Source organism: Bos javanicus, chromosome 13 (assembly GCF_032452875.1).
Source record: "Bos javanicus breed banteng chromosome 13, ARS-OSU_banteng_1.0, whole genome shotgun sequence".
Lineage (NCBI taxonomy): Eukaryota > Metazoa > Chordata > Mammalia > Artiodactyla > Bovidae > Bos > Bos javanicus.
The window spans coordinates 38,251,032-38,321,720 of NC_083880.1; the positions used below are offsets into that span (position 1 = coordinate 38,251,032).

General features: G+C 46.7%; 2 protein-coding genes, 1 non-coding gene and 1 pseudogene across 7 annotated transcripts; 2 read left to right on the forward strand and 2 right to left on the reverse strand.

Moving 5' to 3' along the window:
* The first annotated feature begins 9,772 nt into the window (after window positions 1-9,772).
* Window positions 9,773-10,321, forward strand: LOC133259165 (small ribosomal subunit protein uS12-like; annotated as a pseudogene).
* A 13,334-nt stretch (window positions 10,322-23,655) lies between these two features.
* Window positions 23,656-48,770, reverse strand: SNX5 (sorting nexin 5). 4 transcript variants are annotated; one of them, XM_061436313.1, is made up of 14 exons: window positions 48,630-48,720; window positions 48,301-48,382; window positions 37,821-37,925; window positions 36,665-36,775; window positions 35,712-35,833; window positions 34,291-34,414; window positions 33,498-33,593; window positions 32,255-32,360; window positions 32,097-32,172; window positions 31,097-31,154; window positions 30,916-31,002; window positions 28,782-28,941; window positions 25,540-25,625; window positions 23,656-24,383 (listed from the first exon to the last, which is right to left on the reverse strand). In XM_061436313.1, the coding sequence occupies exons 2-14, from the start codon at window positions 48,349-48,351 to the stop codon at window positions 24,333-24,335; spliced, it is 1,233 nt and encodes a 410-aa protein (XP_061292297.1). In that variant the 5' UTR covers window positions 48,352-48,382; window positions 48,630-48,720; the 3' UTR covers window positions 23,656-24,332. The 4 variants fall into 4 exon arrangements, with proteins under 4 accessions (XP_061292297.1, XP_061292298.1, XP_061292299.1 ...); XM_061436314.1 differs by having other exon boundaries at window positions 31,097-31,136; window positions 48,301-48,770; XM_061436315.1 differs by lacking the exon at window positions 48,301-48,382 and having other exon boundaries at window positions 31,097-31,136; window positions 48,630-48,753.
* On the reverse strand, window positions 42,374-42,609 carry LOC133259943 (small nucleolar RNA SNORD17). Its single transcript, XR_009740610.1, has one exon. It is a non-coding gene; the product is annotated as a small nucleolar RNA SNORD17 (small nucleolar RNA).
* A 151-nt stretch (window positions 48,771-48,921) lies between the features above and the next one.
* MGME1 (mitochondrial genome maintenance exonuclease 1) lies at window positions 48,922-59,359 on the forward strand. 2 transcript variants are annotated; one of them, XM_061436316.1, is made up of 5 exons: window positions 48,922-49,057; window positions 50,920-51,501; window positions 54,823-55,042; window positions 57,712-57,844; window positions 58,192-59,359. In XM_061436316.1, the coding sequence occupies exons 2-5, from the start codon at window positions 50,988-50,990 to the stop codon at window positions 58,351-58,353; spliced, it is 1,029 nt and encodes a 342-aa protein (XP_061292300.1). In that variant the 5' UTR covers window positions 48,922-49,057; window positions 50,920-50,987; the 3' UTR covers window positions 58,354-59,359. The 2 variants fall into 2 exon arrangements, with proteins under 2 accessions (XP_061292300.1, XP_061292301.1); XM_061436317.1 differs by lacking the exon at window positions 48,922-49,057 and adding an exon at window positions 49,093-50,008.
* Window positions 59,360-70,689: the final 11,330 nt, after the last annotated feature.

Genomic DNA, 70,689 nt, shown 5'->3' on the forward strand with positions numbered 1-70,689 from the left:
TCTGATGTGGACACAGAATTGGGAGAGTAGGACTGACATAGGTATAGTCCCATGTACAAAATAGGTAGCCAGTGGGAAGCTGCTGCAAAGCACAGGGAGCTCAGCTCATGCTCTGTGATGAGCTAGAGGGGAGGGATGGGGCAGTGGGAGGGAGGTTCAGGAGGGAGGGAATACGTGTACACTGATAGCTGACTCACGCTGCTGCACAGCAGACACCAGCACAACACTGTAAAACAATTATCTTCCAATTAAAAAATCATAAAGTAAAAATATCATTTGCAACCTAAAAAAAAAAAATGGCTTTTGAGTCTCTGGTAAAACATGAAAAGACATCCCTGGTTTTTCCTTTGGCCCACAGTGGCAGGAATGAAAGATGGCCTGCCTGATTGGGAGATGAATCAAACCCCAAATCATTCATTCATCCATTCAGTTCACAAATACTGATAGGGCTGTACGGGAGCCAGGTGGCCACTTACCTGAGCCCGGCACACAAAGGGACACAAAATCCATCCCCGATCTGGAAGTTACCCCGCGCAGAGCAAGTGCTCAGCCAAGACCTGGACAGGGCAGCCTCTAAGATGTCTCCTGGGGATCTAGGGATCCAGGTGCTGGGACACCTGGGCTACTGGCTGTGCATCTTGACACTGAAGAAACTAGAGTGTAGACAGCGATGCAATTCCAGCGCCCCCAGATACTGGGAGGCTTTTCATGGGATCCGAGCAAGCTGATCAACAGGTCTGAGTCAGGATTGTATTAGTGATCTGGTGGCCAAAGGCTGCTTACAGGTTGCTGTCCCGAACCAGAGGGGGCCCACAATCTGGCCTAGCTTCAGGGGATGGGAAAGTAGAAAATGGAGAATACCGTTTATTACCAGGTCCACAACAGCCTGCTTTCAAATAGGAAAAAAAAAAAAAAACAACGGTCCCCCTATTTCATGAATTTTACCGACTCCCAGTCTTGCTCATAGGCTGTTCTCAGTGTTAGGGAGATAGATCCATTAACTTCTGGGGCCAGGAGCAGACTCATTACCAAGATCCCTTCTCTCACTCCCATCCTCTGCACAAACCCACTTGAGCCCCCTCTCAATTCATAAGTAAGGCATTGTTTCATGACGCTTTTCCCTTAATCAAAAGTTCTCAGATACCCAGTAGAAAAAGTGGACAAACAACTTAGACATGGCAATTAGCCAAATGGCCTGGAAACATGAAAAGGTGATTCACATTAGTGGTTACAGGGGTTACAGATTAAAGCTCAGAGTCCTGGACTGTGTACTCACCAGGATGGCTACAATCAAAGCTCTGGAAACATTCAGGGGAGTGAGGCTGGGGAGTAACAAGGGCACACACATCATCAGTGAAAGGGTGGATTGGTCCAAACCCTGCAGAGGCCTGTCAGGTAGTTCTGCTAAAATCAAACATACATGTAACATCCGACTGAGCCGATCCCCTCCTGGGGATGAGCCAAAGGAAAGCAGGGTCCTCAGAAGCACCCATTGCAGCTGAACTGCGAATAGCCAAACCCTAAACTCAACCCAAATGCCCATCAGTGAAAGAATACAGGAATACATGGTGTACAGCACTGAAGGGAGATGAATGAATTGCTCTTACACGCAATACTATGGATAAAGCTCAAAAACAATGTAAAGGAAAAGAAACCAGACACGAAAGAGCACATCCCATCTAACTAAATTTATACGGAGTTTGACAGTTTGTTTGTGACACTGGGGTCACAAGAGGGGGGCAGTGGGTGGTGGGGCTTGGGAAGAGGGCTTGAGGGGCCTCACTGGATGACGGAACGTTCTCTGTGCTGACCCGGCTGGTGGTCACATGGGTGTAGACAGTGGTAAAAATTCATCAAACCATCCACTTAAGAATTTTTTGTTTTGTTTTGTTTTAATATTTGTTTCTTGGGCTGCAGTGGGTCTTAGTTGCAGCATGTGAACTCTTCATTGAGGGACATGGGATTTAGTTCCTTGACCAGGGATTGAACCCAAGCCCCCTGCGTTGGGAGCACAGAGTCTTAGCCACTGGACCACCAAGTCCCTGTCCACTTAAAATGTGTGCATTTTATCATCTGTAAATGATGCCTCAATGAAAAAGTAAATAAAAACAATCAAACGTCTTGGTGACCACCCTTGACAGAGGCATGGCTGGACAGCAAAAGCTCACCTGTACTAGTGTGAAACCATCCCCTGGGAGTTTACTAGGGCAGTCTCAAACACCCAGTCCACAGGCCCTTGGCAACAGTTTCCATCCTTACCGCTCAGCTGGCACCAAAAATGGCGTGTCTCTTTCCAGCCAAGCGGGCTGTGGCACCGTCTGCAGGTCTACAGGGACTCCTTCCCTGGAGTTGTCCTCCGACAGGTCCCAAGCCCCTGGGCCCGAGTGCTGCCGGCCCCACCCTGGACCCGGGAGCCAGGCCTGCTCAGAACCTCAGGGTCCTGCTGGACTTCAGCAGAAGCTTATGGGGCCACGAGTACACTGGACATGCAGGCTGCTCTGGAAGGGAAGGTTAGACAAAGGAAGAAACGCTTTAGGAGGGTCCTGTATTTAAAACTCCTTTGTGTCAATCACTTATACTTCAATTTTTTTAATTTTTAAATAAATAAATCAGACACTTCTTTCTGTTAAAATTGCACAGTTTCAGCCGTGTTGCACCCCAGCCCACAGACCAGGGGATGTCAACTTCAGTTGTACATCAGAATCCCATGGAGCTGTGAAACGTAGGGTACCAGGCCCACCCCCCGAGACCAGCTGAATCAGACCGTCCCACACAGTGATGCTCAAGGCGTGCTCCTGAAGCAGGAACGTGTTAGAAATGCAAACGCCCACGGAGACCTCCTGGATTCTGGAACTGCTCCCAGCAATCTCTGTCACAATTGTTCTGAGAAGCCCTCCCAGTGACTGATACACGCTCAAGTTCGAGGCCCCCTCCTGTGGTTAGAAATTTGCATTCCTCACGGGTTCACAGGTGGTACAGACACTGATGTTCTGGGAACCATCACTGTCTGTCTAATGGGCAGACTCAGCCCTGAGGGGTGGGGATTAAAAGCTGCCCAGGTGAGTGACTCTGACCCAGGTGAGGGTTAATAAATGCTTCCATGGACTGTAATCGTTGAACATGGCAGGAGACCCACATAGGTGAGGACATTACAGGAGGAGAAATGAAACTTGTTCTGGGGGCTTCTTCTCATCCAGTGAAACTGTAATTTGGGGTTCTCGGTGTGGTAGGACTTACTTTCTAGGTGCCCACCCCTAGTTTCTTCTGGCAAGATAGGAACTGGAGAGGTTTCTGGAAGAACACTTTGTACAAAAGCCTCAACTGGGGGAAAAGCCTGGTTTTATCCTCAAAGGTTAATCTTTGGTCCACGATGGATGTGGAAGCAAGGGTGGGGAAACTGAAGAATAACGGGGATGGAGAAGAAGAGAGTCGATGTGGGGCTGGGCACGAGCCAGTCACGGGTCAGCAGAGAGAGAGCTAGGGGAAGGGGTGGGGGGAGGGGAGGAGACACATCTTCTTTTCAAGTAGAACTGACTCTTTAAAAAAAAAAAAAAAATTGAGTTCCAAGAAGGGTTTAGTGTAAGATTAGGGGGAAGAATGAGATGGCTGGATGGTATCACTGACTCGATGGACCTGAGTCTGAGTGAACTCCGGGAGGTGGTGTTGGATAGGGAGACCTGGCGTTCTGTGATTCATGGGGTCGCAAAGAGTCGGACACGACTGAGCAACTGATCTGATCTGATCTGAGGGGGAAGAATGGAGGAGGCTGACCTGCAAAGTAGGAAAGAAAAGGATAGAAGTGAGTTCAGAGGGATCTGAAAGGACAGAGGGGGCGAGGAGGCCAGCTGGCCAGGGGGAGGGGTCAGTGGCGGAGGATCGAAGCTTCCTGTTCTCAGACTAATGGCCACGGGTGGAGGGGGAAGAAGGAGAGGGTGGGACGAAGGGAGAGAGTAACTTGGAAGCATATATACGACCATGTGTAAAACAGATAACCAATGGGAATCTGCTATTTGAATCAAGGAACTCAAACTGGGGCTCCGTAACAACCTAGAGCGGTGGGAAGGGGTGGGAGGTGGGAGGGAGGTTAAAGAGGGAGGGGATACGTGTATACCTGTGGCTGACTCATGTTGATGTATAGGGGAGGCCAACACAATATTGTGAAGCAATTTTCCTTCGATTAAAAATGAATAAGTTTTGGGGGAAAAAAGCTTCCTGTTCTAAGAAGGCAAACCACAGGCTGGCAGGAAACAGTCACCACACATAGACTTTAGGAAAAAACTTGCATTTAGAATATAGAGAATAGTTGCACAGCTCACTGGTAGGAAGGCAGACAACTCAATGAAAAAAAAAAATAGGCAAAAGACATGAGTAGACACTTTACAAAGGATACAGATGGCTGACAAGCCCATGAAAAGATGCTCGGCATGACTAGTCATCCGGGAAATGCAAAATAAAACCACAGCCAAATACCATGTAATACCCACAAGTATGGCTAAAATTAAGAACTTGCAATACCAAGTGTTGGCAGAAGGGAGAGCATCTGGAATTCTCATATTCTGCTGGCAGAAACTGAAAATTGAACAACCACTTGGGGAAATTCTGGAGTTCCTTTTAACATTAAACATATACCTACCCTGTGACCCAGCAAATCCACTCAGATCTTTCCCAGAGTGCAATTAAAACAAGTATCCACAAAAAGACTTGTGGCTATATTTATATATACCACTCCCAGAAAGTCTTTGCAAGTGCCAAGGAGGAAAAACTTTCCTCTATCTTCTTAGCTTTGTGACTGGGGCCTGTAAATTAAGCTGAAAAAGACACAGTAGTAAGAGAAAAAGCAGAGCTTATTTATTCATCCATGCAAGAGCCCTCAATAACAAGAGTAGTCCTTAGAATCTGGGCCTTATCTACTTACACACCTCACTTAGTAGGGGAAATGGAAGAGGAGGAAAAAGACTTCTGTAGGAAGAACAAGCAGGTTTCTTTAGGAAAGACAAATGGGTTTTAGGAAAACAAACTGGCCATTAGAACATTTGTGATGGTGTTTGTTCATGTAGGTCCTTCCATTTTCTTCATACACTGTGAAACTCTCCCAAGAGGGGATTTTTCGAAGGTTTATTCTTGGTCTCTCTCCTGCCCCAAAGAGGAAATTTATGATGATCCTCATTTCTCAGAAATTTCTTCTTTTAGTCAGATAAAGGAAGCTCCAAGAAGATTTCTTTCTGCATCTGTTGAATCTCAAATATCTTCAGTATAAAATAATCTTGTATCAACTCTGGGGCTCTGAGCAGGTCTCACACAGGGATGCACAGAAAAGCAATAATAGTGGTTACGTGTTTGTAGGGCAGGAGATGGAGGCAGGTAGAAACTGAGAGGTTGGGGACAGGAATAAAAGGGAAATATTTGGGGCACATTTTTAATTTCTTTTAAATTCTAGAAAGATATGAATGTGTTGCCCATTCAGAAAAATTTAAGGTCTAAGCATGTTTCTGATCCTTTTAAAGATAAGTTTCAACCCTCTATTTAAAAAAAGATGGATTTTTGCCTCATTAGCAAGCCCTAATAGGATCCAGCCCTGCTGCTGCTGCTGCTAAGTCGCTTCAGTCATATCCGACTCTGTGCGACCCCATAGACGGCAGCCCACCAGGCTCTCGGTCCCTGGGATTCTCCAGGCAAGAACACTGGAGTGGATTGCCATTTCCTTCTCCAATGCGTGAAAGTGAAAAGTGAAAGTGAAGTCGCTCAGTTGTGTCCGACTCCTAGCAACCCCATGGACTGCAGCCTACCAGGCCCCTCCGTCCATGGGATTTTCCAGGCAAGAGTACTGGAGTGGGTTGCCATTGCCTTCTCCGATCCAGCCCTGAGGGAGGTGCAAAGATTTTATCATCATTTGCTGCAACTTCTACTGGGAAAGGTTATAAGAATCAGGTTACCTTTTCCACTTTGCTGGGAAGGATACTTTCAGCAATGTCTTAGCTATAAGTCCCAGGACTCTCCCTCATTGTCCCTCCTGGTCTCCAGGAACATAAGGCCAGCTGGAGAGGACTGGGTGGGCTGGTAGTGGGTCTCCAAGAGCCAGCCGACAATGGAAACCATCCCCCTTCAAGCAGATGTCAGCTTATTCCTTGCGTTTTGCACATGGGTAAAAGGACAGGTGAAACTCTGACAAACATCTGCATCTTGTCCTGACATTCTGACTCACTGCCCTTAAAAGAATCAAGGTACTGTCCAGCTCAGAGAGGGAACTGTTCTTGATCTGAAGAAGACCCCAAAATAAGAATGCAAGGTCAATTCAAGGTTTTTCAGATATAGTTGATGACAGGGTCTTACATGCCCTGAAATTTTAAAATACAAACCAGATAGGAAAAGAAAGGATCAAGGTTCTGATTCTGGGGACACATCTCATTTCCAAAACATGCCAAGCACACTCCCATCCAGAGGGCATTGAACCCCTCGTCTCACAATCTTGTCATGTTGCCCCTGCATCTCAACCTGAGCTCGTCCGTTTAAATGCACCTCCCTCAAAATACATCTCAGATTATCCTAATATATAAGTCCACCCAAGCAGTCTCTAAAACACATCCCTTTCATCATTTTAGTCTCTTCAGAGTCCATGCGCATGCATGCGTGTTAAGTTGCTTCAGTTATCTCTGACTCTTTGCAACCCCATGGACTGTAGCCTGGCTCTGTCTGTGGGATTCTCCAAGCAAATACTGGAGTGCATTGCCATGCTCTTCTCCAGGGGATCCTCCCCACCCAGGATTGAACCCAGTTCTCTTATGTCTCCTGCATTGGCAGGCAGGCAGGTTCTTTACCACTAGCGCCAGCTTCAGAGTCCTTACCACCCTCAAATTCTTTCTTATTTGCTCATCACCTGTCTCCCAATAAGAATGTCTCCAACAGTGTAGCCATAACTGGCTCCTTCTTGCCCTTCCCCAGTGTTTCCAGCAAGTGCCTAGCACATAGTAATTGCTCAGTGTGCTCAATGGATGAATAAATGAGTAAAAGTTCAACCTGAGATGTCTGCAAAATATCCAAGGAGCGATGTCAAATGAGAACTGTCTAAGGTCTACTGTACAGCACAGAGAACTATATTCATATTCTATGATAAACCATAATGGAAAAGAATATGAAAAAAAGGTGTATATGTGTATAACTGAAGCACTTTGCTGTACTGCAGAAATTAACACAACATTGTACATCAACTGTACTTCAACTAAAATTAATTAATTTCTATAAGTATAGATATGTTGAAATAAACTTTTCAAAAGCAAAAAAATTAATTTTAAAACACCAAGAGAATGAGCAAAAAAAAAAAAGAGCTGTTAAATGTGGGCATCTTTAGAACAAATTCATTCTTCAAATCTATAGGGATCAGTGAACCACCTGAAGAAAGACTTAATGAAAGAAAGAGTCTGAGCTCCTAGGAACCCAGGCTTTCGAGGGTGAGTAGAGAAAGGGGAGAAAGTGAAGAAGAGCAAGAGGAGTCTGGCGAGGCAGAAGGAAAACCAGGAGAAGCCAGTGTTATGGAGGCTGAGAGACAAGAGGGTTTGGAGAGGAAGGAGTGGACGCCCATGTGGAATGTGACTGCAGGGTGGGCACCACGGAGGCGGTAAGGATCTGGGCGAGGCAGGTCGGTGTGGCGATGGGCAGAAACCAGGCGGGAATAGACAGACGCATGAATGGCCCGGGGGGGAGTGGAAGCCCAAGTGTCAGAGACTCTATGCGGAAGGTTGGCTGCGTCGATCGGTGGAAAAACTGGGTGTACCTGTAGGCAGACATGGATCCAGGGAAGATCCTCTTCTGCTTAATATTTCATTGTGAAAACTGTCAAACCTGCAAAAAGTTGAAAGAAGAGTATAACACACATCTCTTCACCCTTCACCTAAATTCATCATTTGTTAACATTCTGCCTCATTTACTACCCCTCCCCTTGACACACACACACACAGTCATTTTGGGGTGCGGATACTCCTAAATACTGTAGTGTGCTTTTCCTAGGAACAAGACCATTCTCTTCTGTGAGCTCAATGCCACATCCCACTCAGAGAAACGGACCATTGAATCAATAATGTCATCCCACGCACAGACCGTGTGGACATGCTCCCAGCAACAGACACATTCTTTACACTTGCTTTCTTTTTTCCCATCCTGTAGCCAATCGGGGTTCATGCATTCCCTTTGGTTGTCACATATCTGTTCTCTCCTTTAATCAGAAACAGTCCTTGTTTTTTTTTTGTTTGTCTTTCACAGCACTGACACGCTTGAAGGGTCTGGGTCGGTTGTCACGTAGCTCGTCCCAAATACTGGGGACTTTGTCTGATTGTTTCCTCATGACTGGACTCAGGTTAAACATTTTTTGGCAGGATTACCACATAGATGATGTGAGCTTCTCAAGGGAGATTTTAAGATGGAAAAAAAAAAAAAACCACTCCTTGAATAATGTAAATGATTCAGTAGATCAGGGACGATGCTGGGGAGGGGCATAATTGGAGCAATGAAGGAGGTGATGATGTCTTTAAATTTGCTAGGCTGGGGTGGGGGGATGGTTGTGTCATGGGGTCCCAGAATGCAGATTGAATGAATGGATAGGCACAAGCATTTGAGAAATTTAAAAAAACTATAATTAAAAAAAAAAAAAACTCTCAGAAAAATAGAAATAGAGAGGAACTGACTCAACCCTAACCCTGGCTGCTGAGCCAGCTAACAACTTCTGCACCCTCTTCAACTCTGAGGGTTTCCCTCCCTTTACTGTTTCACGTGAGCTGGGATTCAGGAAGGAGCAGAGACTAATACCTGTGCTCAGTCTACCCTCAACTCAGAAGGCAGGCACTAGAATTTTACTCTCTGTTTGAACCTAAAACCCAAATTCTCTCCTTGACCGCTGGCCCCCTCACACAAGGCTTGTTTACAACCAGCCAGCCAGTCTTCTCCTTCCAGCCTCTCAGGTTGCAACTGTGCCTTCTTTCTCACCAGTCTGCACCTGATTCTTACTGTTCATTTAATCACATCTCACTGCAGGGCAGAGTGGGTGGTTTATCCCTCTGTTAGGAGGTAGGGCAGAGTCTGGAAAATTCTCTTTTAAGTGTAACCTGCCTGCCTTAGATCAACGTTGCCTCAGTTCAGTTTAGCTCAGTCGCTCAGTCGTGTTTGACTCTTTGTGACCCCATGGACTGCAGCACGCCAGGCCTCCCTGTCCATCACCAACTCCTGGAGTTTACTCAAACTCATGTCCATTGAGTCGGTGAGGCCATCCAATCATCTCATCCTCTGCCGTCCCCTTCTAAATCTTTCCCAGCATCTTTTCAAATGAGTTAGTTCTTCACATCAGGTGACCAAAGTATTGGAGTTACAGCTTCAGCATCAGTCCTTCCAATGAATATTCAGGACTGATTTCCTTTAGGATTGACTGGTTGGATCTCCTTGCAGTCCAAGGGACTCTCAAGGGTCCTCTCCAACACCACAGTTCAGATGTCATATTTTTTACATTATGCAAGTAATATTTGGTTGTGTTCTTTTCATAAACATTAAGCCCTTATGAAAGATTCCCCCTTTACTCACCATTCCCAATTCAGGCAGATCTTGGAGATACTGCAGGCTTGGTCCCAGACCACAGCAATAAAGCAGGTCACACAAATTCTTTTGGTTTCCCAGGGCACATAAAGATGTTCACACTGTCTTAAGTGTGTGATAGCATTATGTCCAAAAGACAATGTATATACCTTAATTATAAAGTACTTTCCTTTTCACTCAGGCCTGTGATACCAGCAGGATGGGCAAGTGTCGCAGTCTTTACACTGCCAGGAAGCTCCATAGCCACTGAGCAGTCTAGAAGTGGCATGATAAAACAGTACAAGAAAGCCCATGTGGGCGCACAGCACTGAAGGCCAACGCTTTTGGAGGCACTTCTCATGCCAAGGGAATTGTGCTTGAAAAAGCAGGGGTTGAAACCAAACAGCCAGATTCTGCCATCAGGCAGTGTGCCAGGGTTCAGCTAATCAAGAATGGTAAAAAAGAAAAAAAAAATCACAGCTTTTGTACTCAATGATAGTTGCTTAAATTTTATTGAGGAAAATGATAAAGTTCTGGTTGCTGGCTTTGGTCACAAAGGCCATGCTATTGGCGACATTCCTGGAGTACACTTTAAGGTTATCAAAGTAGCCATGTATCTGTTTTGACCTTATACAAAGGTAAGAAGGAAAGACCAAGCTCATACATTCTGATGATGAAAGCACAATAGTAATACATTTTCATATGCCAAAAAAAGTACTTTCCTTCCCACAAGCCACGTGGCACAGCCTCCCCAAGAAAGTTCTTTCTTGATAAAAAATGATAACCATCATCTGAGCCTTCAAGGAGTCATAATCTTTTGCAGTACTAACACTGTAGATCGCCACTCACAGATCACCATCACAAACACGATAATAATGAAAAATTCTGAAATACTGCAAGAATTACCCAAATGTGATCCAGAGACACGAGGTGAGCAAATGCTGCTTAGAAAGTGGCACCAATAGACACGTTCAACATGGGGCTGGCACAAACGCTGAATGTGTAAAAAAAAAAAAAACAAGCAATGCCTGCAAAGCACAGAAAAGTGACGTGCAACCAAACCAGGTGTCTGTACCAGACAGATGTGTCTCCAGTCCCGTTTTTATACATTTACACATGCATTCACAAGCCCACAGGAAACATAAAGTGTTGTTTTATTGTGGGTTGTTTGCTTTTTTTTTTTCCTGTTTTTGTTTTTTTTTTTTTTTACATTTAACACATAAGAACACTGCATCTTTTCAGTTCTGAGTCTCAGCCATCTTTCTATGTTTAGTTCAGTTCAGTCACTCAATCGTGTCCGACTCTTTGCGACCCCATGAATCACAGCACATCAGGCCTCCCTGTCCATCACCAACTCCCGGAGTTCACTCAGATTCACGTCCATCGAGTCAGTGATGCCATCCAGCCATCTCATCCTCTGTCGTCCCCTTCTCCTCCTGCCCCCAATCCCTCCCAGCATCAGAGTCTTTTCCAATGAGTCAACTCTTCGCATGAGGTGGCCAAAGTACTGGAGTTTCAGCTTCAGCATCATTCCTTCCAAAGAAATCCCAGGGCTGATCTCCTTCACAATGGACTGGTTGGATCTCCTTGCAGTCCAAGGGACTCTCAAGAGTCTTCTCCAACACAACAGTTCAAAAGCATCAATTCTTCAGCGCTCAGCCTTCTTCACAGTCCAACACTCACATCCATACATGACCACAGGAAAAACCATAGCCTTGACTAGACGGACCTTTTTTGGCAAAGTAATGTCTCTGCTTTTGAATATGCTATCTAGGTTGGCCATAACTTTCCTTCCAAGGAGTAAGCGTCTTTTAATTTCATGGCTGCAGTCTTATAAATTTCTCATCTTTATTTTTTTACTCTTACCTGGATTTTATACTGTGGACATAACATGTTTATATAGTCATTCTTCAATTAATAAATATTTAGGTTCTTTCCTGTTTGTTTTGCAAGCAGCACAGCTGAGCATCACAGCACAGGGTCTGTGGTCGTGTGCCCCGGGCTGCGGATAAACACTGAGAAACTTCTATAGCAATTTGGTAGAGTGATGCTATGTCAAATCTCACAATAAAAATCATGGGCTTGTATTTTGTAAGCCTTTGTGTTTTAAAAACTTTATTCCTCTAGCAATTCATTCTACTGTAAGAGTAAAAATGTATTAGTTTGTGACAGGTTGGAAATAAAGGCTGGAACTTGCTCAGGATCATGGAGTAGTGCTTTTGTGACCAGCCTCACACACCCACGATGTCACGCTTCTGCAGATTCAAAGAAGTGATTCTCTTGGTTATAGGATGTGGACATTTTTGTATTATAATAGACTGTGTCAACTTGCCCCTCAAAGGGGCTAAGACAGCCTCCCCACCTCCACACACACACACCAATCACTAGTATTTTCTTTTCTTTGGGCCATCCTGTGCAAGATCTTAGTTTCCCCACCAGGGATGGAACTTGGGCCCTTAGCAGTAAGACCACAGAGTCCTAACCACTGGACCACCAGAGAATTCCCACAGTTGAACTTTTAACTCACATGTTCCCAAAAACCAGGAAGGTGGAACTTCTTTTTATATGTTCATTGTCTCTTTCCGTTTCTTAGAGCCCAGGAAGTCAGCCAGGCCCTGGACTGTGACAACCCATCTTTCACTTCGTCTGCTTTGAAGTCCTAGGTGGTCCCAGGAGGTGGGCCAGACCAGGATGATTCCCTCTTTGTGCAAGGAGGCAGGGCTGCACCCAGGGCCCACAACGAACCTCAGACAGTTGATAGCAGAGCCCAGGTCTCCCAGCCCAGAATTCTCACTCCAGACCCAGAAGGAAAGCCCAGGCCCAGGAGCTCAGCAGAACAGGCTGGGAATGCAGGTGGGGCTGTGAGGAGTCAGAATAAGAAGCCAGAACTAACTCTAACCCTAAGCTCTGTCTCCCTTCCCCACTCCTCACCAGGGATCACCGCCCTTTAGAAAGCCCTTGCCTTTGAATCCTTGCACAAGGTCGACTTCTGCTGCTGCTGCTGCTAAGTCACTTCAGTCATGTCCGACTCTGTGCGACCCCATAGACGGCAGCCCACCAGGCTCCCCTGTCCCTGGGATTCTCCAGGCAAGAACACCGGAGTGGGTTGCCATTGCCTTCTCCAATGCATGAAAGAGAAAAGTGAAAGTGAAGTCGCTCAGTCATGTCTGACTCTTAGTGACCCCATGGACTGCAGCCCACCAGGCTCCCCTGTCCCTGGGATTTTCCAGGCAAGAGTACTGGAGTGGGGTGCCATTGCCTTCTCTGGTCGACTTCTGAGGGAACCCAAACTAAGGACCTTCCCAGCTCTCTCAGGAGTTGGTAAGATCAGGTGAAGCTTGTAAACAAAGGTTAAGGTTAACATCATGACCTCTCGGCTCGCCACCGTGTGCCGCACAAACAGAGCTCCTAGTCAGTGTGACTCCGGTGGCCTCCAGCTTTCAGACCCTAGGGGGCTCTCTGGGGGAACTCCAAGATAGAAGGGACAGGAACTGTAAAAGGCAGTCATTTTGGAGCTGATTTGGACTCTGCCTGGTTTGAACAGCTCCTCATCCAAAAATCACAACTTCCAACTCCACATGGCAGGGATTCCTTCAAAGACACAGCTCTGCCAACACACCAGTCAACTAAGGAATATGTTTTACGTATAGTCTAGCCCATAATGGATATCAAACAGAAGGTGTGACCTTGCCCTCAAAGGCCCACAGAACCCAAGCAGAATAGCTAACGATTAGCCAAGCAAGAAGGAAGGGCAGCAAAATCCTGGGAAACTATAAGGAGCCAGAAAACATGGGGGCTGGTCCACAGGACACGGGAGTCCTGACGGCGCTCCTCGCAGCCAGGGTTGCAGGACTGGGAATAAAGTAAAAAATGATTGTATCAGATTATCATTCACAGAATAGAAGATCCTGAAGTCCACCTGGATAGAAATAGCTACCTGATCAAATAAGTCCATGGAGCAGAAGGGACAGCTCTTTCTTGCTGTGGAAATCTGATCAATACAATCTGATCAGTACACAGAGAGAAGAAGGTGAGGAGGGAGGGGAAAACAGAGCAATGTTGAAGACAAGATCTGCTGGCTGATGGAGGCTAGAACCGTGGAAAGTTTGAGGAGAAAAGGCACCTGAACAGCCTCCAGGAATCTCTCCTGAGGTGTCTGTTCATGGGGCAGGGGTGAGAAGTGACTCTGACCTCGCAGAGGGAAAGCCCCTTGGGACCACTTGACCAGAGAGCCCAGTATGTGCACACGTGTGTGAGCTCAGTCGTGTCCAACTCTTTGTGACCCCATGGACTGTATCCCACCAGGCTCCTCTGTCCATGGGATTCTCCAGGCAAGAATAGCAGACTGGTTAGCCATTCCCTTCTCCAGGGGATCTTCCAGACCCAGGGGATCGAACCCTCGTTTCCTGCCTCTCCTGTACTGGCAGGCAGGTTCTTTAACCAGCTGAGCCACTGGGGAAGCCCAGAGAGCCAGGCATCGTTGCACAAGTCAACACTGTGACCCTGTGGCCTGGGATCCCAGGCTCCATGTCTGCGGTGCCCTGGCCAGGCTCAGGTCCTCCACCCAGCTGTGAGGACCCCACCAAGCCTGGGCTGAGGGGCCTTTGGCCAGGTGACCAGTCAACACACCTCGCAGGTCTTCAGGTCCCGACAGACAAGGAACAGCTTGGGAACCTTTGCCAAGGGCAACGCAGCAGAGACATAGTACAAGCAGATGCATGTGCAGGGTACTGGATGTGTTCCTGGAGCCAAGAAGGACTTTAGTGGAAAAGCTGGTGAGGTTCACACAGGGTTTCAGCTTGGACTCAGGGTGTTAGTGTCAGTTAAACTTTGACTTGACCACTGGGCTACGTGTTTGTAAGTTTGGGGAGGCTGGTAGAGGAGGATGGGAAGCTTTCGGTACTGTCCTTGCAACTTTACTACCAGTACTTCTTGAAATGTAGTTCAAGTAAATGAAAAGTGTTTTAAGAAACAGCAAATGTCCAGTTTGCCATCAAAGTCCATCTCAGGAAAGGAACAATTGCCACACCTGTGTTGATGTGAGCAGTGCTCAAAACTAGGGCGACGGACCTCAAAATATTCTGCTGTGTGTGGGAGGGAGGTAAGAGCCAAGGTCCCCAGGTTCCGAGGAGGCAAAAATGACAAGATCCCATCTGAACAGGATGACAGAGGATGAGATGGTTGGATGGCATCACTGACTCAAAGGACATGAGTTTGAGCAAGCTCCAGGAGATGGTGAAGGACAAGGAAGCCTGGTGTGCTGCAGTCCATGGGGTTGCAAAGAGTCAGACACGACTGAACACCACCAATATGAATAAATTTGGCAGAAAAAAATGTTCAGTGGCCTGTCCGAGGGCCAGTCACACACTAATCAATAGCGTTCCCCAACTCTGGGGTCCCAGCTGGGGGTTCCCGGGCTTGTGTGCTGCACCCACCCAGGTCAGGAGCTGGTTTCCTAGAAAACCATGTGCAAATCTGTTTCAAGAGCACATCCTGTCCCCACAGACTCTATGTGGCTTGTTCAAGCTGGGATCAGGAGCCCTGCTGCAGCCAGGAGCATTTGGGGGACATTTGGGGGGAATGTGCTTGGGACCAGACTTGACACGTGGGGAGCCAGATGACCGGTTCGACGTGAAGTGACCTGGGAGAGCTATGCTAGGCCCAGCAGAGGCAGGGCTGTCTGGGGAGCCTGTTTGCAGAGAGGAGGGAACCCCCAGGGCTGCCACGTCTGCTCAGGCCTTTAAGCAAATACTGGCCTGTTTGCAGCCAGGGGAGAAACAAATATTGATGGAGTGAGGAGCAGCACAAGGCCAGGAGGCTGAGGCCACAGAGGGAGCCTGGCCGAGGAAGAGTCCTTGGAAGGAGCCCCGAGACCCCCAGGCCACAGACCTCCCCTCTGCAGGGCCCCAGAGGGGCCTTTACACATGTTGCCCTCACAGCTTTTTGGCTGAGATGCTGCTGAGGCATTTGGGATCAGTGGCCAGGACGGGAGCCACGCCAGGGGCTCGGGTGGGAGCCACGCCAGGGGCTTGGGCGGTGGGCAGTGTTTGGCAAAGGCGTAGCACCAAAGGGCCGCCCAGGTCTGGAAGATCCTAGGTGAATCCAATCCTGCTGCAGCAGGTGCTTCATGGGTCCCGGGGGCAACCAGCGGGGGCAAGGAGCTTCTTGATATGGGCGCAGGGCTGTCATCAGAGGCCCCCCAGGGGCGCTGGGTAAAAATGTACTTTCCTCCCCCGAGCCCTACCACCCCCATACCCCTCCATTCACCCAGAGATGGAGCCTTGGACTGTGCGTTTTTAGCACCTACCCTGGTGATTCTCTGTCCATTCAGGTGTGAGGCCCATTAGACCCATTTCACAGAAGAGTAAGTCGAGACCCAGAGCGGGAAGTGGGCGGGCACAGCTTCTTTTGGTTGCAAGTGCTGGGGGAGGGCAGCTAGGGAGGCTGGAGGGGCCAGGTGTCCTCCTCACCTCTCCCAGCCCCCATGAGCAGCAAGCTTGCTTCCACCACTTTGGCCAGGAATGCCTTTCCCTCCCTCCACCAGGTTGTCCAGACCATCCCTCTGGCCAGGGGGTCTCACCCCTGCCTATAGGACCCCCACCTCCAGCCCAGGAAGGAGGCCCTGGGGGTGGGGTGTCAGCAGGGGAGGGGGGAGTCACACTTGTGCAGAAGGAAAGCCTGCAAGACGATTGGGTGTCTCACCTCTCTGTCCTGCCCCTCAGTGACTTCACTTACTTTTCTGTAGTTTCTCCCTTAACATGTAATTTGGGGGAAATTAAACAATTTAAGAAACTTGGGGGACAAGAAGACGTTTTCACAAAAAAAGCACAAACTGACATTAAACCAGGCTGAGCTGGAGTCTCCGTGGCCGTGTGGCCTCGGGTGGGTCACTCTGAGCCCTGGATGCTCATTTGCAACACAGGGGATTGTAGGAACTTGCAAACGTGGCCTTGGTGTCTGCAGCACCTCCATCAAAAAGCTGGGTCAAATAGCCCTCCCCTTGAATCTTATAAGTTAACAAAATACGTCAGAAGTGACAGTGCTGGGAGGGTGAGATGAATTGGGAGACTGGGATTAACATATACACTATTGATACTGTGTACTAATGTAAAATAGATAATTAACGAGAGCCTACTGTATAGCACAGAGAACTCTACTCTATGCTCTGTGGTGACCTAGATGGGAAGGAAATCCAAAAGGGAGGGGATATATGTATATGTATGACTGACTGACTTTGTTGTACAGTAGAAACTAACACTACATTGTAAAAGCGACTATACTCCAAAAGAAATTAATTAAAAAATAGAATGACAGTGTCGGTTCGAGCCCAGACTCACTCTCCTGGAAGCTTGTCCAGAGGCCATGAACATAACCTGCGTGAGGCTTGCTGGGGGCCGGGACTCCACAGAGCCAAGATCACCCTTCCCAGGCGCGGTCATTCTAAGCCCCCGCCCCCGCCGGCCTGGCAGCCAACCTTGGTACCGGAAATACTGCCTGGCTGGGTCTAGCCATTAAAAATCAAGAGCTTTTATTTTAAGCTACTATGTGCTCGAGTGGTTGTTGCACAGCACTAGCTAACGGATACAGACTCTAAAAATGCCCCACTGGACAACCATTGTCCTTGCTCTTTTTTTTTTTTAATGTACTTATTTTTTAATTGAAGGATAATTGCTTTACAGAATTTTGTTGATTTCTGCCGAACATCAACAGGAATCAGCCATGGGTATATGTATGTCCCCTCCCTCTTGAATATCCTTGCTCTTTCTTTCCTTTTTCCTCCACCTGGACTCTCTTCCCAAACACCCATGGGCCTCTCTCATCACCTTCAGGCCTCTGATGAGTGAAGCTACCCTTGGCAATTGCATGTAAAATAACGGCTCCAGCCCTGCTCACCCTCCCAAACATGTGTCTCAGCAAAGCAGCATCCCAACACCTCTATGAACCTGCTCGTTTGTTTACTGTTGCTCTTGCCCCCACACTCACAGCAGAATAAAGTCCAGGAGGGCAAGGATGGTGTGTGTTTCATCCCCTGCTGTCCCTCACGCCCAGCACATGATTCAGGCTGTTGGTAGAGTGAGTGATGAGTTCTCCTCATGCTCCTGTGACTCCTGTTCATCAGGTTATAGACCAGCCTGGGTAGAGTCATTCTGGGCATCCCCTCCTCGGCCTGCCTCACTCCAGACACTCACTGCCCTGGTCTTTGCCTTTGAACGCTGATGCCTTTAGAGTGTGAATGGGTCTCCACATCGCCTAGTGGTCCTCTTTCCCTCCATCCACCACTGCAGACGCTTTCACCCCTGGGGACACTTCCACTCTTACTTTTCAGATGGGAAATCAAGGGTGAGTGACTTGTCCAAGGAGATGGGGGTACTTGTCCAGTGCTCGGTCAGACCACTGGATAGAGGCGCCTCCTGCGTCCTGGCCCCGGGCCCCACAGGACCCCCAGCCAGGAGACCCCACCAGAACCCTTTCTCCTGCTCAAGGTTGCGCCTGACCTGCCCTTTCTGCAGTAGAAGCTCTGGCATCCCTGGAGCCTCAAGACGCTGACGTCAGCTCAGACTTGTTTAGTGTGAAGCCAATAGCAGGGCTCTTGGACCTTGGCCTCGGGGCCCCTCTGCACTGAGACCTTCAGACACTAAGGGAGAGGAGCAAGGAGGGGGTGCCCTGCCACCTCCGGGCAGCTGCCTCCTGCCCCTCAACCTCCCTCTCGCCCCTGTGGGCCCCTTGAAGTAGATACTGGTCATTCAGGAGTGCTTGCATGCTCGGTCCTGTCTGACTCTTTGTGACCCCACAGGCTGTAGCCCGCCAGACTCCTCTGTAATTGGGGAGGAAAACCACCAAGTGCCAGTCTCTGGAGCTCCTGAGAGCGCTGTTTCCTGGGGTTCAGGCTCTTCACAGGATCAGGGCAGAGGGTGTGGCTCTGGAAGCCTGGCAGGGGGTGTGGAGGCAAGGGGGCCAGGGTCTGGGCCTGTGGACCCCCACCTCCAACCCACCCCACCACGGCTGAGGACCCCCAGCTGCTGCCCCTTTCTGGGTGGGTCCCTCCCTGGGGGACCAGCTGGGCCCCGGGACAGAGGGCCCACTGTGTGTGCAGGGGCAGCAATGGGTGGCCTTGGTGGTTAGTGTTGATCCTAGGGTACCTGCAGTGCCCCGGGGGACAGAGACCAAAGAGTGGCTCCCAGGGGGTGGGGTGTCCACAGAGCAGGGCAGGGGGAGCGGAAGCCTCATGTGGTTGACTCGCCCCCTTCGGGTGAAGTGCTGGGTTGCCTCCCCCCACCCCCCACCCCCACCCCCAGCCAAAGAGCTTCACCCACTAAACGGCCCCTGTGGGTATGCAGCTCCACAGTCCGGGGCCGGGGGCTAGGAGCTGCAGGGGCTGCCTGCCTGGCCAGAGAAAAGTCACAACCTGTCAACCTCTGGCTGCCCTCTGGACGCCTGAGATAGGAACCCAGGCAGAGATGGAATTCCTCAGATGGTATTTTTGTTATTGTTTAGTCGCTAAGTCGTGTTTGACTCTGCAACCCCATGGACTGCAGCACGCCAGGCTTCCCTGTCCTTCACTATCTCACACTCAATGAGGAGATGTAAGACATTCAATCCCTGGGTCAGGAAGATCCCCTGGAGAAGGGAATTGCTTTCCACTCCAGTATCCTTGCCTGGAGAATCCCATGGACAGATGAGCCTAGCGGGCTACAGTCCATGGGGCTGCAGAGAGTTGGGCACAACTGAGCGTCTGAGCACCCTATTAAATGGCTCTAAACCAGTGGAACAAACAGCCCTAACTGGGAGTCTGCTGTGTGCATGGCCCTCAGCCAAGAGCCGGTGGGGACAAATAAGGGGACAACGTCACTTTCAAGAAGCACCTACTATGCACTGAGTACTGTGCTTCCAAAGCCTTTGCCTGGACCACCTCCCTCAGTCCTCACAGCTCCTCCAACTAGTTGGGACTATTACCCAGGACAAGACTGATGTTCCAACGCCCCTTAGGTACACACAGGGGGCCCCAAACCTCCCCATCTTAGCCCTCCTGTTGTGCTCAGAGCAACCCCCCAACCACTAGAGAACACCCCCTCCCCCACCACCGACCCTGCCCTTGTCCCCATGCAAAAGTGCAGAGGTGTGAGCTTTGGGAGTGGCTGGTGGAGGGAGGCAGAAGCAAACCAACTGGGTGATGAGAAAGCATCAGAGTCCTCACCCCCAGGAGACACAGACCAGTCAGAGGAACAAGCCTGGGAAGAAAATGATCAGGAGAATTAAACCCCAACATGAGGCAGGGATACAGGAGAGGGAACCACCCAGAGCCAGATGCTGGGCATCCGACTGCCATGCCTCTGCTCTCTTTACAGTCCCGTGACGATTCTATAAAGCGTCTGGAAAAGCATCTAGAACAGCACTAGGTGGACCACTGCTTCCCACTCTACTCCAGACCGCTTGCTAACAGGTTCTCCCTCCCCTTGCAGGGCTCTGCACACAGCTGCAGACCACCCCCCGCCGCCTAGAGAAGTCAGCCAGCTGGAAAAAGCAGCCCCTTCATTAAGGCAAGGAGGGGACTCCCATTGCAGCCCCCAGGCCCTGGGAAACTGCTGAGGAGATACAATAAAATTAGAGGGAAGGGCAGTGAGCAGCTCACAGGGCAGGAGTGGGCGGTTCAGTCTCTCATCAGGCTGATTAGATGCGGTCCCAGCCCAGGCCCTCGGGAGGCGTAACCCACCTCCTAGGGGTTGAGGGCTTCCTCGCCAAAACCCAGGGGGCCCCAGCCACAGCCTTCTGGACAGAGCCTGGCTTCTCACTCTAGGAGGAGGACCAAGCGTTCCCACAGGCACCCTTTAACCTGTGTGTCCAGCTGAGACTCATGTTCCTCATCTGTAAAATGGGTTTAATGAGCACTTGGCTCATGGTAATAACTGGATTCACCTAAACAAGGGGCTCTGATCCTGCCTCTACATCAGAACCAGGGGTGAGTGCTGTCCACTAACCCCCTACACTGGAATCAGAAACTTGGGGGTCAGCCCAGGCATCAGCAATTCTAACACATTTTGTTGTTTTGTATTTTTTTGGGGGGTGGAGGGTAGGTCGTGTAGGTCTAGGAGTCTAAGCCGCTGGACACCAGGGGAGTCTCCGGGCTTCAGCATTTTAAGTCTCCCACAGTAGCTCTGAGCCAGAGCTACCACCCCTCTGGACCACACTGAACCTTCCCATCCATCATACGTTAAGTCCTATTGGTCACCAGGGGTCTGGAGATACCTTCATTCACCTGCCTGGCTCCCGGGCTGGGAGGGCTTCAAGGCTGGGCTCAGCTGGCCCCTCCTGCACGTGGCTTGGCTTCTCCCAGCATTGCAGCTGGAGAGACAGACAGACACTGGAAGAGACCAGAGGGAGCAGAGAGCAAGGCTTCCTCCTGTCCCTATGGGAAGGTTCCACCCGCACCCACCCACAGTGCTGCTCTGTCCCATCCCATGGATTACAAGCATGTCACCAAAGCCAGCCTGGGTACGAGGGGAAGGAGATCAGACTCCTGGGGCGGGTGGTCCCATTATAGAAGTACACGTGGGGTATGGACGCCTTGGGAGCAAACCACCTCAGGGCAGCATTTGCAAATCAGGTGGGGCTTTGCAGTTGAGGACTGGGCCTTTACGTCGCATCAGAAGGGTCTTTTGTAGACCAAGGTCATGATCAGACGTGGCCAGAGTGAACTCGGGCTGAAAGTGCTGGTGACACACGGCTTCCTGACAACCCTGACCCCCGCCGCCCTCCTCAGCTTGCGCACACTGGCCTGTCTGGGGCCCTGACTCTGTCCCAGCACTGCTCTGTGGGACAAGCGCTCTGCAGGCAGTACAGACAGGTCCAGAGGACTGAAGACACAAACAAGAAACACTTGTGCAAGCCCCACAGGCTTCACAGCAGTTTCCTTCTGGAAAAATCCACCCAGACTTGCCACTTTCTGGGCCAGGGCAGCTTTCCAGAACGAATGGACTTCATCCATCACCTGCCTGTTCAGTGGCTGCGTCTCCCCTGGTCCTCAGGAGCCTCTTCCTGGGTTCTTCCTCCCACTCTTGCCCTAAAGTCCATGCCTGGCCACTTGCCTGCTAGAGTCTGAAAAGGTTGATGATACAATCAACTGCCCAGAGCAGAGATGAGTGACACCCCCGAGTGACTCACTCAGCTGTCTGCAGGCACCTCCCTTCCCTGGCAGGCCAGGCCAGCGGGGAGCTGAGCATTCCATCACTAGGCCAGGAATTAGCATATTAGGCCTATATCTGGGAAAAACTGGCCCTAGCCTAAACCTAGCAGGGCTTTAACTTGCTGCTCTGGAATCTCGCCTGGTCTTAGGTCTCAGAACAGGGAAGAGTCCCCTCCCGTGACCTTGCAATGTGTTGTTCAGTCGCTGAGTCATATCCAACTCTGCGACCCCAGGGACTGCAGCACACCAAGTTTTAGATACATCGTTCCCACCCCAGTCTTCAAACTCTACCAAAATGACAAGTCTGCAACATGGAGGTTAAAAAAGGCGGCCAGTCTTTCCTGACCCCCTCAAAACCTCCACCCCTTTGACTGATGCTAAAAACCCTTGATAGGCTGAGGGTGCACATGAATTAATGCAAGAGCTGAAAGGCAGGTGTAGGATGAAGTGGCTGTAGGCTGGGATTACCGGCTCTCTTTTCCCAAGATTACAGGTCTCACGATTTAACAAGCTTTAAAAAGAGGTTTTGTAAAGCATGAAAGTTAAGACCCAATTAAAATTAAAATCCTCCTAAAATGGCTAGGCTAAATCTTTCTAAGTGAAGCCTTTGCAGAATGGGGAGGAAGGCTGCTGGAATGGGGGTGGGGTGTGTGTGGCCCACCCTCACTGCCTCCACACTTGTCTGCAGGGGGTCCTGCCGTTTCTGGTGGGACTAACAGTCCAGACAAAAAGATGTACAAGTGTTCAGGCTTCAGGACTCCAAGGCTCAAGAGACCAAGCCCTGGATCATTTTCTGTAAAATACCAACAACCACATGCATAGGTAGAGGGGAAATCAGAAACATTCAGTAACTGACTTTCATGGGATGCCATATGATTGAGGATTTCTTCTAGTAGTCAGAAATAAAGATTATGAACAGAAAGTGAACACCTTTTGAATGGCAACAAGGAATCACCTCGCTCTGCTTGAACAGGCAGGGGTGCCTTCTGCCTGTGCTGAGGGGTGTAGGGACAGGGGAGCCTGTCCTCGGCACCAGTTCATCTGGCCCCTGGGGAAGAGCCCAGGTTTGCAGAAAGGCAGTAATGGCTCCACTGACAGACACGGGGTGAGAGGTGATAGGACTAGAAATGCCCCCACCTACCCAGAACCCCATGGAGCTTCATGACCAGCAAGATGTTAGTGCAGAAGGTAACAAGCCCATTACCATGAGGGGCACCTAGTTTAAAGCTCTGCTGCACTACAGACCTGGCTGGCTCAGAAGAGGAGCCCCTTAAGCCACTAAGCATGACCAGAACCTGGTCCCCAGCATCCTGGCCACCTTTACCACACCCAGCAATGGCTGTCCAAACCAAGTTCCCCCCATTAAGCCCTGAGGCAAGGTGGGCCGGCAGCCACCAACTCCTAGGTCCAGGTGCAACCCCAGACACACCCGAGTGTTGGTTACCGGGCCGCCAGGTGAGCAGGACGGAGACATGGTTAGGAACCCAGACTGTTTAAATCAACAAGAGAGCAGGAACGACTTGTGTCCAGGCCTGTTTTTAGCTGCTTAACTGGCTGGGAAGACAAGACTTCAACATCAGTTTAACATTTGTTCAAAACCAATGTTTTACAACCCCCACACCAGTTACAACTGATTAAGACTGCTAAAAGCAGTGCGGTGGGTGAACTTTTTTACAGTCTCCAAGTGTAACTTTCAAATAATTTTAAAAGATGTAATAAAACTTCAGAGGTGGAAATCTGGCGGACACCACCTCAAGGCTCAGTGACGGACAATGGGGCAGATGGACCCTTATGAACAGGCCTGTCCTGTGAATGAGGATGAGAAGAGAGGCCAGGACAGCGCCAGGCAACTACCCCACCACCCCAAAGCTGGGCTGCAGCCCGGCGCATTGGGCCTGTTTCCCCCAGAATCACTCCACAGACAGGAGAGCATGGATTATTTTATTGGATGCTTTATAAAACGTCCAAGCACACACATACTGTGCCCCCACCAGGAAGGGAGGGGTTCACATTAGTTGTTCTTATACCTTCAGGATAAGCCTCTCCCCACAAATATTTGTATCCCAGCTACAAAAATGGAGTTGCAAAGGGTATATATAAAGATATGATATTTTTCTTGCTCTTGTTATAGTACAAACAACTGAAGGTGACTACCGATCTGTGAGAGTAAGAAAGGGGAAAATCACTTGACAAAGGGATGGAATGTCTGTCACCTGCAACAAGTAGCTGACTCATCTGCTATTAACAGGCACCTACCCTAAATTACAGGGACCCGAGCACATGAAACTGGAGATGACATGTGCAGGGCCCCTGCTGATTACACTCGCTCCAGAACCCCTTCTTCATTACTACAAATTAGAGGAGAACCCAGTACTTAAGATTCTACCCACTGAGGTATTAACTGCATCAAGATTAGTTATGTCCAAGGAGCATGCAATAGAAATATTTTTAAACCAACATGGTTAAGTGTTAAGATCTTTAGAAATCAAAATATGTATTCACATAATTTTAAACTGAAGTCAAGATAAATCAAATCAATCTTCTGTGGTAATGATTTAAGTGCAAGTGATGCGGGCTTTCTTCACATTCAGTCCTTCACTCAGTTGTTCTTGAACAGGTCGATGCAGCTTTGCAGGAGGGACACATTGTTCTGGAAGAAAGGAATCCAGTGAATGCTCCAGACCTCGCACCTCAAGTCAGCTGAGCTCAGGCCTCAGACCCACGGACGTCTGGGCTGGTGCTTGTTTTTCACGCAGTGACACCTGAACCACAAGTCCCCTTGCCTGGTCACTGCTCTCAGCACCCTCAGCCCACGCCCACCCTAGGTCTGCTCCCACTGTAGCCACGCCAATCCCGCTGATGTGGCTGAACCTACACGTGATATAAATGAGAGGTCAAAGGCCTTGGAAAGACTGGATAAAAAGTTGCTAAAAATCAGTTGTGGGTGAGATTACAAATGATAAATATTCACATAGGACTTGGCGGGATATGTTTTACAAAGTTCTCACTTTAAAGGAATTCAAATAACTTAGAATACTCAGGACATTATGTATAAATGACACATAGACGATACTTTAAAACTCCAATTTAGAAGGTCAGATACAGTAGGACTTAAAGAACCAAGTGAGGAAACATCTCTGCTGTGATCAAAATAAAGGAATTCAACACACACACAAATGTCCAGTCTCCCTGCTTTAACCAGTGCAGATGAGCAGTGACACTGACCCAACCGCCCTGGACCAGACAGCACCCTAGGGGGTCAGGATCAGCTGCACCCAGGAACCACCCAAAGAGCTTTGGGCGTGGGCACAAAAACCCTGAAGAGCTCGAGTAGGACTCTAACGTGCTCCAGCACTGAGAACCACTGCTCTCCATCTCTTCTGGGCTAAATTATCCTACACACATTACATACATGAGGACGTTTTTCTTCCTTTTTAAACCAAAAAGGAATTAGTATCAGAAGTCTAAGGTTAGTAAATTGGCAAACTTAAGCTTGCAATTGCTATGATGGCTGCTTACAAATTACTAGGACAAGCCCTCCACAGCATGGCCCACAGGGCGTGAGGAGGGAAGCAGGGTAACTGCCACCAAGAATGCTCTTCTCACAAAGCAGCTTTTCATCAAGACTACACTTCAGATTTTTGGTTTGCAGTGGAAAAAAATACTCCATCAAGTGGCTCTCACCCACCCACAGGGGATTAAGCCACAAAGCCAGCCCCCACTGCATGACGATACTGGAATAGTGCATTGGGAAGTTAATTTGAAAAACACCCTCCAAAGCTGACTCGTGTGAAGATAAGACTTACCCTGGCATGCTTTATTTCCAGTTCAGACATTTCAATTAGATTCTTCCTGAACGCTGCCACTCTCTTCCGTTTGAAATTGATCAGCTCTACAAAAGAAAGATTACCAAGAAAAACTGAGCAATTTCCATCTTTAACTTCCATACCTCATTTTCACAAACAAAATGATCTCCAGAGCTCTGGTTCCCACCACACCTCACCTTTCACTTCTCTGCCATCGGTACACACACCTGACATGGAAACTGTCCCTGAACACCTGGGGTTTCCTGAGCTGAGCTGCTTGGCCTTTTCCCTCCAGGATGCAGTGTGTGTGGGGAGTGGGCGGGGAGAGGGTGGGCCGCACAGACTTGCAGCAAGGGTCTTTTTATGGATTATTTTAAACTTCCTTTGATCAAATCCCCCTCAGCCTCAGTGGGTGCTGAAGGTCCGAGAAGCAAACTCACCCTTTCGGACCTTATCTACACAGCACTGAGTAGAAAAGAAATGTCATGTTAAGAGCCACGTAAAAACTCAGAAACATACTGACGTTGACAGTAGTTCAGATATTAATCAGGCTGGTCATGCAGAGTGTCATAATAAGCTCTCCTCCTTCCCTCCAGGACCAGACAGAACTCAATAGACACCCATCCGTCTCCCAAGACGCCTGCCCACTGTGCTGTGCTTGTCCAACAGCTCCCATCTAGTCAGCCACAACTTGAGAGCCTCAACCTAGGGCCATGAGGCTAAGAGCCACTCATCTTGGTATCCTAGAGGACACTGCACTTTTACAGGCAGTACATCCAGGCTTATCAAATGCCATCAGCACAAAACTTCCGCAATAGAGTTCGGCCTAAATTGGCACCATTTCAAGAAAAACACAAAAATTATCAAAGCCACTAACTCTGGTCTATATAATTACCTGAGATTTCAATGTGGTAGCTTTGAAGTCTCCTTTTTCCTTATACATTTAAATTAGCTATTTTTTTTAAGCTAGAATTTTACTTTAAGTAGACTGCAAGGAGATCCAACCAGTCCATTCTGAAGGGGATCAGCCCTGGGATTTCTTTGGAAGGAATGATGCTAAAGCTGAAACTCCAGTACTTTGGCCACCTCATGCGAAGAGTTGACTCACTGGAAAAGACTCTGATGCTGGGAGGGATTGGGGGCAGGAGGAGAAGGGGACGACAGAGGATGAGATGGCTGGATGGCATCACCAACTCGATGGACATTGAGTCTGAGTGAACTCCGGGAGGTGGTGATGGACAGGGAGGCCTGGCGTGCTGTGATTCATGGGGTCGCAGAGTCGGACACGACTGAGTGACTGAATTGAACTGAACTGAACTGAGAGAGGAGGAGGTGACTCTCCAAAAGAAATCCCAAGGGCAGCCACATGGGCGTGTCCACAGGCCATGAGCAGAGATTCTGCACAGAGGAGCCCAGTTCCTCCCAGGGAGGGCCCCATGGTCCTGGCCAGACTCAGCCAAAACAAAGGAGCAGAACCCTCCAGATCCACAGAGGAGGGGAACATTCTGAGAGAACAGTCTTATGATGAGATATGGGTTTCACATGGAAACCTAGAGTTTTGAAGGGAGAGGGTGTCTTGAGGATGAATCAAGTACACAATCCACCATAACGTACATTCACATTCTGTAAGACCACAGTCCTCAACTTTTGCTCTGCTATGTTCCATGGCCCCTACGAGTTTCACGGTACTGAGATCCCCTATGGAAAAGGCCACCTATTACACTCATATTTAATGGAAATGGTATGCCATCTCCCAATAAAGTTATAAAACTATATTTTATCTTCGTATTTTTGACATGTGGAATCTAAGTTTCCTGACCAGGGATTAAACCTGTTCCCCCCGTATTATAAGTGTGGCGTCTTAACCACTGGATCACCAGGGAAGTCCTAAATTATTTTAAAAAGCCCATTATCCAGGAATGGTAGAGGGCAAGAAAGAACCGTGGAGATGGACCAGAACTGAGTCACTATCATGGACTCATGATCCCTGGGGAGTAGGTGTGTATGCACACACCCTGACACTTCCTCACCGTCAGTGGAAGGGTCTAGAAGCACCGCCCCAGAAGCAATGTACACAGAGAGTACTCAATATGGGCTCCTGGAAGAGATGGTGATTTTCAGGGCTGGAGTAGAAGTCTAAGACTAAAACAGAGTATCTAAACGCTCAAAACTATGGGGGTGTCATAGGACACGCCAGCTTAAAGGCATGCCCATAGGCTCACTCTGGACGGTAGAAACACCAAAATAGCTTAATACACTGAAAAACTTTAAAACTTCTGGAAAATAGGAATCCAGACATTCTAGTAAAAATGATTTTAAAAAGTAAGGGAGAGAAAGGAAAGCTGGAGTGCAGGAGAGACAACTGCCTCGGCTACATCCGGGAGGAAGGGCGATGCCTGGTCTCATCAGCGGCTCGCAGGAAAAAAAAGTCAAGTACACAGTGGACAAACCCCTGACTGTGTCATCAAAACACACAGATATGAGGGGATGATGGATTCAACATATCTTCAAATGTGATGCCCTCGAAAGGACACAATTACACAGCATCCAGAACCCAATCGTGAGGAGATAGACCAAACAAAAGTAAGGGACATCTATTAATATTTGTAAAAAGAAATTGGTCTTCCAAAAGACAACGTGATTTAAAAACAAACAAACAAACAAACAAACAAACAAACAAAAAAACCAAACTAAACCTGAAATGTGTTCTTTCTAGATTAAGGGAGATTTTAGAGTGAAAACTAAATGCAACCCACATTGGTAACTGTATTGCAGAAACATAGCCAAGTTTTTACAGATAAAACGACTAAGGATATAACTTAATCTCAAACAGTTAAAAAACAAACAAACAAACCACCCAGATATGTTTATAAAATCACACAAGTAGGAACTCATGAACGTGTGCAGGTGACATAGAGGACATGTGCGCATCTTCTGCACCATTTGGACAACTTCTCTCTGTAAACTTTTTAAATTGTTTCCCAATAAAAAGTGAAAGTAGGGACTTTCCTGGAGGTCCAGGGGGTTAAGAATCGGCACTGCAATGGTGGGGCTATGAGTTGGATCCCTGGTCAGGGAACAAGGATCCCATGTGCCAAGGAGCAACGAAGCCAGCCAGCGTGCCACAACTAGAGTCCATGCACAGCAACGAAATTATCTCACATCCTGCAAAGATGATCTGACAAAGCTAATAAAAATATTTTTTAAAAAGATAGCAAAAAGAAAGAAGAGGCCTCACTCACCATCTTTTGCAGATTCAGAGAGTTGTTCAAACTTCTGGCAGCATTCCTGCTGGTGCGCCTCGGCCAGCTTGACATCTCTGCTCTTTAACCGGGCCTTATCCAACGCTTTATTTGAATTCTCATAGTCGATGAGGGCTTTGGTGCGTCGGTATAAGAGATCCTAGAAGGCAAATCGACAGACATGATATACAGTAGTTAAACCTATACTGAAAAATCTCTAGAACAGAACAGGAAGACCAGCTAAAGTCTCTAAGAACCAGACAAGTACCTTGGTTTACTGCCTGAAAGGTCAGACGGCAGCCACCTCATGTACTTCCACCCCTTAAGATCTCAACATGAGGCAGGGAAGGGCAATTAATTAATGCAATGTTGAGTCTTCCCAGACTTCTCTACATGCATCAAGAGAAGGAACCAAACAGTGATGACCACAGGGTTACTTCCCAAAAGAAAACATGTCAAAAGACTAATCGCTTAAAATAAAACTAAACTATGGGGAAAAGAATTTCAACTTCCTGATGACCTTTCCCCATTAGCTTAAAATTTTATGCTGCCTAATTTAGTACATTTCATATAAAAATCGTATCAACAACCTCAGATATGCAGATAATAATACCACTCTAATGGCAGAAAGTGAAGAGTAACTAAAGAGTCTCTTGATAAGGGTGAAAGAAAGGGAAAAAGTTAGCTTAAAACTCATTCAAAAAAAAAAAAAAAAAGATCCTGGCACCCAGTTCCCAGCACTTCATGGCAAATAGATGGGGAAAAAGTGGAAACACTGACAAATTTTGTTTTCTTGGGCTCCAAAATCACTAGACATGAATGCAGCCACAAAATTAAAACATACTTGCTCTATGGAAGAAAAGCTATGATGAACTTAGCATATTAAAAAACAGAGACACCACTTTGCCATGGTTTTTCATCTATAGTCATATACAGATTTGAGAGTTGGACCATAAAGAAAGCTGAGAGCCAAAGAATTGATACTAACTGTGGCGCTGGACAAGAGTCTTGAGAGTCCCGTGGAGAGCAAGGAGATCAAACCAGTCAATTCTAAAGGAAGTCAACCCTGAACATTCACTGGAAGGACTGATGCTGAAGCTCCAATACTTTGGCCACCTGAGGCGAACAGCCAACTCAATGGAAAAGACCCCGATGCTGGGAAAGACCGGGGACAGAAGTGGGCCACAGAGGATAGATGGTTGGATGGCATCACCGATTCAATGGACATGAGTCTGAGCAACAGACAAATTTGAGATAGTGAAGGACAGGAAAACCTGGTGTGCAGTTCATGGGGTCGGTCGCAAAGAGTTGGACATGACTTAGTGACTGGAAAGATGACATAAATAAAAATAATTTAAACATGTCGTCAGGACAGTGTAGACAGTGGAGATTACGTGTTCCATTCCCAAATGTCACTCTGCTTACATCTTGCTTTTGGTTAAGCAATGCTTCATGACTCAAAGGATGCAGTGACAACTACAATTCAATAAAAGATAACAAACCCCAAAGCCCTTCCTGCCTCACAAAGAGCCCCTTAGGTGTATGTCCACTTATGTCCCCATCCAGCAGCATATTAACTTCCCAAACTCTTATCTGTCTGTATTAACTCCCCAAACACTTATTGGCACCAGCCCTCCTCCTCCAGGGCCCTGAAGAACACACATTAAGGATTTGGTATCACACCTAAGAAGGCACGTCACTGAGAAGATCTGAACCTGGGGGACCCACGCACCCTCAGAGTAGGACGAAGGAACTGAGAGACTAACTTCCACAAACACCTGATGCACAGAAGACCCAGCCTGAGCTCCCCTCCCGAGCAGTGAGCGCCCAGCCAGTGAGCTCCTGCTCAGGACCAGTGCCCTCAGGCCAATGACATGCCTTCCCAAACTCTGTCTTTGCACTCCTTGCCCCAAAATACAGCCCACTCCAGACCTTCAATGCAATCTCCTGTGGCTTCCCATGCGGCATGCAATTTCTCTGCTCTTCCTGAATAAACTGGCGCTTGCCTCAGTTTACTTCTTTATTTAGGGTGACATCACTTACATGAATGATCCTAACAAATTCCCATCTCCCTTCATTTCTAACCCAGAGAATACACTTGCATCACCAGGCCTTGTTTGGGAGGAGCCCGCACCTTGGCAGCCTCTATGTTGAGCATGTAGTATCGCAGGAGCTCCGTCAGCTTTAAGTCTTCATCTGAGGAGACTCGACTCTCCACTTTCTGTTAAAAAACAAAACAAAAGGCCACCATCATCTAAGAAGAAATCTACAGATTATGAAATGTCTACTATGAAGACCAATGTAAAAATCCTTACCCTAAGTTTTTCAAACAGCTCAGCCACCTTCAACAGGTACCTGCAAATATACACGATTCTGACTTAAGGTCTTAAATATACTACCACCCACTAGACCAGGCCTAGTAGAACAGGCATTCCATGGTAACAGCTGAGCAGTGGCTCTAGGACCCAGCCCCACCCTGAATGGACCCTAGAATCCAGATGCTCAAGCTCCTGATATATATAATACATGTACACCCTCTTATATATGTTAAATCATCTTTAGATTACTTCCTGTGCCTGATAAAATGTAAATGGATACAGTTTTAAGTACAATGTAAATGCTATGCAAATAGTGGCTGATGTGCAGCAAATTCAAGTTTCACTTTTTGGAACTTTCTAAAAAATGTTTTTCTATCTGCAGTTTCTTCTAGCTTGCAGATGCAGAACCCATGGATATGGAGGGGGCCAACTGTACCATCTCATACCAGAAATAACCTGAATAGAGACGCTGAAAAACCTCACTCAGTGACAACTCCAAATCAAATTAATCAAACCACCTGGTGGTTCAGGCGATAGAAATCTGCCTGCCCACACAGGAGACAATCCCTGGTCTGGGAGGACTCCACATGCTGTGAAAGGGAAACCAAGCCTGAGTGCCCAACTACTGAGGCTGCATGCCTAGAGCCCTGAGCTCCGCAACAAAAAGTCCACGCACCATAAAGAGAACAGCCCCAGAGCAGTCAAAAATTAACTTAAAAAAAAAAACCCACAAAACAGACACATTTATGTCTGACAGCAATCAAGTCCTTGACAACAGTTGCCACACTTGGTACAGAAGTGCCCTGCATTCCCTATAGACGGCTTAGAAGTACTCCTGTTTGGAGGGTGTATAAAATGCATGCTGGAGACCATCCACCTTTGATGGGCTTGTACTCAGGACAGAACTGAACTATGCAGCCCTTATCCATTATGCTCTTAATTGCACAACAGTTTTCAATTAGGGGATGAAAGAAAATGTCTCCCAACAAAAACTTACTTCTTGATGACTGTAGGCTCCTCTAAAGCCAGGCTATGCAAGCAGGCTGCAGTGTGGATATAATCATCTGCGACATCTGTGGAACAAGGGCAGTCCTTTCATGTGAACAGAGCTGGCACTTAAGCAGAGGTAGGGGGCTAGTGGGTGAGTGCACTCACTTTTATGAGATCTGGTCATCCTGTCAGCCTTTGCACAGGAATCCTTGATCCTGTTGTAATAGTTGATGAGGAAAGTCTTCTCTTGCTCAAAAAAGTCATCTACCTCCTAAAAGGGAAGGCAAAAAAGTTTCAAAAAAGCAAAACTTCTACGTACGAGTATATATTTTATATTTTAAAAATAAGCTTGGGCATTAAGAAGCTTAACCTCTAAGGACCAGTGAAATTTAAATTATTTTTTAAATTAACATTTCACACCAGGGATTAGCCAAAGTGAAAGGCTGGCAAGAAACATCGAGAGAACCATTTTGAAGAGCCATTTAGCACAGCCCAGTAAAGCTTGCTGACCTCCTGAGGCAATTCCACTAAAGTGGTGGTCCAGCTAGGTGGGTTGCTACCTTATCTCAGATACCTGCATTTCTGAAACATAGCCTAGGATGCAATACTGGCATCTGGGGGGCACTGACCAGGGATGCCGAACACCCCTACTATAGACATGTATCAGCACACCTTCACCGCCACCCAGAGACAGCCCCAGAGCTTCCAAACTTCTGACCAGGCCTGCGTTACCCACATCCTAGTCTCCTTACTCAAGACCACAAGTGGCAAAGTCAGACACCAGACAGTAACTGAGGAGCAAAGAAATAAACCACACCTAGGCTGCTACTGAGAAACCTGGACATCTATTTATGTTCCAGAACAGCACTGTCCAGCAGAAGTAACGTGAGCCAAATGTGCCACTTAGAACTTTCTACTTAGCAGCCACAGTATAAAAAGAAACAGGTAAAATTATTTCTCATGTTTTATGTGTTCTTCATTACTAAAGGCCTACAAATCCAGTGTGTAAACAAAACAGAAACCTCAGTCCCTTAACTACACCAGGGCACAGCACCAGTCAGGCGCTCAACTCCACACAAGGCTGGGGCTACAGGGACAGTGCAGCTGTGGAGACAGCCAAGACTGGTCACGTAACTTATTTTCTTAAGGATAACTGAGTGTCATTTCCTTACAGAAAAGGAGACAACAAAAACCAAAGAGTGAGGCTCTTATCCCTTCTCCTGGGAAAGAACAGGTATTTTGGGAAAATGAGCCAAAGTTCAGTAAGTTGATAAAAATAACCAAAACTTGAAAATATTTCCATTTTGAGAAGCTAATACCATTTGTTTCACAAATACCTATTCTGAAGAAAGAAAAGGTCACCTATTCACACAAAGAAAATTTTCTTAAACAGCTAAAGGCCACTTACCTTAACTCCTGAAAAAAGAACTTCATCAGCACTTTTCACCACACTTTTAAAAAAGCCACCAAACATCTCTTTAGTATTTTTCCGCCTGACACTTAGCTGAAAAGAAATTCAAAATAATTAATGGTACATATATTTTCTATCAAGTTCTGAACACATCCCAAGTAACGTAAGCACACCCAAGCCACCTTTAACCCCACTGTAACCACATCTAAAAAATCAAACAAAACTAAACCTAAGGACAGGTGATAATTCTGACTCAGGAGGTATTCTGAAAAACTATCTATGTACCAAGTCTTGTGTGTGCGTGCTTAGTCATGTCTGACTCTTTTCAACCCCATGGACTATAGCCCACCAGGTTCCCCTGTCCATGGAATTTTCCAAGCAAGATACTTAAGTGGGCTAGCATCTTCTACTCCAGGGGATCTTCCTGGCCCAGAGTCTCTCGCATATTCTATGACTCTGGAGATACTTTGAAAAACTATCTAGGCATCAAGTCTTAGTGCCCTTAAATTCTGGGTAGAATTGTTGTTATGCTATTATTCACTGGTTAAAGACTATGAGGAAATTTGTAAGTCAGTGCTTGTCTCATATATAATAAAGAAAAAGAATGTATTCTTTTAAGGCAACCATATGTCCCCTTTCGATGAAAAAAACTAGGATCAACTTTCAAATAACCCCAAAATTAACTGAAGGGGAAAAGGGAAATCCAACTTTGAAAGTCAACTTTTCAGAAAATATGTATTTTTTTGTACATTGCAATTAAGATTGTGGAAATGGAATTAAAATGACTTACATCTTGATCATATTCCAGAAACACGTGGAAGTTGCGGTCTTTACTGAGAACAGGGTGGGAGGAGAGCCGCTGGAGAAAGACTTCGTGCGAAGACACCGTCTTCTTGAAGACAGCAAGGTACTCCCTGCAACACAGGGCACACGCGCCGCTCAGCCCCCCGCCCAGCACCACTCCCGGGACGCCAGCGCTGCCCCACAGCTACACACACCACCTGAACCGGCCCCGAGCAGCCTGGCGTAATGCAGTATCCAGTTAGGTGATGAGGCAGCTCTCATTTGGGAATCTGTGGAATAGCCATGGAAGGGGAAGGAGCCGGCAATGGCACCCCACTGCAGGGCTCTTGCCCGGAGAATCCCAGGGATGGGGGAGCCTGGTGGGCTGCAGTCCATGGGGTCGCAGAGTCGGACACGACTGAAGCGACTTAGCAGCAGCAGCATGGAAAGGGAAGTGACATAACCAGAGTTGATGGACACACCTGTCAAACCCAAACCCACGTGAAATTACAGCACACAACAATGGCTTCTTTAAAACCATGGCAGTCCTTTAATTTTGCAGCCATGTACACAGCCATGTGTCTAACAAAGCCGGGAACTATCAGAAATTACAAAGTGGCTTTATCTCAACCTACACACTCTACGCTCAACAGCAGAAGACCAAGTCTGCAAGTTTGGTGCTCTATCCTCAGAGCTGCCCATGCGGGCCTGGCAGGAGTGTGAGCCCGGGCCTAGCTGACCTGGGCCTGTGGCAGCATATTGGCGAAAACTGCTGAAATGGACCCCAATGAATAGGAGGAGGGCAAGAGGAAGGAGCAAGAGGATAGTTCGTGCAAGCCTCCAACTATGGCATAAAGAATCCATTTTTGTTGCAAAGAATTACAATCAGATTAAAATAAGCTTCTTGCAGACCTGGACTTCTTTCAAGCCATCAATGTAGCCATTGTGAGAATGCTTCCTTGTTAACAGCATTTGCTACAATCTAATTTCAACTGTATTTCCAGTAAACAAACGTCAGGGAAGAAAGCTTTTGTACATTACTGTCAAAGGTTTAGTTCTTCACTTTGCCAGACCAACATTCCATGACTAGCATTGTTTGCAAAGAGAAAAATTAGTCTATCCAGTATCACCAGGTGGTTCAGTTGCTAAGTCGTCTCCAACTCATGGACTGTACGTAGCCTATCAGGCCTCCTCTGTCCCTGGGATTCTCCAGGCAAGAATACTGGCATCAGTTGCCATTTCCTTCTCCAAGTATCATCAGGGAATCGTCTACAGACCAGGCCCCCACACCCCCATGCAACTCATTGACAGTAGCCATGCAAGTCATTAACTGCTACACTTGAAAACCTTAGCTGGCAGATTCTCTTTGCTGTACAACAGTCATTTTTCTCCTCAGAAGACAGGGCCCCATCAAGGAAAGTCACTTACGCTTCTAGCTCTTGCTTCATCTTGGCAAATTCTTCTTTTGTCATTGACCCTTCACCCTCTCCCAGCTTCTGCATCTTCTCTCGAGGGCCATCAAAGTCCGGCTTGGTCGGCGCTGGCGGGATCTGCAGGCAAGGCACTGACTTCCTGAGCACCCTCACCCCACAGGAGGCGGGGGAAGGGGGGCTCTCTGAAAGTCAACTATGCTTCTTCTTACCCTCGTTCCTTTTGGCCATTTAAAAAAGAAGGGTCCTTCCTACAACTGGGCACTCACTTTGACATCTGTTCAGTTAACAACTTAATTTATAAGGCAAACTGTATATCCTGCTGCAACTATCTAATTGATATATTACAACCAAGGCTAAAATAAAACCAATGAAGACGCAGCATCCAGGTAATAACCTCTGGACTTACAAGGAATTTTTTTATTCCAGGACAAAAGATTCTAATTTTGCATGAAGATTCTTAAAACATAAGCTTCAGTACTGATTTTGTTCAGTACTGATTCAGTACTATCTGGCCAGATTCTTGGCCTGGCAGGTCACGCCACATTTCTCTGTCCTTTAAAATCAGCTAAGTCTCTTTCTGTAGCCAGGCATCAACTCTCCACAGCTGAGCATAAAGACAACTGCCTTCTCAGCATACTACACACACCAACCACCACCACCACCACCAGGAATCAATTCAACCTGATGGCTGAAAGGAAATGCCACACCCAAAAGTAGACAAGACGGTACACCATGGAACTGCTTACCCTCTTAGACTGTAGACTATTAAACTGTGCTTCTAACAGTGTTTTCACTTACTTTAGACTTTACCAGTAACAGCTAACATATATTCTAGTTGACAGATGAACTCAGACTATTTTCACAACCCATGGGTAAATCTCTCAAAATGAATAGCAAAATATTAGATACTTGCTTCGATAATTATCTGATTATTCAAAATGTACTTACAATAAGCCCAGCATAGTCTGTAGTTTCAATAAGAGTGTCATGTAGCCACACAAAGTCTTCATGTTGCCTTGTAACAGAAAACTCTGGGCTCTGAAACGTGGGCAGTGTGGTCTGTCAAGAAAAAACAAAGTGACAGTTAACTACCATTTTCTGAAAAAGTGGTTTGGGTTTCATGCAGTGCACAATGGGAAAAATGCACAATAAATCATCTGGTTTTTAAGAGATCTAATAAAGAACAAAGTGGCAACACACGACCTCCCTACCACCAGGAAAGTCAGAGCTAAGATTCAATGTGTTCTTCAAGGAATTCTAGTCACACAGCTCCACCTTTCAGGTCAACTCAGACAGATACACGCACACTGCCTCCTGAGGAACAGGTATGCTAATCATGCACCAGGGCAGCAGAGAAACCCACGAGGGAGAGGACCTCAGGGACACACATGTGCTGGGGAGGCACCCGCCAAGGGCTCTCGCTCAAATGTCCTGCCTCACACTGTGCCTACGCCACTTTATCTAGACCTGTACCTCAGACCCTCACCTGTAAGATGGCCATCAGAAAAAATCATAATGGAAATCACGTCCAGAAAATCAGGTCCATGTAACCCCTTTAAAACAGTGCCTGGTGTAAGACAAGCACGGAGTACACTTAACTAGCATGGAAGGAGAAAGGCTAAAAATGTTCCTGAAAGGGCTCTGAGAAGTTAAACTTTCTGTAGTTTTCAGACTGGCATAGTGCTTTTGTCAAATGAGAAACCTGGAGAAGAATTAACACAACATGGTAAATCATTTACACTTGAAAATAAAATTTTTAAAATTTGGAGAAAAAGTCTTGAATCATAATAGGTTGGGTGATGGCCAAGAACTGAGCAAAGATGGGAAAAGCAAGCATTTGCCATGCATGCAAATTAGAAACAAAGGTGGAGCTGTGCAGGACTGGTATGCTTCCCAGGCGGAGCACAAGCCACACTCACACCAGCAGAGTGGGCCCCAGGCTCCCCCACAGTGCACAGGGCTGTAACAGGAGCCAGTATCTGATGGACAGTGAGGAGGGGCCTCACCCAGGAGCGCTACCTTCAGCAGCACTTCGGCTCACACCCACTGCAGCACAGATGTGACCTGGCGCTGCTTTCACTGCTGAGGTCATTCTGTCACTTACCTTGGTGTGCACTGTAAATTTCACTTTATCTCTCTCACTGAGTGCGTCAGGTATGTCAATCTGAAGCGAGGGGTCAACATTCAGGTCCACTGACACAGATCTCAGCTGAAATACATTTTTTAGCTATTAGTCTCAAGTCCACTTTAGTCCTAAAAAAGCATCCATCCAAAAATGGGGAGCTAGTGATAACTTTTAGCAATCTATCCATGACCATTTAGAACAAAGTCAGTTGAGGTATCTATTTGCAACTGTGGGGACAACTGCTCTTAAGTGCATGGGTGGGTCCAGTGAATTCCTATAATCTGAAAACAGCAACTATATGATTCTGATATCATGTACATTACATACTTTGTGTGAAAAATACATTTAACCAGATACTTAAAGAACTGTACTAAGAAGGCTTAAAATAGATAAAAATGAAGTTGTGAACTTCCTACATACATGCCCAAATTACAAAAACATTCAAGAGGTGTTAAAAGTTAGAGGCTGGGATAACTTAGAGACAGAAGGTACAAAGAACAGTTATGTGGTGTGAGGTCTTGGATGGGGAGAAAAATCCACTCCAGCGTTGGACCTATGTATATTCAAGGACTGTCTCAAGGATACAAGAGATCTAGAACAGGAGATGAACTGTAAAAACCAACAAAGCCATAAACTATCAGAATTCCACTGTGATTACATATAAATAAAGCAGAAGGGTGAGCACTACTATGGAAACAAAAATACCTGATTTTTGAGAGCTGGAAATTCAGGAGGAAAATAATACTCAACTCCAATTTTGCCAGTTTAAAAAGAATTCTTTAAAGAAGTGTATTTTTGGGGGGAAAGTGGCTAAATGGTTTCCCTTAAAAAAAAAATTCCTACTGAATCTAAAATATGGTAGTCTTTCATTCTTATGACAGATAGGCTGACAGTGGATCTGAAGGCCTGTCAGATGAGAAATTGCATGGATTAAGCATCTCATCCCTCCCCAGGCCCACAACTGTAAGCTAGAGCTGAAGGGAGGCTGCCAGGACACTCTGGGTTACTGAACACAGGAAGATGGAGTGCCAAGTGGAGACTGGACCCAAGAACTAAGATGAGGGGACAGGGAATCCCAAGTATTTCCCTCTGAATTCTTTTCTTCAAAATAAAACCACCAAAGACAGAAAAATTGGTTCCATCAGGTATAAAAAGATTAAATATATTTTCTAAAAATGTATGGGATTACTTCTTACTTCTTTGTAGTATCTCAGGAAGAGTCAATACGTCCCATTTTCCTTCAGCACTGTAACTAAGAAAAAATTTTGATTGCAATAGCCAGAGTTAGCCTTATAACAACAGCTTTCCTAACTAGAAGAACTAAGCCTCATGTTCTTGCCACCAGAATTGATTTTAACATCAGGTATTTGTGAGACCACAACATACTTAACAGTTCCTGCCATGTCAACCTAAACATGTATTTCAAATAAATTCTTGATGACACCTATGAAATATTTGCTTGTTTGGCTTAATTTTCACATGTCCATTTATGAAATCTCTGCAAACAAAGATAAAGCTTCAAGGTCAGGGATACTTCATTTCATCAGAGCTGCGACTCTGGCTCTTGACACATTTCTGATAAAGCCTCCCTCCTGATAATTCATGACTGGGCAAATACAGTATTCAGAAAGACCTCACAACACATACACAACTCACAACAGTCTGACTGCAGAGAGTACGGGCCACCCGCCTGATCTTATGTTTCTATGTATCAGAATTGGTACATGAATAAAGCTGGTCTGGTTAATGGTGGAAAGAAAGGGCAGACCCGGGGCCAGGACTAAGGAGCATTTGCCTGAGCTCAGCAACAAGGGCCACGTTTCCTGAGACTCTGCTGCCTTGAGGTCACAAATCCTGGCTTCCTCTCAATTTCTGAACATGCTGACAATTCCGTCTAAGTGCCAAGCCCCATAAGCCAGCAAGCACCACCGGCACTGCCTCTGGAATTAGGGCTGGAGCACCCAGGCGGATGTACATGGGCTCATCACAGCAGGAATCAAAGCTGCAATGGGCTTCAAAGGTGAACGCTGAGGTCGGCCCTGTTCCCATGCCTCCAACCTCACAGGTAACCCCAGACTTTTCAGTTTTCCTATCTTCCTTTCTGGTCAGCAAAGCTATTTCATTTTTTACTGTGAGATAGTGTGATAAGGACACAAAATTAACAGAGTCCATTCAAGGTTGGAAAGACTGCACCTTAAGAAGACATCAAGCACCCAGCTTCTTCTCCAGCTGTCATCACCACAAAACAGAGTCCAAACAATCTCACCCCTCAACATGATATAACACCCTTCTCCCACAGACAAAACAATCAACAATTTAAAAAAAACTCACAACAGATAACATGAAAAGTTTGCATTTGGGCCTTAAAGAATTGTCTGAAAAGTTAGGTGCAAAATTCTGAGTATGCAAACCCTCACCAACTCAAAAACCACCCCTATTCACAAGTCAAAGGAACTTCCTTGTACTGTAGCTCTCCAGACAAGGAAGAGATAAATCACAGAGGAGTAAAAAGTTGTGAAATGTTTCAAGCTTCTAAGTCAGCACTGTATCCTCACTCCGGAAGTATCCATGTGATTAAAAGCTCAGCACTCCTTCTGATCCGTCAACAGAGTCCACACCCCATAGTGCTATGCCACAGTACCTGCTAAATACATAAACCAACAGGGTGGAGAGTACAGGAGCAGGTGGCACGCCTCCACACAAAGCCCCTACTCACCACCTGTCCCCTAGTTTCAGCAAGCATCCCCAGGCTGCCTCAGCCCCTGGACACTGTGTGACAGGAGACTTCAGAACCAAGTCTAACCTTAAGCATGTTAATTTTGGTTTTCATCCCCTTAGGCCACTTGTGAGAACCAAATTTAAAACTTATTTACTCTATGTGGAAGGCAAGTTTAAAAAAAGACTTTCTTTTGCAGATTTCTACAGAAACCACTGCATCACATACCAAGTTTTAGGTGGAATTTCAGTCCCCAAAATACTTATCACATTAACCCTGATAGTAAGGACTACAGTGATCTTTGTGAGAAAAACAGGGAGTAAACAAGCATTTCATTTGGAAAACAAAATTGTAACTGTTTTAAGAAATCTGGGGGGCCTCCCTAATGGTCCAGTGGTTACCAGTTGGTGCTTCCACTATGGGGTGTGCAGATTTGCTCCCTGGTCAGGGAATGAAGATCTCACGTGCCTCGTGACCCCCCAGAAAGGGAATCTGAATGCTTGATAAGAGAACTTGAAAAGGAGAAAAAACTAAAACCAAACCCCCGTGCACTCCCCTCACCTGTTCATCAGAGCTGGGGCACCTGACACTGGCCAAAGGATGGTCTGCAGAGTTCTGAGCTGATACACAGGGTCCGGATCTCGCACTTGACTCACTTTGGTACAAGGCCAAGTTAACACCATCTACAAAAACCCCCTCTTCAAAAGGTGAAGAGGTTCAGAGATGGCAAAGAGTACCTCTGCGGCTGGACAACACACAAAGCTCGATTCAGAAATTCAGAACCTTAGGTGGAAGATAAAGTATAATAAACGTTACCACTGGCTACAGACTCCAGTTTACACTACTGCCATAGGGCCAAATGACAAAAAAAAAGTGAACAAGAAACCATCTCCACGGTGCCTCTCATCTGCCAGAATGAGGTCTAGCTGAACATTACTTAAATCTAACCAGTTTTGTATACATGCAAGAAATTGAATATGCCAGCCCCGGAATTTCCAGCTTAACGTGAACGTTACACGGAAATTGCCACAGGCAGAGGAAAGCCTGTCTTTCACATTGAAGTGCCTCTCCCTTCTCCAGTCCCAGAGCAGAAAGCACCCGGCAAGCACAGGCTACACCAGGTTCTTCCCATCAAACTGACACTCTCTGAAGGATGTTCCTTTGCTATACCTTCACCTGACTGCCGAACATACGGAAGACCCCTACTGGGGACAGGACCAAAACAACAGATAACCCATTGTAAGCAACATGGAGCCATTATTTCAGCTGGAAAGTGAGGGATGCCATGCCCAGTCCAATTCGCTTTAGTAAGGAAATAAATCCAAAAACGCTCTGCTGCAGAAAATCCAAATTACTGGATTTGCAGCAATTTCTGAAAGCAGATTCACATGATGCATACTTATGAAACATACATTGCTCTGTTACTGTTTCAGCTCACAGGAAGGAAGTGTTCTGTAAGAAATTCCAGTATCACATCTATCTTTCTCTGAATTTCTCTTTATGGTTCAAGTTCTCCTGCCCTGAAGCTAACTGAAACCTGTCTGTGTTCTATGCCAGCTTACCCCTGGAGAACCAGTACCTGAAAAACTGAACTATGAGCAACACAAGAGCTCTGCCCTTCCAGGTAGCACTGTATCTGTGGTTTATTTCCTCCCTCCACTACTGTCTCTCCCCTCCCTGTAATTCCAACCCTGCCAATATCGTACCTCAGTCTTCAAGGAACACAGAACCAAAGACTTCCAGAAGATCTGTCTACTCACAAACATAACAGCTACGGAAAGTCCCTAATTAAAAACTAGGTTAAGAGCTGCAGCAAGTGATCAGATTTCCACCACTCATCTTGGTGAGATGAGCCCACAGGGACCCATCCCTGCTGACACCAGCCATTCTTACCGGTAGTCCACCAACACACAAGCCGTCCACAGTAGAACACAGCAGACTGCAGGGCATTTGGCAACCACGTAACCCAGAGTTCCCAGAACAGGAACCCAGGCTTGGAAGAAGGTCAGTGCAGCGCACTCAGCGAATGGATAAACTGAATCATCATTTCACAAGGCTGCAAGCCCATGAGCTAGTCAGATGCCAAGATGGAACCAAAGAGATTAAGATGAATCCATTGGCTAAGATGAAATTCATTGAGAAATCCATCTAATTACAAGATACCTGGATTATTTTCAAGAGTTCACACGGTGAAAGGCTGAACTACAAGATCTATAAACATATCCTAGCACAGAAATTCTATTGAGAATCAACATACCACTGCTACAGAGGATGTAGCTGCCACACACGTGCGTACGCACACACACAGACTAGTTTCTTCCTTTCACAGTTGCTGCCGCTAAGCAGCTTCAGTCGTGTCCAACTCTGTGCGACCCCACAGACGGCAGCCCACCAGGCTCCCCCATCCCTGGGATTCTTGAGGCAAGAACACTGGAGTGGGTTCCATTTCCTCCTCCAATGCATGAAAGTGAAAAGTGAAAGTGAAGTCGCTCAGTCGTGTCCGACCCTCAGTGACCCCATGAACTGTAGCCTACCAGGCTCCTCTGTCCATGGGATTTTCCAGGCAAGAGTACTGGAGTGGCTAAAACTCTTCATCTACTGCTTCCCTGATAGCTCAACTGGTAAAGTATCCGCCTGCAATGCAGGAGAGCCCGGTTCGATTCCTGAGTTGGGAAGATCCACTGCAGAAGGGATACACTACCTACTCCACTATTCTTGGGCTTCCCTGGTGGCTCAGCTGGTAAAGAATGTGACTGCAATGTGGGAGACCTGGGTTGGATCCCTGGGTTGGGAAGATCCCCTGGAGAAGGGAAAGGCAGAATACTGCAGTATTCTGGCTTGGAGAACAACATGGACTGTACACTCCATGGGGTCACAAAGAGTCTGACACAACTGAATGACCTTCACCTACTATTTGATCTCATGAAGTCTCCCTACCAAAAGTTCCCACTGTATCAAGTCCACAACTCTTTACAAAGCAGTCTTACTTTGTGTTCAACCCAAGATCAAAGAGAAAAATTTGAGAAAAAAAATTTACCTTTACTACCAACAAAGATTACTCAGCAACATGGACAGAGCTGCCTGAGCTTAGGATTGTGTCATCTGAGTTTGAGACACAAAAAAGGCAACAGATAGAAGAGAAGGCTGCCTGTTCCTGGTGGAATTCTTGTGTTTAGGTAAAGGTACCACACTTCCCAGATCTTTCAGATGTTAAGTATTTTAACCTCATTTTATCACTCACCAGCTACCCGGCACCCCCCAGCACAACATGCAAGCTTTTTATGTCCTGCTCTTGAGGATAAGGCTGGCAACACTTGCATTTGTGCCCCATACCACAGGCACTATAACTAGACCCAAGGGCTTGTGGAGCTACCCCTCGGAAACAAGTAAACCATAAACTCTTCTGACAGAAAACACGTACCACAGGTTAACATAAGCAACTACTGAGAAAACTACAGTTTTCTCTCCAGACCATGTATCAGTCTGAACAACTTACACCAAATGTGTAAAAAGGAAGAGGGGAAGTCAAGCCAAGGACCCAATGTCTGTACTGAAGGTCAGTTGCTCTTGCACCTTCACTCTTACCTATGTATTTATGTTTTGCCTTTGGGGTACGAGACAGTTGAGAAATTTCACTTTCCCCTTTTAGAGGGGGCGGAATTTCTTGTTAAGAGTTACTCCGTGGGGACTTCCCTGATGGTCCAGTGACTGAGACTGCGCTACCCAGTGCGGGGAGGGGGCAGGTTCGATCTCTGGTCAGGGAGCTGGGCAGCTAAAATACATAATCTTTTTTTTTTTTTTTTAAGGAGTAACTCAATGGCTAATCAGAAAATATACAGGTGTTGGGGGTGAAGTATCCTTTCAGGGTGGGGGTTGAAGGAGCAAGTTTCTCACAGTAATGTAAAGATACTTCTCAATTTAGACCCACAGAAAACAAATCTGCTATTCATGCAAGACAAGATGTCCCACCATCCCTTCTCTCTCTAAACCTGGGTTCACTGAAAGGTTGTTTCCGTAAATACTACCTAACTTCACTGCATGTGCCTGTCACCACTGGTCAATGGTACTATATCCTAATTTCCTCAAGCAATCAGGACAACAGAGAGCAACATATTTAAAAAGCAGGCTTTTAAACCATGTTCTACCCTGCAGCACAGTCTCAGTCAACTTCAATTCTACCCCACACCACTTTGGCATCAGAGCCTCAGGTTTCCACTGTCCAAAGTGGCCGGTGAACTCCAACACGGTGTTACAAAGCGCAGCAGCCTTTGTAACCCTCCGCTACCCAGAACCCTTCACCATCTTTTGATCAGGTTCCTGAACACTGGGTGAAGGCTAATTCTATTAATGTCAAAGACAGTCAACAATGCTTATGTTTTATGCTATTTCTTTAGAATTTATCAAACATCTGAAAAAAACTAGAAACAAATTGGCACATTAAAGATTAGCCTCTAACATAAGCTGACCTTCCCCACCATACCATCTTAGAAAGTCTAAACTGGTGATTCTCAACCAAGACATTTGACAATATCTGCATTTATTTTTGACGGCCACTAAGGAAGCCCAAAATGTCTGTCAGTAGTGCTCAGATTAAGAAACCCTGGTTCAAGCTGAAGTTCTACATTATTATATCTTAGACTCTTACTAGGTCTCAAACCAAAGGAGCACTTAGATCTCAGAATCCAAAAAATTCTCGTATAATCTCCCTGGGCCATTTCTTCCCACAGCACATCAAGTGGGCAGATCGTGATCTGTCACGGTAGCATTCACAAAGGGAGATCTTAAGACACTCTGTGCAAGCTGCTGATCCAGAACTAAGGCGTGGGCAACTCTGAGAAGTCATACTTCTCGAATTTAAAGTCATGCCATAAACACAGTCGGAGAAGGCAATGGCACTCCACTCCAGTACTCTTGCCTGGAAAATCCCATGGATGGAGGAGCCTGGTAGGCTGCAGTCCACGGGGTCGCTAAGAGTCGGACACGACTGAGCGACTTCACTTTCACTTTTCACTTTCATGCATTAGAGAAGGAAATGGCAACCCACTCCAGTGTTCTTGCCTGGAGAATCCCAGGGATGGGGGAGCCTGGTGGGCTGCTGTCTATGGGGTCGCAGAGTCGGACACGACTGAAGCGACTTGGCAGCATAAACAGTGGAAAATTCCAGCCCACAAGAATCAGTTACTCTGGACTTTGCAGTACTGGTGAAAATTCAGGTTGTCCCTGTAATATAAGTTATAGGACACCCCATCTAGGCTGGTAGAGTGGTGTCCCTACAGACAACTTCCACACGTGTCAACTGCCTGCAAACCAGAGCAGTAGCAGGTGAAACACTGATGACTGGCTCTGAAAAGGAAAACACCATCCAAAGCCTAGGTAACCAACTAGTGACAAGTTAAGGTGAAAGTAACAAGGCCAGGCTGCGGTGGGGAGCAGGCTTACAAAGCTTCTGTGTACACTGGCACATTGACTTCAGCTCACTAACAAGAGTCAAAAAATACCCCAGGAGACAATCAGGACCCACACTCCATTTGCCACAGGTTGGCAAGACTCACAGGATCACAACAGACACACACCGAGTCTGTAGGTGGGAATCTAAGTGTGATGTTTAAAGGACCTTGAGGTGAACAGGAGACCTGGAGAACATGCAAATGACTGGAGGCCTGAATAAATATCTTAGGGGAACAAGGTTCTGCATAACCCAATTTCCCCCCCTAACCATTAAAAACTACAGACACCTTAGGATGTTGATCCAGCCAGTGTTTGTTGGGGGGTGGGGTGGGGAACGGGGACGGCGCCTCAGTACTGCACTAATTTATCTTGGAGATGAACCTAATGGTATCAAAGTTTTAGTTAACTGTTTCAGGGGCTAGACTTGGCAAAACCTTACTTTTCTAAACTTAAGGAACATAACACAATCTTTCCCATCAGTACAGAATTAGTTAAAAACTAAATTAATCATGCAACTGCTTTCTGGGCAAGGGGACAAATCTACACCATCAGCTCAAATGGAAACCACTAAATGGAAGCACCAGGCTACTGGATACAGGCCAATTCTCCTGCTTTGTGAGCCAAAAGTTCTGTAGACAGATTAAAAATCCTCGAGATCAACTATGCTCCCTGACTTATTTGCGGGGCCAACCTTGAAGAACCCCTATCCTCATGGAAATCCCTAAGCAGACAATCGGAAAATTTGAACTTCTAATATTTTCAGCAAAAAAGCAAAACTTTTCAGTTAACTAACAAAGCTATATTTACAGCAATATAACTGCCCAAGATCTGTCCGCCTGTTATTTCACTCTTGTCCCATTTGGAACTCCCTTTTTTGGTGAACATTAAAAACCATTTTAATGTTGGGTTTCTTAAAACCTCAGAGCTCAGTTGGTAAAGAATCTGCCTGCAATGCGGGAGACCTGGGTTCGATCCCTGGGTTGGGAAGAGCCCCTGGAGAATTCCATGAACTATACAGTCCATGGGGTCGAAGAGTCGAACAAGCCTGAACTTTCACTTCAAAAACCATCTTAATCCACATCACAGGACCAATATCAGAGATGAGAAAGAAAAACGTAGCTGTGTTAAGAGTAACATTTAAATTTCCTATCTCCTTACTTGTGCAATTAAAAAAAAAAATCGGGGCAATAATTCTATATAGTCCTTTCCTGCAGTCACTAAAACCAGAAGGAAGTAGCCTTCACAATTCTGTCCTGCTGGAGGGTCAGAGGGTGGTGAAGGTACTTAAAACCAAGCAGGGCTATACAATACTAACAAACAGAAAGGTCCACTGAAGTTTTAAACAGCAGTGTAAAACTAATTATGGGTCGCAAAAGGAGATGCAAGATGGGGGATATCAAAATTTCTATTCGGTCATCTAAACTTCTAGAGAAAACTACCTTTGGAGTCTCAAGTTCCCACTTCCGGCTTTAGGGAGGGGAAAAAAAAAATTTCTTTCAGCTTTCAAAGAAATAAAAACACCCCCAACGAAAACGCTCTCCTTACACTTTCAGTAACTAACCCAGCAGCCGTACAACCGCCACTTACTGGATGAAAAGGTCTGTCCAAAGACCTGTGGACCAAAAAACGTGCTTTGGTTTCTAAAGCGATGCCTTCCAGACTAAATCTGAGAGCACCTCGAGTTCCTAGATTACCATTTTTCAATTTTTTTTTAGAAACATTTTTGTTGACGGTTCTGCACAAACCGCTGTGGCTCACACCAACCCCTGTATTCTCCAAAGTAACTTGTCAAGACAGGACCAATAAAAGCGGAGACCTAATTCGATCTTTACGGTGACACGCATTTATTGCCCTGGTTACCTCCAGATTCGAGTGGCAGGGAAGGATAATTTAACATCCACACACGTCTAAAGGGCGAAAAGTTCAGCTATTTGAGAACCTCATAAAATGACACAAGTACCGCAGCGGCGCACTGAGCGCTTTAGTGAAGTTGCAGGGAACACGGGTCCAACTTCGGCCTGGGCGGAATTTTCCCAAAATTTCTGGAGGGGGTGGGGGCGGTTCGGAGCTTCGTTGCACCGCGCAAAGTGGGTCTCACGTGCACCGCCGGGCTCCCCGGGGGAGAGCTGTGTACCGCACAGGCACAGCGTGCGCCCTCTGCCCGGGTCCCGGGAGCGCCCCGGACCACGCGGAGGGAGGGCGGCGGGGTCCCCTGGGGGCCCGCGAAAGGAGCGTGGGGCCCAGAGGCCCAGTGGGGCCTCCCGGCCCGGAGCCCGAGAGCGACCAGGGCCTCACCTTACTTCGGTCCTCCTCCTGCTGCTGCAACACCTCGGGAACCGCGGCCATGGCGACGCGGATCTCGAGCGGGGCCGCCTGGCTGTGCGAGGAGAGAAGAGGCTGGGCCGCCGCCACCGCCAGGGCGCCTCTCAGGGGAAGGGGCGGCCGCGGCCCCGCCTCCGCCAGCCTCCCTGCCCGACGGCGGCGGGAGGCCTCGAGATTCCGCCACCGTCCCAGCAGCCCCGGGAAAGGCGAGCGGCGCCCCCACGTGCTCCCCCAGGGCGGCCTCCCCCGTCCCCGCTGCCGTCCATCTTGGAGCCGGGCAAAGAGGCGACGCGGGGGCCTACCCTCGCTCCGGGCCACCCGGAAGCCGCCAACCGCAGGGCCGCCCTGGGGACGCGGAAACCTAAGGACTCTAGCAGCGAGGCGCGTCTCAAGAAAGGGTGCGCGCGCCTGTGCCGGGGGAATTTATTACTCAGCCAGAGCCCAAGATGGCGACGAGCTCTGACGTCACGAGATCTCGCGAGAGAGAAATGGCGCGATTTGGAGGCGCCCGGGCTCCCGCCGGAGGGAGGGTTTCCCCACAGAACGCTGGAAAATGCACGGAGCTGGGGGGCGACCAGGGATAGGGGCGGGGCATGAGCGCCGCAGTGCTTGCTGGGGCCGCCGTGCCTGGGCGGGGCGTAGCCTGAGGGCAAAGCGCGGGACGGACGAAAGAACCGGTCCGCGGAGACGTTCGCGCGCTGAAGCTAGCGGAGGGGCACCGGCTTCTGAGGTACCTCCCTGCCGGCTGTTCCCTACCGTGATTCTCGCGCGAGGAGTCGCCGCCGGCCTGGTCCTGTGGGGCTCCGCCGAAGCGCGTACATGGCGGCGGGGCCCTACTGACCGCCCCTGGCGATTCAGACCGGTCGGGAGCGCGAGTGCCCAGTCTTGAATGGATCCTAGCGGCGCCCACTGTAGGGGGTGTGAGGGGTTAGATGAGAGCTCTCCCTCCATGCTGTTTTTCAGAAAGTCTGGTTTTCAATCTTATGGTTACCTGGGGAGAAGGAGGGAGGAATAAATGGCAGATTTGGGAGTGACATATTGTTGCTCTTGTTCAGTCGTGCCCGACTCTTTGCGACCCATGGACTGCAGCCCAGCCGGTGGACTGCAGCACGCCAGACTTCTGTCCTCCACCGTCTTCTGGCGTTTGATCAAATCCATGCCCATCAAGTTGGTGACGTGAGCTTCCCTGGTGGCTCAGACGGTGAAGATAGTGATGCTCTCTCACCGTCTTATCTTCTCTTGCCCCCTTCTTCCTTTGCCTTCAATCTGTCCCAGCATCAGGGTCTTATTGGAAAGACCCAATCTTTCCTTATTGGAAAGATCGCTCTTCACATCAGGTGGCCAAACTATTGGAACTTCAGCAGCAGCCCTTCCAGTGACTATTCAAGGTTGATTTCCTTTAGGATTGACTGGGTTTGATCTCTTGGCTGTCCAAGGGACTCTCAAGAGTCTTCTTCAGCACCACAATTTGAAAGGGTTGTGACACATACCCCACTACTTCTGAAGAAGGAAATGGTAACCCACTCCAGTATTCTTGCCTAGAGAGTCCATGGAGTAGCAAAGAGTCGGACACCACAGCACATATGCAAACAAGGACCTGCTGTAAAGCACAGAAAACTCTACTCGATACTCTGCAGTGGCCCATATGGGATTAGAATCTTAAAAGAGAGGGGATATATGTGTATGTATAACTGACTCACTTTGCTCTACACCTGAAACTAATATAACACTGTAAATCAGCTATACTCCAATAAAAAAAATTTTTTTTTCCCCAGAAATCTGATGTTTAGGCATTAGTGGTTAAACTGCTAAGTGTGACCACCAGGCCTCTCTAGCGTCCTGTCCTGTGTTTCTTTGTATCACACAGAGTTCCCTTCATAGGCGGCAGTTGGCACCATAGTGAGTGTTAGGGACACGTTGTCCCAAGCTGTCTGCTATTTCACATTTAACAAATGCTGGTCCTTCAAAAGTAGTTTTGTACAAATGGTACCAATTCCAAGCTCACCTGCAGTACAAGACAAGAAATTGACTGATAAGCTGTTGGGACAAGGAATAGCAACTTTATCTGGAAAGCCAGCAGACCCAGAGGATGGTGGACTAGTGCCCCAAAGAGCCATTTTTCCAGAGTTAGAATTTAGACTCCTTTTATCCTAAAAGAGGAGTGGCATGTCACTGGTTGTTGCACACTTCTTGGTGCAGGAATCCTTTGTTCTTGTAGCTGCCCAGGGAGGTCTGGTCACAATGCTCCTAAAAACCTCAAACAAGACAATTATTTTCTGTTCTGTAACTTTTTATGCTTGGAAATGTGTTAATACCTTTAAAGATCAGAACTCTGAGAATGGGCCCTCCTGTATATTCCAGGCTATAGGCATAACATTCTCCTACAAAAGGTGCAAAGCCCACATTAAGCCCTGGCAGGGAACTAAGGTTAGAATTAAAAGAATAGATCCAATATGAAGTCATTTGTTCTCTGTTTAAAACATGTTGAAAAACTTGTTGAATGCAATTTTAAAAAGCAATATCATACCGTTGCAGCTTTCACTTTGATAGTTCAAACATTTAACACATCTAACACCACTTTTTCTTTTATAGGAAAGCAAAAATTAAAAAGGCCTTCAACGTTACAAGTATACCAGAGGGAAGTGAAAAAAAGTCTAAAGATGGAGGTATTTCAGACCATCTGCAGACAGCTTCAGAGTTCAAAGAGGTTTTTTGTAGAAGCAGCCCCCCGTGTTGTTTTCTCCACTTCCTCTTATTTGTGTGGCCGGAAAAAAAGAGTGAACCCTTATGAACAAGTGGACCAGGAAAAATACTCTGACTTGGTCAGGTCTGTCTTGTCGTTCAGAGGCCATGCTCGGACTCCACAGTCTCTGTTCGAGGAAGATGCTTTACTCTACGGACCGGTGAGTAAGAGTAAGGCCCCAAAGCAAGAAGAAGAAGCAGGAGTTCCACAAAACTGGTTTCCTCTGTTCAATCCAGAGAAAAGCATAAAACCAGACCCAGCAAGGGATCCTCCAGTTCCTCTGAAAATCCCTTTGCAAAGGAATGCGATACCAAGCGTGACCCGAGTCCTGCAGCAGACCATGACGTCAGAACAGACTTTCTACCTGGAGAAGTGGAGGCAGCGCATGATTCTGGAACTAGGAGAGGATGGCTTTGCCGAATATACTTCAAGTAATCTTCTCAATCCTGATTCTTAACAGTTATTATGTTTCCCAGAGTAGAAGGCACCCCTATAGCTAAGGAGGAGCTGCTTTCAGATGATAGTATTAACAGCGTTTTTTTATAACTCACTTCATTATCATGACAACCCTATGAAGCACAGATACCATTATCCCCATTTTACAGATAAAGCAGAGATAAATACTTTGACTAAAAGATGTATAAAATTCATTTGTTTTATAAGCTATAGACTTGATTAGAATTTCCTGTTTTATTTTTTTTTTTAATGGAATAGTCGATCATCACATAATGGAGTTCTAGTTGTTGCTAGGCTTTCTGTTCAGAATCTAGTAAATGCCCCTTTGGTCTGCTTATCAGCAGTGACTGACTCATAAATTTAAAGACGCAATAAGTCAGAATGTGTGATCTGTATTTAGATCTTAGTAAACTGAGGTAGATGTTCAGAGCCTGCAACTCCTGTCCTAACTCACTAACTTGAACAACCAAGGAGAATAGCTTTTGTAAAACAGATTCCACCCAAAAGCAAGATGAAAGAAGAGAACGTTAGTACAGGTGAATTCGTTGCTCCCCAGCAGGATCACAGTTGTTAAAGCTAAGTTTGCACTGAGCATCCTTTAGTCCGCACTTCCCAGAGTGCAGGACATGCACCCATACTGGTCCAGAAGCACTTTAATTTTTAATACAGGAGTAATACTTATTTTGAGGCATCTTAGAACAAAGATATGTGTATGCATAACACATTAAACTTGTGGTCATATGTGTTTTAAAGGAAAAATGTTAAGTATTTAGGTGGCGTTTGGATATGGCGAAAATGGTCAAGTGCTATATAAATTCCTCAGCTGCCTCAGCCAAGGACTGCATGCTGGGGCTGACTACCTTCTTAACGTGGTTAATTAGTAACAACAACCAAATTTCTCAGCCTGTTAAACAAGCAGCATTTTTTAAAAATATTTTAATGGCATTTTAAGTTTTTTATCTGAAACACTAGAATTTAAAATGGACATTGTTTCCTATGGAAAGTTTTGTTTTGTTTTATTCTCTTTAAACCAGAAACAGCTTGTGGGAATCTAAGAAACCTGCTGGGATGTTGCGTACCTAGGTCTGTAGCTCTTGGCACAAAGGAAGGAAGTACTTTGCTGGCTCTTTGATAAAGGAGACGAGTTGTTTGGTTTGAGCCACCCCGATATCCCAGGCAGAAGGAAAACTGGTTGACTCCATGAAGTCAACTTTATAGATCTAGATTACTATGATATGATTTCTCCGTCAATTTAGGATCAACCTTAAACAGGCAGAATTAATTTTTTTTTTTTTAATAATGGGGCAGTCACATACAGATTCATGTCATGGCCCAAAATAAAGAAGAAAGAAAAAGAGCAGGAAGGGACGTCCCTGGCAGTCTAGTGGCTCCACTGCAGCAGCGCTAGTTCATCCCTGGTCAGGGAACTAAGATGCCACATGCTGTACAGTGTGACCAAAAAAAGACCCAAAACATGGGGTCATTTTCCCAAGCACCAATTTACCTTTTGAAGATTGCAGAGGATAAGAAAGTCTGACTTTGATTTATACTTGTGTTGATCCTAGTGGGAAAGCTGGGGTTTATTTTTTCCGTTTTTTGTTTTGTTTTGTTTTGCTACATTGAATATTTGTTAATTCTAAAATACCCATGCTTGTCAGTTAGAATATAGGAGATTCATGATTTTTTTGTTGTTAATATAAGACTTGAAAACTTCACTTTTATTCCTTCAATTTATTCAAGGAACACTCCAACTTAATTGCTATCTACAATAATGCTTAAATCTTTTAAAATTTATTTTCACAAGTTGAATCATGTTTAATGTTCTTAGCTTTACCATCCTAAGGGACCCTGTAACCCAGATCCTCATGTTTGTTGCCTTGCACCTTACATGTGAAGAGCTCGCCAGGGGTGAAGACTGCACTGGAGAGTGGGTTGTCTCTTAGCTTGGCTCTTGATAAAGCCGTTTTTCTCCTTCCTGTTTTTAACATGTTTGTGTTCTGCTTCATTAAAGCTAATCTGTAGATGAAAACTACACTTCTTTTCCCTGGGTTTTAATTCCATAAGTCTTAAACATTTGTAGGCCTTTTATGTAATGATAAGTCCAATTAAGCCAGGTAAATTTGGAGTGGAATAACTTAGGTCCTCAGTTGAATTTCACTTCACTTTCTAAGTTGTGTCCCCAGAGCAATTCCATTTTTTGCCAGTAATAGAACTGACCTTTCAAAATCTTTGTAAAAACAACTTGGCAAAGGTACTGTGGTTCGACATTGCCTCATTAGCTGAGATGACTCCCCATTTTCTGTGGGTGTGTCTCCAAGCACGTCTGTTTCCTCCTCTGTTTCTGTGTGTCACGCTACCTGATGGCCCCTGAGTTTTCTTCTTGCTCTACTGGGTGATGGGCTGGAGTGAGCATGGACTCTGAGGCCAGGCCCATGCAGCTTTTTGCTTTGGGAAGTTTAATAGCCACTGCCTGGGCCTCATTAAAATGGGGGTGAAGAGCCTTACCTTGCCAGGTTGCTGTGTTTGAAAGTTAAGTTTGAAAGTGCCAAACTTAGTGCTTAGCGTAGCAACACCCTTAATCAAGAGTCTTTCCTCCCTTAATCAAGAGTCAAGTGAATATGTAACATATCTCGCACTTGTTGAATATGTTTGTGTCCTCTTTTCTTAACTTAAAAGTGTATGAGGAAAAAAAAACGAGGACAGAGCCACTATCTCAGGCTGCTCTCATCCTAAAAGCAAGCGCAGGTGCAGAATGTCATGTTTTCCTCCCCTCCCCCAAGCCCCACAATGTTAATCCCTGCATGCCTTGATTTTCATGCCTTTCCTGTCACTAAGCCTATTGGTAAAGGACGCTTCCACCGGTGTTCATAAGTCAGATTTGGTTGTAAAAAGAACCATAAACAAGTGCAGTTCTCTAAATGTCTAACAACTGTCACAGCTGGTTAACTTACTGGTTACCTACATTAAATTAATTCTAAAATTCACAGTGCTTTGTGAATTCACTAGGTATGGTCCTGCAGCCCCCAAATCTTCAATTCTAGCTTTGGCCTAATTCTACTAGAAATGCTTCATTTTAATCCATTGTGTTATCTAAGCTCTTCTAGTCCCTTTTGTTCTCAAAGTGCGTTCTTAGGTTTCACAGGAGGCCGAAATACAGTTTCTTAGAGGTTATCACTTAAAGGAAATTCATGTGATTTTTAATTTCACTCTTCAGAGTCTTATAGAGTATTTGTTCTTTAGTACTAGCTTTGTTTGGGGTATTTTTTGTTGTCCCTTTCTTCTGATTTTCTTTTCAGACATGTTTTTACAAGGGAAGCAGTTTCATGAAGCCTTGGAAAGCATACTTTCACCCCAGGGGAACTTAAAAGAAAGAGACGAAAGTCTCCTTGAATCTGGCTACATCCAAAGTGTGCAGCATGTTTTGAAAGACATCAGTGGAGTGCGGGCCCTGGAAAGTGCGGTTAAACATGAGACCTTACAGTATGTGGGTCTGCTGGACTGTGTGGCTGATTATCAGTAAGTATATTTGATTTTTCACATCAAGTGTGGAGGTGAGTTAATTCTGGGTGGACGCATGGTTCCCATCCAGCACTAGTTTTTCCTCTCAACTCCTGCTTCAAGGTAGAGCCTGTGCTAAGTCACATCAGGTGAGAGCCACATCATCCTTGTCAATCTTAAGTGCCCAAGTCAGGGTGTTTGGCGGAGGAAAGATGTAACTGTCCAGTATGGCTAGGATGGCCTGTTTTCCAGCATGTCCGCCCGCCCCCCACCCTCAGGCAAGGTACCAGCCATAAGATCCAATCTGATTCCTGCATTGTTTTTCCTGTTTCTCTAAAAATGACACCTTGGTCTATTGGCCCTGAAAATCAACTTTCTTCAAGGCTTCCATGCAGTGTTTGACATGCATAGGAACACTGAGCTCACTAAAACTTCCTGTGATCTTTAAATTGCTGCTGTTACTGTTTTCCCCACTTACTCCAGATTTCAAGGGTAGATATAATCTGCAGATATCCATATTCCCCAAAAAAGCATGTGAGCAATAAAGACGGTGGGGGCAAAATCTGTTAGTGTAACCTTTGGAACTCTGGTTAAAAGATACTGGGCTCTGGAGACATGCTGCCTGAGTTTGGTTTCTGGGTTTTCTTCTTAACTTTGGGCTACTTACTTAGCTTCTCTGTACCTCCATTTGTTCATCTGTAAAATAGGACAAATAATAGTACCTACCTCACAGGTTTGTTACAGAGGTTAAATGAGACATTCCTGGTACAGTACTTAAAATGTATACTATCTGTTCAGAAAGTGTTAGCCTTGTTATTTTGACCCTCTTCTGTCTTTTTAACTGCTGTTTAGTATGAATGAACTGTATCCACTTCCATATTGGGAGCTCTCAGGTTATTTCTAGAGTTTCACAGTTACAAACTGTAGCAGTAACCAGGTCTCCTTGTGTTCTGTCTGGACAGTTTTTTTCGGCAGGTGCACAGGTTCATTGGTTTGTTTTGGTGAGCAACCTATGAGATATGAGTAAATCCAGTCGATCTGAAGTAGGCCTGGGCACGAATAGTTCTTAAATTCTCCAGGCACTTGTCACTTGCACCCGGGATATCAAACCATTGCTCTGTGGTATAGACCTGAAAGGGAAATTGCGGGGTCACAGGGAACGGGTGTTTTAACACTGTGTCTCGTCATTCCAGTCTGCGTTTCAAAATAAATTAGGCTAAGCACCTTTTCATTTGTTAAAGAGCTATTTGTGGACTGTCTTACTGCAATTTTAATTTGGGTTTATACTATTAAGATTTTTTTTCCATAATATTAAGTTCTATAAGTTATAGTACATTTCTGGAAACAGTGGTACATGGCAGAAGTCGATACTGTAGGATATTTTGATTTTATCGAGAGAACTGGGAATGGCAGCCCCCTGGGGATGCTAGGGCCTCTCTTCGTTTGCAGAGATTGTCAAGCTTTACAGAATGGAAAACAGTTCCAAAGATGATGTGTTACCTCTACATCTGCACCATCCAGTAGGGCAGCAGTGGGCCCTATGGGCCACTAAGCACTTGACTGGGGCTGGGCCAAACTGACGTGCGCTGTAAATACACAAACTAGATTTCAGGGAGTTTGCACAAAAAACAATGTAAAATATCTCACTAACAACTTTTTAATGTTAATTATATACTGAAATGATCATATTTTGGATATATTGGGTTAAATAAAATGTTAAGATTTTACCTGTTTCTTTTTGGATGTAACTACTGGAAAATTTTAAATGGTGTGTATAGCTCACATTTTCTTTCTTTTAGATAGCGCTCCTCTAGCCTGGTTTTATAAATACCTTGCATAGGTTCTAACTCCAGGGCTATGTTAACAGGAGGATCTCCCTCTGAACAGCTGGTTTTGAACCTGAAGTCAAGGCAGAGCAGTAAGAGTGCTTGAGGGTCACTGGTTCTCAACCCATCCGCCTTGCAGTCCTTTTGACACGTGCGGCTGGCAAGTGTAAAACCCTACCAGGATAGGGGAGAGGAAGGAATGTACTAGTTATTTTACTAAAAAAAATGTGGCAGGACTTTTTCTTTTCCCTAAGATCCCTAATAGAAAGTAATATATCCCTGCCCTGTGTGTAAACTTCTAGGACAGGAACCAGGTCTTCTCATTTGAATTTCTACATATTGCTGGTACCTTTTAAGTGTTGATGGACTTGAGCTCCAGGTTTGCTTTCTGAGGCGCCATGATGCTTGGTCCCTTACAATGGGGACTTTGCTGCTGGTCTGTTGTGGTTCATTCTGATAGACATTTGAAGCAAAATCAACTAAGATAATAGCAGATGTAGTTTCAATTCCCTTGTCAACTATTAAACTGTGGAGGTCCAAAGAGAAGCCTAGAAAGTTTAGAGGCTTTCTCTGGGGAGACTTTCCCAGTCCTGGCCCTGGGCCCTCACTGCAGCCCTGTGGTCAACCCCTTCACACCTCGTCACTGACCTGAATGAGGGGCTCAATACCTCTTCAGTTCCAAGGAAAGCTCAAGAGGGCTGTCTGCTTGGAACTGGGGGCAATGGAAGCCATAGTCATTGCGTGACAAGCAGCAAACTATAGTAAGAACAGGGTTAACCTAACAGAGTCTCAGTTTGAGCTGTCACCTTCAAGGGCAGTTTGAGCTGTCACCTTCAAGGGCTTCCTTTGGTTTCTCTCTAGGGGCAAGCTTTGTGTGATTGATTGGAAGACATCAGAGAAGCCAAAGCCTTTCATCCGAAACACATTTGACAACCCACTGCAAGTCGTGGCGTATGTCGGTGCTGTGAACCATGACGCCAACTACAGCTTTCAGGTCAGGATGCAGAGCCTGGCTTGCTTCAGGCTTTGCCCATGCCAGGCCATAGCGCCTTCAAGTTCTGTCCTGTGTGTATCTGACCTCTTCCTCTGTTCTGTCCTTCTGCACTTCACAGAGCACTTTCCCCACTTCCTGGGCTTTTTGTTGTTAATAGTTCTTCAATGATCACAGCGGGTTCTTTATGTTCATCTTTCTGTTCTTGTGTATCATCAGCCCATCTTAGAAACTGAGGCGGGAGCTCTCACTGCTGATTGTTTTGCTCTGGGCTTGCCCTGGAGTGAGAAGGGAGCGAGCCTCAGTCCTGGTGCCGCTGCAAACTCTGGAATCGCCCTGCTCTTTCCTAGGTTCAGTGTGGCTTGATCGTGGTGGCCTACAAAAACGGGTCCCCTGCCCACCCACATTTCATGGACGCCGAGCTCTGCTCCCAGTACTGGGCAAAGTGGCTTCTTCGACTGGAAGAATATACAAAGAAGGAAAAGAACCAGAATATCCAGAAACTAGATTAGGGGCAGGAAGCCTCATGGGAACAGGAAGCGCTTGTTCACAGTCGGGAAGTTGGGTCGCTGTTTGCTGTGATCTGAGATCAGGTGCCATAAGGTCTGAGAGCTGCGTCAACACAGGCGCAACCAGTAACTTGGTGGAATTTCTGCAACCAAAAAGGTGAAGCCAGAAAAGTTATAAATTCAAAGAATCGGACTCGTGCCCATAAAACACCAGCTCCGCTACCTCTGGCTGGCATTTCCCTGGATAAGGGGCAGGCAGCACTGGACTGGCACAGTGTTGGTGACTCTCAGACCTTCTGTGTCCAGGGCAGGACGTTCAGTCTTCACACTGAGACATTCAGGGCTGTGAGGTTTAGTGTGCCAAGCGCTTCCCTGGGGCACACCGCGGGGATGGGGCCACACACCCCCAGGGTGTGTATGCAGTGAGAATTCCTATTAGCTAACTGCTTCTGCCAGTGGAGGTTCCTAAATCATGCCTTAGGTTTTGGGGTTCCCTGTATTTCATACGAGGAAGAAAGGATCCATTTACCGTTTTTAAAGAATAAACATGTGATCTCTTAGCCTCCAGTAAACATTGCTCTCTGGAAAGATGGTGCACACTCCCCATATCGTTGCATTGCCCCTTGGCCTTCCTCCAGGTAATTCTTAGAAGCGGCTGGGCCCTCTCTGACAACCGTACTTCTGGGTATTTTGGTAGCTATCTTCTGGTTTGAGTCAAGGAACTGTGTACATGGACAAAATTGTTTATGGAATTTTCCAGCTACAGGGAATAATAATGACATGTTTTGGGGTTTTTTTTTTTTTCCCTGTAATCAGTGATAAAATTGATTAGTAGTCACTGGGTTTGGGAAACCTAAATAAACACCCACTACCACCCTGAGGGATGGCTCCCTGTTTCATAGAGTAGGTTAGCACTTAAGTTACAGTTGCTATCTTAAAATAGTAGGTGCTACAGTCATTTTTTGCTTTCATTAGCCATTAATTATAAGAAATAAAAGATGAAGTAAAGTCTTTGGTTTTGCTTTTTATTTAAATGTGTGCATTTACAGGGTGATTTCACAAACCTGGAATTGTTTAGATTTTGTTTGTAAATTCAGAATCTTAACCCATCTTAATCTTGACCCAGTAGCTTTGGGGTGTGTTACACGCATATGCACACACGGTCACCTCACAGGGAAAGTGAGCTTTGAGTGGGGCGGAGGATTGAGGGAGACTTTGTGATGACTCCCCACACCTCTCATGCTTTTCAAACAGCCTAGTGAGTGAGTGAAACTCGCTCAGTCGTGTCCAACTCTGCGACCCCATGGACTATAGAATCCATGGAATTCTCCAGGCTAGAATACTGGAGTGGATAGCCTTTCCCTTCACCAGGGGATCTTCCCAACGCAGGGATCAAACCCAGGTCTCCCACATTGCAGACAGATTCTTTACCAGCTGAGCCACAAAGGAAGCCTCTTAAGCAGCCTGTATTCCTGTAATTTCCGAAGTCAGGAATCATGTGAGACTATTTGGAGTGTCCCAGATGGTGTGGCCCCAGCCCCACCAAGCACCACCCTGGAGTTCAGAAGCCCAGACCCAGCAAGTTCTCTCTGGTGAAGATAGTCACACCCTGGACCTGTCATTCTGCACCCTGAGCTAGTTCAGTTCAGTCCCAAGCTAGTTCAGTTCAATCGCTCAGCCATGTCTGAATCTTTGTGACCCCATGGACTGTAGCACGCCAGGCCTCCCTGTCCATCACCAACTCCCAGAGTTTACTCAAACTCATGTCCATTGGGACATGATGCCATCCAACCATCTCATCCTCTCTTGTCCCCTTCTCCCGCCTTCAATCTTTCCCAGCATCAGGGTCTTTTCCACTAAATCAGCTCTTCATCTCTGGTGGCCCAAGTATTGGAGTTTCAGTTTCAGCATCAGTCCTTCCAATGAATATTCAGGACTGATTTCCTTTTGGATGGACTGGTTTGATCTCCTTGCTATCTAAGGGACCCTCAAGAGTCTTCTCCAACACCACAGTTCAAAAGCATCAGTTCTGTAGCGCTCAGCTTTCTTTATGGTCCAACTCTCACATCCATACATGACTACTGGAAAAACCATAGATTTGACTATATGGAACTTTGTTGGTAAAGTAATGTCTCTGCTTTTTAATACGCTGTCTAGGTGGACCGTAGCTTTTCTTCCAGGGAGCAAGTGTCTTAATTTCATGGCTGCAGTCACTGTTTGGAGTGATTTTGGAGCCCAAGAAAATAAAAGTCTGTCACTGTTTCCATTGTTTCCCCATCTATTTGCCATGAAGTGATGGAACCAGATGCCATGGTCTTAGTGTTTTGAATGTTGAGTTTTAAGCCAGCTTTTTTACTCTTCTCTTTCATCAGGAGGCTCTTTAGTTCCTCTTTGCTTTCTGCCATAAGAGTGGTGTCATCTGCATATCTGAGGTTACTGATATTCCCCCTGTAATCCTGATTCCAGCTTGTGCTACATCCAGTCCAGCATTTCACATGATGTACTCTGCATATAAGTTAAATAAGCAGGGTGACAACATACAGCCTTGACGTATTCCTTTCTCAATTTGGAACCAGTTCGTTGTTCCATGTCCGGTTCTACCTGTTGCTTCTCGACCTGCATACAGATTTCTCAGGAGGCAGGTAAGGTGGTTTGGTAGCCCCATCTCTTGAAGAATTCTCCACTGTTTGTTGAGATCCATACAGTCAAAGGCTTTAGCATAGTCAATGAAGCAGAAGTAGATGTTTTTCTGGAGCTGTCTTGCTTTTTCTATGATCCAGCGGATGTTGGCAATTTGCTCCCAAGCTAAGGCGGTGCCAATTGTGCCATGAAGGACCCTCAATCTGCCCAGGAAGCCCTGCTGGGAGCGAGGACAATTACAGCCTCCCTGCAGCCCCCACCCCTCAGCCTCCCCAGTGATGGATGCTCAGCCCTGGGGGTGCAGGGGGGTCAAGCGAAAAGCAGTTTCACTGCTGAGGCTCAGAAGAGCACATCTAAAGGAGCCACAGCTTTTCAAGAGTCGCCGTGGCTGTTACCGGTGTCTGGATTCCTCCTGCTCCCGTATGTGATGTGGTGTATTAACCTCCAGTGAAGTGAAACAGGACTTGCAGCAAGGAGAGAGTCTAATTGAGGATAATTCAAACATTTTGAAAAGGAGGTACAGATGCCTCTCCTGAGACTTCCTCACAAAAGTGCAGAACAGCCAAACTGCCCTGAGCTTTGAGAGCATCCAGTAGATGCAAAGCTATCTGCTCAAAAACTATTCCCCTTTTTCATCTGCAATCTTATACTTTTTTTTTTTTTTTTTTTTTGGCGTGTGGCTTGTGGAATCTTAGTTCCCTGACCAGGGATTGAACCCGAGCCCCGGCACTGAAAGTGCAGAATCCTAACCACTGGACTGCTGGGAAACTCCCTACACCTTATTATTATTAATGCATTTAGCAGCTAGCAAAAGCTCCATGGTGGCACTGAAAGCCAAATTTCAATTTTTTCCCCCTCAGACTTGGAGTCTTGCTCAGAGCCATTAGCCCCCATTAATCTGGGACCATTAACCTCTATAAACCTCTTCCAGTTCTAGGAAAGCTTGTCAACAAAATCCAACATAACGATTTTCGTAAGCATTCACCCTAGTGAATACAGGAAGCAAGTTAGTCCTAAGTCATTGTGTTTCTAGGTAACCCATTTGCATGGAGAATCCCACGGACAGAGGAGCCTGGCGGGCTATACTCCATGGGGTCACAAAGAGTCGGACACGACTGAGAGCACATAAAGTCATTCTTACTTAATTTGCCTACAGGCTTTAGAAGGAGTTGGAGGGGATAATTTGTTTTAATCACTGATCTTTCCACCTGAGCAATTATACATTTGATTATAACCTACCCTACCCTCCTCCTACACACAAAAACCAAAGCAAGGTAGGTTGGACCTTTTATGTTTAAAGAAACACCTTAGTCGTTTGGAGTTGGTGCCTAAGGAGAAACACTGTCTTAAACCAATCAGTTACTAAGTAAAAGACAGAAGTGACTCTCCTGGGTTCCCACCACCTCCTTCCTTTCCTTCCAGGTTAACAAGATGTCCTGGCTGTTAACAAGATGTCCTGGCTGGCATCTAACCGCTCAACTTGAAAACTATTTACACTAAAGAGAATTTCTAGGGAGACCACCTTATGTGAGCAAAGGCTTCCCTGGTGCCTTGACAATCACAGCTGTTAGGTTTAAGAAATGCGTTTGTGAAGATCAATCATAAAACGCTATTCGGAGTTAGAGTGGGGTTTGAGATTTTCCTTTTTGCTCAAGAGGTTTAGGGAGGGAGATGGGGAGATGGAGAGAAAAAAATAATGGGCATTACACATAAAAGCTCTTCTCCCTAATCCTGTTTCCCTCTCCCTTGAGATATGTGTGTGCCTGTTAAGTCACTTTAGTTGTGTCTGACTCTTTGCAACCCCATGGACTGTAGCCTACCAGGCTCCTCTGTCCAAGGGACTCTTCAGGCAAGAATATCGGAATGGGTAGTCATTCCCTTCTCCAGGGGATCTTCCTGACCCAGGGATAGAACTCGGGTCTCTGGCATTGCAGGTAGATTCTTTAACCATCTGAGCCACCAGGGAAGCCTCCCTTGAAATAAACACCATCATAAATTTGGTGCATTCTCTTTCTAGCATGTCCTTTTACAGTCTTTAAACTTAACACCTGTGCTGGTCTCCATGCATAACAGACAGTTCTGCTTTCTGTGTTCGTTTCTACCTCTGTCTCAACACGAGTCTCAAGACCATCCAGGTTGATGCCCCTAAATCCAGCGCAGGGCCCCCAGCCACTCTGCATGTCCCCTCCTACTTGACAGTCTCACCCGTGAGCTGTTAGACTGTTCTTTCCCACCAACAGCGCTGCAGTGAGCACACCCACGTGTGCCTGTTCACAGGACACGCAAGGCACATGCAGTGCAGTGGAAGCAGATGTGGATCTTGGCCCTGCCACTTACCAGCTCTGTGACCTTGGGCAAGTTACCTGACCTCTCTGTGGCTGACTTCCTCATTTGTAAGTTGACGGGAAATGAGAGCATTTCTTTGAGCTGTGCAGATTAAATGTGGCTGCGTACCTGGCACACGACAGGAACCAGTACCTGTTGGCCATCCTCATCTTCATCAAAATGAGGCCTGCCGTGTCCACCGGGTCCCCATCGTGCCTGGCGTGAGCGTCACTGCCCAGTCCCCCCACCACTGTGACGTCAGCTCCTGCTTCCACCATGCTAAGTCTTTTCAGTCGTATCCAACTCATGGCGACCCCATGGACTGTAGCCCTCCAGGCTCCTCTGTCCATGGGATTCTCCAGGCAAGAATACTGGAGTGGGTTGCCATTTCCTGCTCCAGGGATCTGCCCAACCCAAGGATCAAACCCTCGGCTCTTAATGTCTCCTGCATTGGCAGGCAGATTCTTTACCACTAGCGCCACCTGTGAAGCCCTTCCCGCTCCCACCAGTGCTGCTGAAATATCCTGCTTTCCTGCATCTTCACTATTAAGAGCGTGTAACATGCCAACATGATGGGGTGAAATTTTTTACTTTATAGCTTCAAAAGCATTATTGCTTGAATTGTTGTTTGTGTCGCTAAGTCGTGTCCGACTGCAACCCCAATAAATGTAGCCCGCCGGCTCCTCTAAAATCTGTGTTAAAACGGGCCTGCCACCTAGTGGTGGGAGAAGATTGCCTGCAGTTAGGGCAAGAAGCCCACTTACGGGTGGACCCACGTGTACCTCATTGGGCATTTCAGTCATTCACACACATCTGAACTGAAGCAAACCACATGAGAGTTCTCTTCTCTTCTTCCCATTTGAGGCAGCTTGTGATTCCTCATTTTTTCTGATACGACAGCGTGGAGACCTGGCTGCCCAGTTGTGGGCAGCCTCTTCCAGCCAATGACTGGGTCCCTGGCTCACAAGAGTAGTGGGGTAGATAGGAACAAAGCTGTTTACAGAACGCCGGTTTCTGAGGCTCCAGCCGGGGAGGCTTTCCCTGAGCAAACATCGTCCCATGCGGGGAGGTTCAGGAGCAGGTAGTCATCAGGGCTGTGCTGAAAAACTGCCTCCTGGGGCTGATCTGAGCCCCAGTCAACATCCTTCTAAACCAAGGCCTTGGACAGTCTGCTGTGAAGACTTCTAAGATCACAGCTGAGAAAGATGAGTGCACGAAAATGTTCAGTCGCTAAGTCAGGTCCAGCTTTTTGCGACCCCATGGGCTGCAGCATGCCAGGCTTCTCTGTCCATCACTGACTCCCTGAGTTTCCTCAAACTCATGTCCGTTAAGTTGATGAAGCCATCCAACCATCTCATCCTCTCTCACCCCCTTCTCTTGCCCTCAGTTTTCCCCAGCATCAGGATCTTTGCCAATGAGTAAGTTCTTCGCATCAGGTGGCCAAAGTATTGGAGCTTCAGCTTTAGCATCAGTCTTTCCAATGAATAATCAGAGTTGATTTCCTTTAGGATTAACTAGTTGGATCTTCTTGCAGTCCAAGGGACTCTCAAGAGTCTTTTGTGACACCACAGTTCAAAAGCATCAATTTTTAGATGCTCAGCTTTCTTTATGTTCCAACTCTCACATCCACACATGACTACTGGAAAAACCATAGCTTTGACTAGATGGACCTTTGTCATCAAAGTGATGTCTCTGCTTTTTAAAACACTGTCCAGGTTTGACATAGCTATTCTTCCAAGGAGCAAGCGTCTTTTAATTTTGTGGCTGCAGTCACTGTCTGCACTGATTTTGGAGCCCAAGAAAATGAAATCTGACACTTTGCAACATGAAAATATTAATCCATACTAATCAAGGTTAGCAATACATATTAAAAGATCTCTCAAAAAATGTTCCATGAACGATAGGGTGTTAAAAAGCAATGAGTGGGACTTCTCTGGTGGCACAGTGGATAAGAATCCACCTGCCAATGCAGGGGATGTGAGTTCAATCCCTGGTCCCAGAAGATTCCACATGCCACAGAGCAGCTAAGCCTGTGCGCCACAACTATTGAGCCTGTGCTCTGAAACCTGGGAGCCCCAACAACTGAAGCCCATGTGCCCTAGAGCCCATGCTCAGCAACACGCAAAGCCACCGCAATGAGAAGCCCTCTCAGCGCAACTAGAGAAAGACCGCACAAAGCATTGAAGACCCAGCACAGCCAAAAATAAATAAAAATATTTTTTGTTAAAACAATGATTAACATAACACTGTAAAGAAACTGTACTCCAATAAAATTTTTTAATTAATTAAATGATTTCCACACTAAAAAAAAAAAGCAATGATGCTGAGATGTCATATAACATGTCTGTAAGTCAGGACTGTCACTAAATGAATGGGATAGGAAACAATAAGAAAACAGTCTAAACAACAAGCAAAGGTCAATTGTGATTGGAAACATCCATTCAGGCCAGTCCCGTCTATGGCATGGGCTCCCGCATCTCTGAGCTGTTGTTTGCACCAAAACCTTTGCCGAAAACAACTTCCCTTCATCCCTTTGTTTGACCGAGCCTTAGCTCTTTAAGTGCTTGGACCTGAGCCCCAGCCTGCCCTGATTAGTACAGAGCGGAGACAGGGAGCCTCAGCATCGGGCGGGCTGGACCCAAGTCCAGCCTTGCAGTGTCAGGCAAGTCACTCCCCGCCCCTGTGTTTCTCTCCTCATCAGGTAACTTGGACAGTTCTGACCCCAGTGCTGTCGAGAAAATTATTTCAAGGAAACGTGTGATGATGCTGGAGATGGAAGGGGTACTGGACAAGCATCCGTTCCATCCTCCTTGGAGCTGGCACCGATCAGCACGTGACGGGTCCACCCTCCTCTGGCCTCCTCTGGAGCCACTGTTTTCACCGCCCGTTTGCATTCTTAGTCATGTCCTACCGTTTCTCTCGCTTCACCCTTCCAGATGTTTGTATCGCCTCCCCACTCACAGGACACATCAACAGTGCCTGACAGATGCGGGGTCTTCAGTACATCCGCGTATGTGCTCATTAAACTGCCCCACGTGTGAATGCTTCTTTATCCATCACCAGGATCAGCAGTTACACACAAGGTGGGGAATTTTTTAAAAATCCAAGACCTGGTGACCAGCACAGAACATGACACGAGGGCCAGGTGGGCACAAGTTGTAAGCCTGTGTGCATCCTGAATGCAAGACCGAGAAAGTGAAAGAGGCTGATAAAAGTCACATGGAACAATTTTAAGAGAGATGAGTGGAAGGACAAATAACGAAAGGGAACTAGCCTGCCCGAGAAGAGCAGGAAAAGACCTGGGGGGTCAGGGTGGCCCCCAGAGACATTCTGGTTAGTTCTGGTCAGCTCTTTGCTGAGAGGCTGTGGCTTCACTCGTGAGCTTGGCAATTTGAAAGGTATTATATGTAGATCTGAGCTCTTCCCTGGTGGCTCAGAGGTTAAAGTGTTTGCCTGCAATGCGGGAGACCTGGCTTCAATCCCTGGGTCGGGAAGATCCCCTGGAGAAGGAAATGGCAACCCACTCCAGTATTCTTGCCTGGAGAATCCCATAGAGAGAGGAGCCTGGTGGACTACAGTCCAGGGGGTCTCGAAGAGTCGGACACGACTGAGCGACTTCACTTTCACTTTTCACTCTCATGCACTGGAGAAGGAAATGGCAACCCACTCCAGTGTTCTTGCCTGGAGAATCCCAGGGACGGGGGAGCCTGGTGGGCTGCTGTCTGTGGGATCGCACAGAGTCGGACACGACTGAAGCGACTTAGCAGCAGCAGCAGCAGACTGTAAACTCCATGTCTGTCTTGTGTCCTCGAAATAAACTCTACCTCTTTTCTTGTTGCTGTTTTATTTATTTAACTTTTTAATTTTTAAACTTTTTATTTTGTATTGGCAAATAGCCGATTAATAACACTGTGATAGTTTCAGGTGAACCGCAAAGGGACACAGCCATACATACGCATGTATCCACTTCCTCTCCAAACTCCCCCTCCATCCAAGCTGCTGCATAACATTGAGCAGAGTTCCCAGTGCTGTACAGTAGGTCATTTTTGGTATCCATTTTAAATATACCAGTGTTAAACTCTACCTTTTGAAAAGAAAAGCCAAAAAGTTACCTTGCAAAGGTGTGTGAATCCAGAGAAGGGAAGAAATGGGGCTATTTTTACAATTCACCATGCTAATGGCATGACCCAGACAAGTTATACAAAGTCTTTGAGCCTCAGTTTGTAAATGGGCAAGATCATAACTACTTTGTAGGGTTTTTATAGAGATTAGAAATAACAAATGTAAAGTCCCTTGCACATAACCGATACTCAGTAGTAGCTGTGTTATTGTTGTGAGTAATGAAGACATTTCTTCTCTATTGGGCACGAGTGTTTCCTAAACTTCTGTCAATCCTGTACCACCACCAGGACGTTCACCATACCCAAGGACCACTTAGACAATTATTTACACAATGTTTTTCTTTCAACACTCTCTTATTTGAGGAAATGTATTTCAAAAGCAAACTGTATCTCACCACCACTCTGAAAAAGAGCTATGACCTGCTGTAAACAGGAGGCAATGTAAAATAAAGACAACAGAAATAAAACAGTGCTCTTCATTCTAACTCAGTTCGCTTGCTTTCTGAAGGTCAAATCTGAGGCCCACTTTCTCTTGGTTAAAGAAGCGCCAAAAGCTACAGCTACAGAGGTTTTCTTCTTAGTGTAATTGGAGAGATAAGAGGCCTTTTTCATAGTGCGCTCAGGTTATTTGGAGCAGCACACAGAATGGTCTCGAGTTATCAGGAAAACACTTAGTCCAGACTAGAGACCAAAGGGAGAGAATGGCCTGTCTGGCCCCCTCCCACCCTCATGACGGCCGTGGGCCTCTGAGGGGCTCTAAGACGGGAGATATACCTTGGGACAAGGTCTCAGGTGTGCCTCCTGGACCTGTCACTTCCTAGCCACATAACCTTGGGCCCATCCATTGGTAAGTAGGAAACCTTTGTTTTCTCAATGGCAGAACGCAGCTGGTAACTTCTCACGTGCCTCATGGAGTGGCCATAAGACCCAGTTGTGAACGAACTTGTATGTCGTTTTCCTTCTTAATCTGTAAACTACTGTATAAACAGAGCCAGTTGTGTGGATAGTCCCTGAGGCCAGGCATGAAGAAGTGGGGGCAAAGGGGTGAAGTCAGAGGAAGGGAGAGCCTGCCTGCTAGCCGCTGGTATAGCTAGATGACCAAGTGCAGGCACACTGGTGATGGAATCAGTGCCCTTACAGGAAGAAGCCAGAGAGCTGGCTTGCTCTCCTTCCGCCTCCTGGGGACACAATGAGAATTTGGTGGCCATCTGCAACTGGAAAAGGACCTTCACTAGAACATGCTGACCACTGATCTTGGACTTGTGGCCTCCAGAACTGGGAGAAATACATTTCTGTTGTTTCTAAGCCACCCCATTTATGGTACTTTGTTATAGCAGCCTGAGCTAAGGCTTCTTAGTAAGAAGCTGAGAACTTCAGCCTGCAGGTTTCATGGTGTTGCAGGTGGACCAAAGCTCCATGGGGCTAAATGCCCCTAGGGCCACCCTCAGCCAACAGATCACACGCAGTGGATGAAGAGCCAGCTCCCCACCCCTCGGGGTGCCCTGAGCCCCCAGCAATAACCTGCTTCTGGTTAACCCTGGGCTGTCTTCTCTTTCCCTTTAACTTCCCTGGGACCACATCACAGCCCTGTCTGCTGCCCGGACAGTCATGATCTGGTCAACTGGATGAATGGACAAGATGCTTGGCAGCAAAGGACAGGGGCACAGCTTGCCCACCGCCCCACACAGGCTGCTGCTCCCAGCACGTCCAGACCACATAGGGCACGTGCGCAGCCTACAGCTCCTGCACAGGAAAAGTGCTTCTCAGCTGTCCCCACCAGCCTGCTATTTGTCATCCCATCCATCTGCTGTCCCCACGAAACACTCCCCCACGTCAGCTAAAATGGTGCACTGGGCTTGGAACCGGTTGAGAAAACGTCAGGCGGATGGAACTGAGGAAAAACCTGAAATAGCAACCCTGTGGACTGTTGTGGCGGCCGCAGGACTCGAGCCTCGGCACAGAAGGCCAGACTCCGGGGCCCAGGAGGCCTCTCCAGGGGGATTGTTCCGTGGTGTGGGGTGCAGGGAAGGCCCTGGGAGGTGTGAACAGCTGGGCCATCTCCCTCCACTCATCTACCTGAGGCCTGGTGCCTCTGCCCCTTCTTCCAACTTCCTTTCCCTCCTGCTTCTTGTCCCCTCTCTGGGAACAGAGGCAATTCCCCAGACATAAAACAGGATATGTTTAAAGCTGCTATTAAATATGTTTATCTATTAGTTTTCCAATCAATCTTCCATGTGGCAGGAGTACAATAAGAATGTGTGGATTCTTGGAACTTCCCTGGTGGTCCAGTGCTTAGGACTCCATGCTTCCACTGCAGTGGGCTGCAGGTGGACCAAACTAAGATCTCTGTGTTCTTGCGAGCTGGAGATTGGATGTTTTTTTCCTCAGAGGAAAGGGGTCATTCTCACCAAGGCTGTTTTGATCTCAGAAGAGTGGGTCCTTACACATTCATCCATTCAACAAGTATGTACTGAGAGCCTACCATGAACCAGGCAGTGTCCTCAGCCCCAGGGATAACACGATGAGCAGAACAAACAAAATGCCTACCTCGTGGAGATTGCAGGGCAGTGGGAGAGACAGATAGTAAACAAATGCATGTATAAATGTCATGTTTTAAGTGCTGTGAAGAAAAACAACACAGGGGAAAGGAAACAGAGATAGAGGCTACCTCTTGAGTGGTAATCAGGCAGTGTTCCAGCTCCACAGGGCAGCATGACAAACCTCCTCAAATCTGAGTGATGGAAACAACAATCACTTTGTTATCATTCCAGATTCTGTGGACTGACTGGGTTCAGCTGGGTGGTTCTTCTGCTCCCTGCAGAGTTTTCCTGGTGCTGCTGTCGTATGAGGCTTCGCTGTGTGGGAACATTCGGGGTAATTCATTTACACACCTGTATCTCGGCTGGATGGTGAGAAGCCCAGGCTCTGCTGGGATGTCAAAAGAGCTGAGCCCCCTCTGCGTGCAGTCTCAGGGCTGTTCCCTCTTCGCTTGGCCTGTCCATATAGCCTTTCCCACAGCCTTTCCAGCAGGGTGGTCAGACTTCTTATGTGGCAGCTCAAGGCTCCCCAAATTCCAAAGTGTAAGGTGCAGGACTTCCCTGATGGTTCAGGGGTTAAGAATCGCCTGCCAGTGTAGGGGACACAGGTTCAGTCTCTGGCCTGAGAAGATCCCACATGCCATGGAGCAACTAAGCCTGTGTGCCACAACTACTGAAGCCAGCTCCCTAGAGTCCATGCTCCATCACAAGAGAAG

Bases quoted from the DNA above. Each gene is read 5' to 3' on its own strand.
- SNX5 (XM_061436313.1), bottom strand. From the start codon at position 48,351: ATGGCCGCGGTTCCCGAGGTGTTGCAGCAGCAGGAGGAGGACCGAAGT. The intron at 35,834-36,664 runs GTAAGTACATTT...CCTTGCCTGCAG, and splicing joins CAGACTATGCTGGGCTTATT to ATCCCGCCAGCGCCGACCAA. The intron at 25,626-28,781 runs GTGAGTGAGGCC...TTTCTTTTGTAG, and splicing joins CTCTGAATCTGCAAAAGATG to AGCTGATCAATTTCAAACGG.
- MGME1 (XM_061436316.1), top strand. From the start codon at position 50,988: ATGGAGGTATTTCAGACCATCTGCAGACAGCTTCAGAGTTCAAAGAGG. The intron at 51,502-54,822 runs GTAATCTTCTCA...TTTTCTTTTCAG, and splicing joins CTTTGCCGAATATACTTCAA to ACATGTTTTTACAAGGGAAG. The intron at 55,043-57,711 runs GTAAGTATATTT...GTTTCTCTCTAG, and splicing joins GACTGTGTGGCTGATTATCA to GGGCAAGCTTTGTGTGATTG.